Source organism: Epinephelus fuscoguttatus, linkage group LG2 (genome assembly GCF_011397635.1).
Source record: "Epinephelus fuscoguttatus linkage group LG2, E.fuscoguttatus.final_Chr_v1".
Taxonomy (NCBI): domain Eukaryota; kingdom Metazoa; phylum Chordata; class Actinopteri; order Perciformes; family Serranidae; genus Epinephelus; species Epinephelus fuscoguttatus.
The window spans coordinates 16,934,825-17,005,456 of NC_064753.1; the positions used below are offsets into that span (position 1 = coordinate 16,934,825).

At 40.1% G+C, this 70,632-nt stretch overlaps 6 protein-coding genes across 11 annotated transcripts in view; 2 read left to right on the plus strand and 4 right to left on the minus strand.

Annotated features, from left to right (window-relative positions):
* Nucleotides 1-960: 960 nt before the first annotated feature.
* Nucleotides 961-11,178, plus strand: rec114 (REC114 meiotic recombination protein). Its single transcript, XM_049593440.1, has 6 exons — nucleotides 961-1,116; nucleotides 5,867-5,956; nucleotides 8,973-9,056; nucleotides 9,422-9,595; nucleotides 10,702-10,776; nucleotides 11,010-11,178. The coding sequence occupies exons 1-6, from the start codon at nucleotides 1,039-1,041 to the stop codon at nucleotides 11,172-11,174; spliced, it is 666 nt and encodes a 221-aa protein (XP_049449397.1). The 5' UTR covers nucleotides 961-1,038; the 3' UTR covers nucleotides 11,175-11,178.
* Nucleotides 11,179-11,461: 283 nt separating this feature from the next.
* nptnb (neuroplastin b) lies at nucleotides 11,462-41,943 on the minus strand. 2 transcript variants are annotated; one of them, XM_049593416.1, is made up of 9 exons: nucleotides 41,344-41,943; nucleotides 28,021-28,368; nucleotides 23,141-23,315; nucleotides 21,956-22,050; nucleotides 18,570-18,703; nucleotides 18,101-18,374; nucleotides 12,881-12,902; nucleotides 12,695-12,768; nucleotides 11,462-12,602 (listed from the first exon to the last, which is right to left on the minus strand). In XM_049593416.1, the coding sequence occupies exons 1-8, from the start codon at nucleotides 41,417-41,419 to the stop codon at nucleotides 12,708-12,710; spliced, it is 1,185 nt and encodes a 394-aa protein (XP_049449373.1). In that variant the 5' UTR covers nucleotides 41,420-41,943; the 3' UTR covers nucleotides 11,462-12,602; nucleotides 12,695-12,707. The 2 variants fall into 2 exon arrangements, with proteins under 2 accessions (XP_049449373.1, XP_049449383.1); XM_049593426.1 differs by lacking the exon at nucleotides 28,021-28,368 and having other exon boundaries at nucleotides 11,588-12,602; nucleotides 41,344-41,938.
* Nucleotides 41,944-48,268: 6,325 nt separating this feature from the next.
* LOC125902615 (UDP-glucuronosyltransferase 2A1-like) lies at nucleotides 48,269-52,706 on the minus strand. Its single transcript, XM_049599103.1, has 2 exons — nucleotides 52,617-52,706; nucleotides 48,269-50,127 (listed from the first exon to the last, which is right to left on the minus strand). Exon 2 carries the CDS (start codon nucleotides 50,118-50,120, stop codon nucleotides 48,546-48,548), a length of 1,575 nt encoding a protein of 524 aa, XP_049455060.1. The 5' UTR covers nucleotides 50,121-50,127; nucleotides 52,617-52,706; the 3' UTR covers nucleotides 48,269-48,545.
* Nucleotides 52,707-52,954: 248 nt separating this feature from the next.
* LOC125902593 (UDP-glucuronosyltransferase 2A2-like) lies at nucleotides 52,955-57,291 on the minus strand. Of its 3 annotated transcripts, none has more exons than XM_049599077.1 (2): nucleotides 57,139-57,291; nucleotides 52,955-55,212 (listed from the first exon to the last, which is right to left on the minus strand). In XM_049599077.1, exon 2 carries the CDS (start codon nucleotides 55,184-55,186, stop codon nucleotides 53,609-53,611), a length of 1,578 nt encoding a protein of 525 aa, XP_049455034.1. In that variant the 5' UTR covers nucleotides 55,187-55,212; nucleotides 57,139-57,291; the 3' UTR covers nucleotides 52,955-53,608. The 3 variants fall into 3 exon arrangements, with proteins under 3 accessions (XP_049455034.1, XP_049455042.1, XP_049455050.1); XM_049599085.1 differs by lacking the exon at nucleotides 57,139-57,291 and adding an exon at nucleotides 55,746-55,876; XM_049599093.1 differs by lacking the exon at nucleotides 57,139-57,291 and adding an exon at nucleotides 55,684-55,809.
* Nucleotides 57,292-57,404: 113 nt separating this feature from the next.
* LOC125902577 (UDP-glucuronosyltransferase 2C1-like) lies at nucleotides 57,405-61,285 on the minus strand. 3 transcript variants are annotated; one of them, XM_049599045.1, is made up of 3 exons: nucleotides 61,089-61,285; nucleotides 60,212-60,384; nucleotides 57,405-59,531 (listed from the first exon to the last, which is right to left on the minus strand). In XM_049599045.1, the coding sequence occupies exons 2-3, from the start codon at nucleotides 60,272-60,274 to the stop codon at nucleotides 57,948-57,950; spliced, it is 1,647 nt and encodes a 548-aa protein (XP_049455002.1). In that variant the 5' UTR covers nucleotides 60,275-60,384; nucleotides 61,089-61,285; the 3' UTR covers nucleotides 57,405-57,947. The 3 variants fall into 3 exon arrangements, with proteins under 3 accessions (XP_049455002.1, XP_049455012.1, XP_049455021.1); XM_049599055.1 differs by having other exon boundaries at nucleotides 57,406-59,531; nucleotides 60,312-60,384; nucleotides 61,089-61,284; XM_049599064.1 differs by lacking the exon at nucleotides 60,212-60,384 and having other exon boundaries at nucleotides 57,406-59,531; nucleotides 61,089-61,284.
* A 1,489-nt stretch (nucleotides 61,286-62,774) lies between these two features.
* The window catches only part of chrna5 (cholinergic receptor, nicotinic, alpha 5), an 8,674-nt gene continuing 816 nt past the window's right edge, over nucleotides 62,775-70,632 (plus strand). The window contains exons 1-7 of the mRNA XM_049560077.1: nucleotides 62,775-62,971; nucleotides 63,345-63,485; nucleotides 66,845-66,996; nucleotides 67,130-67,174; nucleotides 69,527-69,636; nucleotides 69,876-70,053; nucleotides 70,131-70,632. The exon at nucleotides 70,131-70,632 is cut by the window's right edge and continues 185 nt beyond it. Coding sequence (XP_049416034.1) covers nucleotides 63,395-63,485; nucleotides 66,845-66,996; nucleotides 67,130-67,174; nucleotides 69,527-69,636; nucleotides 69,876-70,053; nucleotides 70,131-70,632 — 1,078 coding nt within the window. The 5' untranslated portion in view covers nucleotides 62,775-62,971; nucleotides 63,345-63,394. The remainder of the gene's footprint in view (nucleotides 62,972-63,344; nucleotides 63,486-66,844; nucleotides 66,997-67,129; nucleotides 67,175-69,526; nucleotides 69,637-69,875; nucleotides 70,054-70,130) is intronic.

Sequence of the window (70,632 nt, forward strand, 5' to 3'; positions counted from 1 at the left end):
TTAAACTTTAAACTTCTGATTTATTAAAAACTGTTCCGAGAGAAACGTGAGGCTGAATATAGCAGGAGACTTCAGTAATAGTACGGTAGAAGTATGATATGACATTCACAGCCCTAATGACTAAATACATATTTCAAGGTATGTTGGTGAGTTTATTTTATAACAAACAATTTTCTACTGTAGGTTGAGAATGAAGTCAGATGGGGAAAGACAGGGATATCATGCACTGATGCTGAGTGACGGACCTGTCAGTCTAGGTGGCATTCTCTTCTGCAAATTCTGATTTAAATTCATTTCTGCTATGTCTCGTGAAATTCTTGTGGTTTTATTTCTCATATCAATGGTACCTTTGACAACCCTTTTGTTCAACCCTTTTTGTTCTGGTTACATGTTCAACACACTTTGCTGAAGACAAACATTTAGCTGAGACTGGTTGCACTGTCATTACAGACAGTGCAACAGGTACCAGAGCTCCGCAAAGACAATTTAGAAAATGCTGAGTAAACATTAGTTAAATATTTGTTAAAAAATAAATCAGTATTCGTCAAACTGAAGGCAAATTACTTTTGAAAAGAACCAGCGTTGGCAGTTAGCCACCAAGAGTAGCTAGTGACTAGCTTACTGCTACTTCCACTGTCTCACTGGAAGTCACACACATAATCATTTCTACAGTAGTGCTCTCAGGAATAAGGCGGATATAACTTACCAAGCTATCTTCTTGTCTTTATTTAGCAAAGAAAAAAACAAATGTCAGCCCTGTGAATTATTAAATTACAGCGCACAGATATGCAGTCTCTCTGTTTGTAAATCTATCCACTGTTATATTCATAATCCATCAATCTATTGCTAGGTAAAGAATTTAGTAGCTATTATTATTGATTTTGTATTATTGATTTTTATGGATTTTCTGGGTCAAACTGACGCGTGCTCGCGCCGCGCGCCAACACGTAACCAGACCCGCCCACTGACGGTGTTCGTTAGCAAGGTGCTGTTGTTACATTAGCTGGAAAAATATCCACAGAGAACTTGTCTCCTAAAATGGACACAAGTCAGTCATGGAAATTAAAACGCTATGGACGTTACGCTCCTGGCTCTACAAGCGGAAAACCGTGGAAGGTAACGAAAGTTTACCGAAAATGTATTGAATTTATGGAACTAATTTTAGCTAGCTAAGCGCTAGTTAGCTAGTTTAACGTGGGAACTGCCCATTGGTTCGACATCCCATTGTTCCGACCATATTAAACTCATTGTTCCAAAGTCCGTTCCGAAATCATCATGATGCCCTGTGGTTAAGGTCTAGTTAGGTTTAGGCACAAAAACCACTTGGTTAGGGTCAGGAAAAGATCATGGTGTGGGTTAAAATGAAAAAGAAAGTGACAAACACATAAGCCGTGAGCCTGCTCCGCCTCAAGCCGGTCGTGGCGCACCATACGCCCGCCGCAAGCCGTTCAGCACCGCGGACAGTCGGACTAATGGGATGTCGAACCAATGACATGGAGCAAACGTTAGCATGTTGTTGCAGAGTCTGACATTAGCTTCCCTTAGTCCCGTTTAACCATAGTTTAGTAGCTACTCTGCATTTGATTATTATAAGTTACTGTGTGCACACATATGAATATAAGCTCATATAGCTGTCATTGTTACGGTTAAAAAGTTTTTACCAAAGAGGTAACTTACCTTCTGCCAGGATACCCGCCCCAGTTTGTGTCTCAGTGACATATGGTTACACCCCAGTTTCAGAGCTGAGTTTTGTTTTATTGTTTCTTTCTTACTCTCTTTTCTGTAATTTCCTTAAATCATGGTGTCATTGCAAAGCTTAATGTGACACACCTTGTGTTCTGCAGAAGTTTACTGTTAAATGTGCATCTATGTATGTAGTTCCTATTGATGTAATAATGATTTTTATTGATCTTGTCTTGTCTTGTCTTGATCTTGTCTTGTATATATAAACACAACCACAATCAGACAGCACCAATATATATATTGGCTTTAAAGGCGCTGTATGTTACTGCACTCAAATTCAAAATACTGCTGCGAGTCGTGTCCGCCCCTTACATATAGCTCCTTTAAAATGAACTGTGAGAATTGTCCAACATGATTTTTTCTTATTTTGCACAATGAATACAGATTACATACATTAAAAAGCATTGTATTTCATGTCTCCATCTGCTGGTGAGCCATCACAGTAAGAGTATGCATAATATGATGTTAATTCCACTACAGAGGAGACTTGATGTTCACTAAAATAGGTGGGGAAAAAGTGGATATATTGATTGATATACTGGGTTTGCTACCCCAAATGATCTCTGGTTAGGTAAAAAAGTGAACAACATTGACTGATGTAGGATGTTGACACATAGATGTACATGTTGCAATTTTAAATAGTCTATTAGTTAAGGAGTAACATGGGTATTTTTTAAGCCTGGACCCTGTTTACCCATGTTTTTAGGTCCAAGTGCCCAATTATGACATCATTTTAGAAAGTGGTCCAGTATTGAGTGAGAGCACTGCAACTAGCAGTGGCAAAACAGGCTGCAATGTAAAAAAAAAAACACACTTCATTCAAAGATGACTGAAAGTAAAACTAACTAAAACTGCCACAGTTCATCTTTCCTCCAACAATCACTTACTCTGGTTTGGTTGAAATAAATAAGTCACCCAGTAAGATGTGAAAATATGCTGGTTCCATACACGGTAAAATTATTATGTAAAGGAAGTCTGGTGAGTTTGCTGATAGCTAATTTGGGTCTGTTTCTGGTAAAACAAAAATATCTTACCCTTTAACAAGAAGGTGTATCTGTGTAGGAATCCTTTCTATACGGTGTCAGACATTTAGAATAATCACCAGAGCATGTCAGTTGCAACAACTAGCACTTTTAGTCATGGTGCACAAATGACCTGAGTGGTTACAATACAAGCTATTTCGTGGCTGCCTGCTGCAATGGTCTCACTCAATACTGGACCAATTTCAGAAATTGTTGTTCCCATTAGTCACCTAGACACAGAATCATGGGGAAATAGGGTCCAGGTTAAAAAATACAGATGTCAGTTAATGATTAAGTGTATAAAATAAAAAACACCACCCCCACCCTATTGTTTGGGCTCAAATTGAAAATGCTTGTTTTGCCAGGGCAACAGATAAAAAACTTAAAGTAATTCAATTAAATATGTTGAAAATGAGAAAAGCAGCTTTTTCTTCATACAGCTTTCATTTGGAAAGCTGTAAAAAAAAAAAAAAAAAAGATTTAGAGCCTTTCCACTTTATGTTGGAGAGAATTCATGTCAACTGATAAGACCTTTGTTTGAAGCAGTTCTGCAGTGATTCCCAGCCCTGTTTTAAATTCAGTTTTGGTACTCACATGGCGGTTGATAGGATAACAAAAAACTCACATGCACTTCAAGACACAAAAACAGATCTCCAGAAATAGGCTAGATTGAAAATACAACAATAGCTTAATCACAAATAATGTGAAAGGGATATTATCAGTAGCAGCACAGCCCTTTTTTACACAAGACATTTTTATTTGTCAAAGTAGAAAAAGCACAGGTGTAACTAACAAAGTTAAGGATCGCTCTGTTCTATTCAAGTGTCCCAATTTAGCAATGGAACTGTCACACTGCCATTGCTTAGTGTCCCATCAAGCAATGGCAGTGTGACAGTGACGCATGCACGAGGCACTAAAAAATCCAAAACAACCAAATGGAATTCAGCCATCATTGATTTTATTATTTAGGCTACATGTGCTTTTCCTGCTCTGACATGTCAAAATGTCTTACGAAAAGGCCTGCTGAAATGCTAAATGAGATACCTTCATGCCTTTTGGCTGTGGTCCAGGATAAGTGAGTAAGTTTTGATGGTCATTCTGTCATTATTTATGGTATTTTTGATGTCTAGACTTTAATAAAAAATGGTCTGGTTAATAATTTCTTGATGCTTGTGCAGCATCTCCTCTTGGTCAAACCACATGGAAAATTTCACGTTTCAAATAAAACTCGCTTATTGTACTGTAAGTTGCTCTGGATAAAAGCGTTAGCTTAATGAATGTAATGCAAAAGAATTTTTAGATGAACACATTCATAAATAAAATGTCACAATAAACAAACGCATTGTAAATCTATGACCATGGCCTTAGGGTGCTTTCACACCTTTAGTTAGGTTCATTTTGTCCAGACCAAGGGGAGAAAATAACACATTTATTGTCATATACATTGTCCGGTTCCTGTTCACACTAACTTTTTTTTGTTTTGTTTTGTTTTTATTAACAAACAAAGGAGTAAACATGAAATTATACAAACTGACAGGTGAATCATTGATAGGACACTTTTGGCAGTTGTCATTCTGCATCATCAGTGCGTCATCAAGCATATGTGGAAATGAAATCTCTGGTGACTGCCAGACGTTTATGCAGCACTTTATTGCTTCTGATGTGTATATTTATGTTCTTTGGTTTCACAAAGAGCTCACAAAGAAATCATTTCATTAGTATTATTAGACTGTAAATCAGCGGTGTGTTATAAATAATGATTAACAGGTACAGACAGGACAAAAAGGAGGCGTCTTGTACAGTAATGATTCAAGGCTTATTACTGTGGGATCACTGTCACACGCTTTTTTAATGGACTTAATGAACTGACAAAGTACAGAGTCAGATACAAGCACAACAGATTTAACAGCTTTTGCCCTATTAATCAGGGAAAATACTCTCACGAATGTGCTTATTTGTTACTATGGTTACAAACAATTTGCGTAAATAGATTACCATTATATACAACCATGGCCTTATAATACTTCTTAAACAGATTTCACAATCAGCAGATGGATTTATTAGTAGTTTAGCTTTTAAAATCATGCTAAAATCACATATCTGTTTGCTTTCACACCACAAACCAATCACACCAGATGTTAGCAGACAGAGACCTACCTTTTCAAATGTTGTGTGTTTGTTTGTGTGGCCCGCGCCAGGGTTTCGGCGACAGCTTTCTCACCTGCCCAAATGAACCGTACTAACCAGGCAAACAGACCTGAGTTCATTTTAACCGAGCCAAACAGGTAAGGTGCGAAAACACCTCGAGTGACTGGTTATTGTTTTCATAGATAAAAGCAAGAGAGATAAGAGCAATAAAAAAATTTGGTGACCACTGTGTGGAAGCCTTGTGGAAATCTGTATTGTCTGTTAATTTAACACATAATTAGTTGTCCTAATTTTTACAGCTGTCAATTTTTTCATCACTTTGGTATTCACCTTCACTTGCCATCTATCTATGTTGTATTTCAGCCATGAGCTGGGAATATGGAAATTTGGGAATATTGTTGTGTGTTTGAACAAATTTAGGAAATGTAACTTTAAGGATTGTGGTTCTGTTTTTCATTAACTGCATCTGACTCTAGAGGGCAAGCTGGAGCTGTATGTTTAGTCTGAAAACAGGAATGGATGGATGTGGAACCAAAATCTATCTACATTATACATTATTGTGTGTGATAACCTGAGAGAGAGTAGAACTGCAATAGTAGATGAGTTAGATGAGTCCAGATGAGTTTAGGTGCATTTACAGTCCGCCCATATGACTCAACTATATTGTAGGGAATAGTATACAGTTCAAGGCAATTTGTGAGTGTTGGATTACACATTTATCTGACTGATTTTATAATAAAACGTAGGTGTAATTATTCTAGACACTCATGATCTAATAGAACATATCAGAACAGACAGAACTGTATAGATACATGCTCACATACTATTTATTTGGAAAATTCTATACATCCTTTTTTAACCAAATGCCTTATGAAATTTATAGATAACATGATCGGGGAATCTAATTAGTCACCATAACTTTGCACTGCCTAATATTCTCTTCTCTTCACCAGGTATTTGAGGCAAATGGCAATAAACCAGAAATCTTCCTCACCATTGTGGAACCTGGATACTTGCTGGTAGTGCAAGGACAGGAAAGCTTGGTAAGAAGACTGTGGTGAGATTTACTGTTTGTGTTTCATCGTTTTGGTTTCCATGCATTGTCTCTCATGATATGAACACAACACATGAAGGTAAGCCTTGTTTTCCAGGTCCTGGTACACTGTAGATTTAGATCCAGCCTTGTGAGTGTGCTTGTTGATGTTGAGAAAGCTGTTTGAAGTGTGACTCTTACCCGTCATTGGATTCCCATATGATATGTGTTTATTAATTTAAAAGATTGTGGCTTAAAATATCATGAGCATAGGTTATTGAAATGTTGACAAAAATGAACATATAGTCTCCTTAAAGATAAACTTAAGTCTGATGAATACAGAGAAATCCTTTTTAACTGGTGTAGCAGTTCTGTAGTGTACATCACTTCATTTTGATGTTCATATACAGACTCCTAGCTTATAAGAACTTCATATTTCATCTCTGGACTGCGGCAGGTGTCAGTGCATGAAACACTGTGTTGCAAAGGTGTTGCAGTGTACCTGTACTTGAAGCTCTGTAATTCAGAAAAAATAAATTGTGGCCATAGGGAAAATTGCTTGAAATCATTTAAGGCTGCAGCTGCGATTGTCATGCTCTGACACTGGCAATCTGTAGTACGTCACGGTTGTTATTACTGGTTGTCCTCCCCCATATGGAGGGAACACTGCATATGAATTCTATTAATTATTAGTAATGCTGCTCCAAAATGACATTCCTGGATGGCTGCTCCGCCACTCTCTTCAAAGAGTCGGACTTTGGACATGCCTGACCTAAGTAGAATCATTTTTCAATTACACCTTTCACAAAATGTCTAAAGAAAAACTGCACTATTCTCTTAGGAGATTTTCTGGCATCGACTGTGAATCTATACCAGAAATCTGCTTTCCAGATAAACAGCTTTTATGATGCTGCAGAGCTTGACATTTCTGCTCAAATCTGATGACATTTGACCGGATAGATTTGGTTTGGTCACACCAAATGTATCTCAGAACTTTTTGGACACAGGTTCAAAATCAGTTTAATTTTACTGTCAGGGAAATTATTAGGTTCAGGCTCGCATACAGCAACACCCACTGCAGGCTTAGTTCAGATTTTGATATAAATATTTTATGTGGTAGTCAGGCTGGCTGTGAATATACATGCCTTAATTCAATTCTTATTTTGTATGCCTCACAAAACATAGACTTGACATTTACAGTCCCATTTGAACACTGGTTAGTTGCCAACCTCGGCACAGCAGAGTGACATGTACATCATAATTTCGCAAGCACTGTAGGCCAAAACCAGTTACAGACAATCAGGGTGGAAAATGTCCGCCACAGATAATGGTGAATACTGTGGGTTAAGACAACTTTTTTAACTGGTAACCCTTATTTATAGTTGTGTTACACTATAGAAGTCTGGGTAAGTATATCAAACAGTAAAAGTAGAACATACATCTGGGGCTTTCACCAGTTATTGTGGTCATTAGACATAAAAAGTTACTTCTTCCCGCAGACAACAGAAATTTGAGGGCTACTCAATGTCTCATTAATGGTGCTCTGGCAGGTGACACAGCTATCTTGCTGCGCCAGGGTGCTGAGGTGGACAGATACAGGTCATACTGCAGAGAGCTTTCACTGAGGATGATAGACTGGTCTATAAAAGATTGGTGCAGTGAATGCTCAGAAACATTCAGCACAGAGAGCTTAGGCCTAGCTAGGCTACATGATAGGGTCTGAAGGAGATTTTTGGAATTGTTAAACACAACTGAAATTTGCTGCATTTGAGAGAATCAATGGGTTCTGATAGAGCTACAGTGCTCTCTTAAAAATCTAGATACTCCTGATGCCAAAGGCATCACCCAACAAAGTAAAACAAGTCATCTGTAAATGCATATGTATCAGACATTTATTCACACAGAGCATGCAACACATGGTGATGAAAGTGTTCCAGTGAACCATCTGACCACTTTAAGGCAGCAGAGATTCAGCAATCCTTGTCATAGTTTTTGGAACACTACTGGAGGTATGAAACACCATTCTTCCAAAAGAAATGCTCTCATTTCATGTTTTGATGGTCATGGTCATGGGCACTGTCTTATGTCCGGGTCTAAAATCTCCCATAGGTCTTTGCTGACTGTGGAGGGGATTAAATGTGATTCAAATAATTTCCATACTCATGAAAGCATTTAGTGACCCCATGTGCCTTCTATGCGCAACCAGCGTCTGTGTGGAAACATCTACATTTTTTAGATGTCTACACACATTTATTTAGTTTTTTTCCTTTTAACTAATTGCAAATTGTACAGTTAGTCAGCCTAAGTTTGCATTTGAATGAAAATTCAAATCCAATAATTTGTTTCCCTAATTGGTTTGTAATAAATCATTTGAATATCCCACAGACACAACGTCTGTCTTAATTACATATTATGTTATTTACATAATTACAATAATTTTTTCCCCAGCAATTGATTTTTTGCACTGTAACCAGAGACACTTGAGTGTGCTTACTGTTACCAAATGACTAAGCATGATAGTGCTATCATTTCAGAAGTGTTTATGCTGAACTTCAGATAGGGCACCTGCTCCCCAGTGCAGTGTCGTTGTTCCAGGGAACCCTGGTTGATATGCCTACATTGTTTAAATGTAAGTCGAAACAAATGTATTTGTAAAGCACATTTGACATAATAGGCTGATCACAGTATTAGGCTATTGTTGTATACATCTGCTTCTTTGATTCCCTGTGTGAAAAAGCTTATCGTAAGCCTCAAAGCTGAGGCTCGGAGGTTATTGAGTAAATAGAGACCCCTGCAGACAGTTTAAGGTAACTATTTTTTTCTCCAAAATATAAAACTTTATTTTGTCAGTTAACTTCACCCTTTATTTTTTTTTTTTGAGTGAACGAGTAGAAATCAGGCTGCTTTTACATGGGGTAGTACAAAAGAAGACAATTCTTAAACTCGATTTGGGTTAATGTAGTCTATGGATAAAACAGTTTTAGTCCTGGCTGCTGAAGACACTTTTTCTAACTTTTTTTCCTTAGGATACAGTCCCTTTGCTCTGTGGATCCAGTTCGCTGAAAGTACACCAGAAATCTGACGAACTGATGTTTCGACTTATTGTGAAGGTGAGTCTTTAGATGCATTGCAACCCCACAATGAGCAGTATTTTTCAAGGTTTGTCCTAGTCCTTGTAAAGGACTGTAAAAATTTAAAAGGGAAAACTAAAAGTAATCTAGCTTTGAATTGAATTATTGTTATGCTGGTTATTCAGGTGCAATGATGAACGGCCTCTTGGCACTGAGATTATGACCCAGATAATTGGTGAAATCTGAGTTGCCTGAACATTAGATTTTGAAGTTTCCTTGTGTACATAACCCTTTTTAAACTTAGATGCTGATCTAACAGACAACATGCAAACTACAGAGTGTGTTTTCTCTGACACAGTTTAAAGTGACAAACCCGATTTGAAAGTATTTGTGAATTTCTGCAGGGGGAGAGCCGCATGATGAGGATGCAGTTTGATGGAAGTAACAGGGCAGAGGCAATAAAGGAGTGTTCAAGAGCTGTAGAAAAACTGATGGAGCACCTTCCTGTCACCGCTCAGGATGACACCCCATTGCCCCCTAATCAGTCGCCCGCTGAGGTCCCTGCACCAGTGACACAGGTTGCTAACTTTACAATTTTGTCAATGTAATTTCTATACTGTGACCAGCGCTGTCGTCCAGATCAGATGTTTGTACGTTTTCACTAATGCGTGGCCCATCGAAATCCGCCAAATAGGACTATTCTGTAATGCAATTTGAAGCTGAGAGTTTGATTTGTGGCTGCACAGTATCAAAGAGCTTCTGCTTTTTGTTTTTGTTTGTTGATCTCCTATGTGACAGTTTATTGCACAGTATTTTGTAAATTTAAAAAAGTATTTAAAATGCCATAATTGACTTTTTAATAGTCACTACTGATTGCTAAATCAACAGTATTGTGCTACAATGCTGTGGTCAGCTTCCTCAAACAGTTGCCATATTATTCTCACTAGGTGGTGCTATTTACAATACTGTCCTATTCTCAGAGCTACAGCAGGTGGACTGAGATAGAGAATGTACAGCACATCAAGTATCAGCCAGTCACAATACAATATATGGTGTGTAGAATACAGTATGTCCCACCCCAAACACACACGCACAGACAGGGAAGTAGAACAATAATATAATTGATTTATAAATACAAGCATCAGAGTGGCCTATCCTTTGAGCCACTGAAGAAATGCGTTCTTGATATTGCTGTTAACAGTCAAATTGTTGACCATGAAAACAAACATTTTTGTGCCAAAGCTAAAAACCACCAACAACAATAAGACATGCCATCAAAGCATTTAACCAGTTGAAGTTCACACTCTAGGAATGACATACTATAGGGATGAAATTGATGGCGCTCTGTTATACCGTTCTGCTTTATTACAGTAGTGGCCTATATTTACTTTTCAGATTTAAAAACACTCAGAGCATTGGGTGTATTAGTGATCGGATTCTAAGTCAAACTTAGCTCCAGCCATCTGGCTCACAGCATTTAACATGAAGGACAGAGAAAGGAGTGGACTGTGCCATGAATGTGACCTTTAGTGAACAGACACACTGAAGGAGTTCACAGTGAAGATGAAAGGGCTTTGAGGGGTGGGTATGTTTCAATTAGTAATGAAGCCATTGATTGGCCTCTTAACCCTGTGGAGTCGTGCTGTGCTCGTCAAATCTTTTTTCTTCTTTTGTGTGTCAGCAGACTTGGCAGGAAAAGGCTGGGAGAGCTGAGCCTGAGGTTGTCCAAGGATCATTGTCCATCGAGCACCTCGCTCAGGTAGTGATCGTTAGTTAAAAGTGAGAGCTAACAACTAACAAAACTGAACATCCACCGTGCAATATATTAATTGTAATTTTGTGTTAACTTTAACTGAGGAGCACTGAGGAGATTTAATGAGGCGCAGGATGCTCAGTTTATTTACTTCCTTAAATTGTAAACACCAATATAGGCCTCTAAATTATTTGTTCTTCTTTTTAATTTCGCTTAAGTAATTATTGGCCCTTCCACAGCACTTCTTGGGAGAGACTGCTTTGACTCTGCCTCAAGTATATCACCACAGTTTTTTGGAACAAGGGGACTTGGAGCCCATCCTGCGTGTTTGTCTGCTGGATCCCAGCTTTCCTGCATTTGTGGAGAAGGTGGAGGGGGAGCTGAGGAAACTGCTTCCAGAGTGAAGAATCTCAACAAGAGCTGAAGGCAGAAAGGTCAAGTCAGTGCAATGTGTTTTTTCATATACACTTTGTGTGGGCGGTGCCTGGTGGTGGTGGTGGTGGTGGTGATGGTGGTGGAGGAGTGTTTCTTGCTGCGCTGCCGATGTTGTTTGAAATGTTACACATTAGTTGTTATTGTATACGGCTTGAAGAGGATGCTCTGGATGGTATTGGATTTAGGGGGTTAAAGGAAGAACTTGCAAAATAAAATAAAAAAATCTAGATTCATTTGTAATTTTTTTATTCAGAAAAAAAATATTGGTCTCACTCATATGTTTGATCGTGGCTATATACTCTGGTCCCTCAGTTTCCACCTTAACGCAGGCCCGTTTCCACCGCAACACACATGGATACATTGTATTGAAAGAGGAGTCATGCAGCTACAGCAGTGAATTTTGCTATGCCAGCTTCCAAGTGATCCCACAATATTAAAGCTTCACTGAGTAAAACAAACTGCCCTCCATATATCTATTTAAGAATACATATTGCATAGGATTATAGCCATGCTATACAGTTAAAGAGAGAAAAAATAAAATACAAAATAAAAATCAATCAATGAAATTGGGAAATATAAAAAAAATATTATTTTTTTTTTTTTACAGATTTCCTATCATTTGAACACTCATACTTAAACATATACAAGACACCTAAGTTACTCTGGAAAGAAAAAAAAAACATAATACACTTATCATTTTTCTTTAGATAGTTAAACACACAGTAGTCATTTTCTATAATCACTCTCAATTAAATTTGAATACTGCCAGTCACTGAAGCCCTTGCTTCACAATAAAAGTTCTGTTAAAAGTGGACTCATTGTCACAAAATCAAACATAGTTAAATGACCATGATATGCTGTACAAATTTTCAAGAATAAAACTAACTATATACTGTATATATATATATATATATATATATGTGTGTATATACATATACATGTGTATATATATATATATATTTATAATAAGGATGACTCCATAAAAAACATAGGTCATTTTAGATGCAAAAAACGCCACACGAGGGATAACAACAGAAAATGTCTATTCTGAGTATCCTATTGCGTAATTACCTTGCATGCATTGTACATGATATGTAATACAAAAGGGATCACCTCATCTGAGGATATGATAAAATTAATAAAGGAGACATCAACAGCACATTAAAAATGTGTACACCTTTGTGGTGGTTTTCGTCATTATTCGTCATCCTGAAATCTCCACGTAAGACTGAATAAGGCATGCTTAAGACAGCCATTATGTTCTTTTTGTTGCCAGTGTTATGCTGATATTGTTTCTCATAAAATGAGACAAGATATGCTTTTTTCAAAACTGCCCGGAGCTCTTTCCACCTCTGATACCTTCATGTAGTCAAAAAAATGCAGTTTAGCCATCTCATCTGTGAAGAGAAAATCAAGAGAAGGCGTGACTATGGATAATCCTCACAGTGAGTTCTATATTTAGCCCCCATCCCCTACAACAGTGTCTTACTTGAGTAAATTGCTTATTTTGTATTCCTCTGGCGAATGTTTTTGTCCTTGTGGTTGTTTGTTGAATTTGTTTTCCTGGGGAAAAAAGAAGCTATGATTTAGTGACCTACAGGTAATGGCAATTCAAATTACAGCACCCAGCATTTCTGTATGAATTATATGTGCAGCAATAGGAATATTTACTTACATTTGTCCAACTGGTTCGTCATCTTTGACACAAGAGTAAAACGGGGGAAAAGAAGGGAAACAGAAGTCAAATATAATGCAAAGACAAAAGTGAAATATTCGTGCTGCATGTTTCAGCGCATTTACTGCAAATAATATGTGCTTTACTTTGCTGACATTTTTCACAGTTTTCCCTTTTTTTGTTGTGAAAATAAACTTTTAGAAACCTGAAATTTGCTAGAGGTAGGTTATCAAATCATTCAGTGAACATAAATATTGTGGGATGATGCAGCTGAAAGCACAGATTGCTTTGAATACTTGAATACTGGTGTGGCAGAGTCGTGCACTAGTGGGAAGCGCTGACATCACAGACATGGGAGTCAGCTGCCGAACAGCTTTGTATGCACAAGCGTCGTGTTTGATAAACAGAGTCAGAGGGAAAGCACTAAACGTACACAGAATTTAGGAGCTTCTTGCATTATTATTTTTTTCACAGCCTAAAGCTGTTAAAGGCTGCAGCATATTTGTAATAGAAGGGCTGAAATGTGAAAAAAACAGTGGCTGGTCTCTTAAAAAACCACTTCTTTAATGCCAAACACTCTAAACTTAACCTCGCATGCTATCTCAATCTCATGGGGCTCCTGTTCATTTCAGCCTGAGCATATGTGTAGGAGGGTTACAGATGGCTCACTTAAAGCCATCTTTTAATTACACTCAGCAATTTCATAGTGATTTTTAAAGAGCCTGGTACATGGGTGTGACATTGTGACTGACTTGGCATAAAAACATGAATCCCTTCAAAGCTTTCTCTCAGCATCAATTCCCTGCAGCACACAGTGGTTAATATCTCTCTATACCGTGATAATTTCTATTCAGATTATCTACATGACGTTATTAAAAATACATATTTTTTGAGCAGTAATTTTCTCAGAGGGACCAAGATATAAAATTGACATACTCTCTCACCATACAGCAGTGCAATGAATAGCATACATTACGATGTAACACTAGCAGAAACTGGTGAATAATAGTGAATATTGTTGCATTGAGTGACAGGTTCAAAAATCAACAGCCTTGGGGTTGACAGGGTGGTTGGTGTTTGGCATACAGATGAAAATGTGTAAACAGGTAAGTAACCAGTCACGGTGAGATATTTTCCATGCAGTTATAAGTCGGAGATAAGCAGCATTAGCAGCATTCCATGGTATTAATATGGACCGGATTATGGCAGTTATAATGTTAGACAAAAAAACATGGTTCAGTGATCACTTGGAGGAGGAACATCTGTCGGTACATCCCCCTGTTTTCACACCTTATATGTATACACCACAAAAGCTGTGTTTACTATAATGGCCTTGCAAGCACATAATGAATAACAGATTTTTGCTGTGTGAGATTGATAGTTGAGTATTGATAATAATCATTGTAGCGCATCAAGTCTGATTGCATCAGTTCTACTTTTTCTGCAGAGATACTGTAAGTTTTTTAGCTTTAAGTTTTCCTTAATACACGAAGTGATGTGTTTAGCAAATCATCACCCAGCAAAATCTGTAATTTTAGCAACTGGTTTTGAAACACAGGATAGAAATGTCAGCCTTTGCCTCAGAGCCCTTGGCTCTGGAGTATAAAAGTGTTCAAACACAGCTAAGCCATCAAGAGACCAGAATTCATAATGCACACAGACAGGGGCCAAAACCTCCGGGAATACGGGTTGCTAAAAGGAGATTTTAGAGAGGCTGTGCATCGTGAGCAGGGAGTCCTCATTCCTGATTTGAATGGCATAAACATGGCAAATATAATCCACCTTAATCGCTTCATTTTTCCGGTAGATGAAACCAAACTAGAGGCCATGCACGGAGCTTACTTTAGCAGTGTGGTTTGTGTATGTCTGAGTGTGTGTGCATGTATTTTAAGCTGGTATTGTTTTTTTCTGATGATAAAGTAATTATTTTAACAGGTCACAAACAAATAATGATTTATGATTTGGTGATGTAAATCGAATAAAGATAACATGATTAGAAACACAGTTTACCAGCATAGTGTTAAATGTATCATAAATTATACATTAAATAATGTTGAGTAACTGATAACATATTTTCAACTTTAGAAATGTGCACTGATAAATATTATAAATGGGTATCTATACTACTTGTAAAACTGAAAGAAATCATTTGTATTGTCAGTCAATATGTTCATATTATGTAATTGCAACTGATGTTAATACTCATTAAATGGTTAATCAGTGGATAATGACGCATCAGTAAACACTATTTTCAACCCAATTAAATGATTAATACATTTTAAGTCTGTCGCTCTAAGCCTTAGTTTGTGATTGCCTTAAGTGGGGGTAAAGTGTATATGTGGATTAAAAGGAAAGAAAATGAAAAAGAGAAACCCCCACACATTTGATGAAAACTTTAAGACAGGTTTATCTACTTAATATTCCTTACACAATTGACTGAGGAAATCTTATTTTGTTTGGACCGCGGTTGCAATTTCAGACGGCTCCCACGGTCAGTAAATGAAAAGCAGGATGTACCCTGAAGCTCTGTTTGTTTAGTCTGTATTAGAGTGTGGAGTACAACTGTTGCCCAGTTGGAGTGATTCATATTAGTGGTTGCAGTTCTGTATTGGGCTTGTGTTCATGTTTTATTCCAAAAAGAAAAGAAGACAAAGCCACATGAGTAGAGGTCAGACTGAACCTGTGGTGACTGGAGACGCCCTTGGGCTTTCTAGACATTTTCATCTTGTCACATTCTTATCGTGCGGTTTTGTCTGCCTCCTAAAGCACGGGCCATTTCTTTTGTTAAATGGAAAAGCTGGTCTTATGTAGGGGATACCAGACAAAACTTCAAATGAAAATAAGTTACAGTAAATGTATAGGTTGGTTATGTATATATGCATGAGTAAATGGATACAGAATGAATTATTCATTTCTGTTTTTTCATTCCTGTTTTTACTATTTCTCTGCCCACATTGGTGGTTTGATATTTTGGCGTAATGTTCATACCCACACTGCAGATGCTTCAGTGTAACCTCAATTGGCCACTAAAGTAGGGACTCTTGAAGCTTTCCTGTACTCTTAACAGTCAAGTAGCTCTGTAATGTTACAACTACGTTGGCCGTGATACAGTATGTTTTTTTATTCTTTGGATTACATTGAAAAACAGGGCTCATCCTGTGTTTGAGGACTGAACAGTGAAGTATTCATAACAGTAGATGTTTTTATTGAATGGAGAAAATACCAGTGTGTTTCAAAGTAGTCCTATTAGTAAAGGAAAATATTACAGGTGGTTTACAGCATTAATATTGCAAGGTTAGATGGGTCTGCCTTCCTTGAGTGTGTTAACACCTTTGTTTTATATTGTATTTCAGTTAACAGAAAAAAATAGAACAGGGTATATCCACAGCTACCCAAAAATCTATAAAACTGAATCAAGGCATGCATTTGGTTTGGTTTGCCATTGTGTTTGCCAATATAGTCAACGTAGATAACTTTACTCCCAGATCTTAAAGTTTGGGCGTAATTGTTTTTCACTTCTTTCACTCACATGGTTAGGTTGGGCTGTCACACTGGGACTACTAACATACTGGTACAGGTCTGCATTGAGAAAAAATATCTTGATTGGGCTTTTAATATCACAAATATTACGGCTCTTTGGAGATTTACGCAAATTAATCCAACTTTTCACTATTGATCATGGGGGAACATGTCCTTATGAAAAAGGAAATGAATGAAAACAAGTGCTGATTTCACCCAAACTGGTATAAACATAATTTACTGTGTTAATATCTCGGCAAAGATCAAAAGGTTTTGGATGGACTGTAGGCTCGTAAAAACATACAAATCGACATAAAGAAATAAAATCTCCGAAACCATGCAGGATTTCTCACTTACCACCCATTTAGATTATGTTGCCATTTGGAAAGAGGGGGGAAGGGGGAAAGAATAGTAACCAATTAAGTTACATAGTCGGACGGGTATATTTTACAGCTACAGGCTGATAACCCCACATGTTTCTGAACACTTATCCTGCTATCAACATGGATCCAAATGTGCTGTTACCATTGCCATTAGCACAGCACACAACTCGGAAAGGAAGTCCCTTGACAGTCAGTTGGCCACTACAGATCTCCTCTGAGAGCAGATGCAACCTTGTGGTAGCTTAAAGGGACAGTTCACCCCAAAATAAAAAGTACATATTTTTCGTCTTACTTGTAGTACTGTTTATCATCCTAGATTGTTTTGGAGTGATTTGTCAAGTGTTGGAGACATCGACTGTAGAGATGTCTATCTTATCTTGAATATAATGGAACTAGATGGCACTCGGCTTGTGGTGCTCAAAGTGCCAAAAAATACATCTGAAAAACTCAACAGCAATGTCTCTTTCCATAAATCATGTCCCAGTTACTCAAGATAATCCACAGACCTTGTTGTGAGCAGTTTCATGTTTTTCAACTGTTTCTACTGAACTACATCTAACAACGGTAACACTGCACAGAAGGAAGCATGCCTTGCTGCTAGCTCATTTAGCACCATTGAGCTAGCTAACATCACACCTTAGCTAAGGAGGACGCCATTAATGTTTACATCTGCCATGATTCTGAGCCCTTGTCCATGAGTAGATGCATGCTTCCTTCTGTGTGAAAATAGCTCCTGTATGAAACTGCTCACTACAAGATCTGTGGGTTATTTTGAGTAAATGGATCATGATTTCTGGAAAGCGACATTGCTGTTGAATTTTTCAAATATGTACGTTTTGGTGCTTTTAGCACCACAAGCCGAGTACCATCAAGTTTGATTATATCTGAGAGAAGGCAGACATCTCTACAGCAGATATGCCCAAAACTATGCAATATTTATTTTTGATTTTGGGGTTAACTGTCCCTTTAAGATCTGATTAATCTTCTTTTGATGACCTACAGTTTGGAAAACAGTCACTGGGTAGTTTCTGTTCATACTTAAATTTCTTATCTGACAGTTGAAAGCAAACCTCTAATGATCAACTGTGTTAAAACCTTAGCCTCAGTTTCATGGCAATGTGTACAGTACATAGTTAATATATTTGTAAACTATTACAATACATTCATAGCGGAAATCAGACACCAGACAAAAGAAAACATCTCAAACGTTCCAAAGTGCAATGTTGTAATTTGAACATAAATAATATCATATCTACTTTCATAGTTTTTTAAAATGTATTCGTGCCTCCTATTAGTAACAGAGAAGAGGTTTTCTTACCATCAATAATGTCGTCTGGCCTCTTGCGTTTCTCATACACAACGATGATGACTACTAGGATTATAATTTCTGCGAGCACACCCAGGAAAGGCCAAAGCGGTGCAAGGTGGCTGCGCACTCGTAGTATAGTGGTCTGAGCAGTGTTTCCAATCACGTTACTGGCATTGCATTGGTATATTCCAGGATCTGTGCTTATATCCAGGTTTAGTATGTTCAGCTCGGTGTAGTTGTCTCTGTTAGTGATGAAGAAGCGTCCGGTGGAGTTGTCAATGTCCTGGAACACAAAGTTTATTACAATGAAAACAATAACAATGCTTAATTTGGAATAGATATGCAGCATGCTTTCTAACAGGTCTACCCACTGCACCTATACAGTATAACTGTCTGTTTCTCTCTCTGTCCTTCAGTTTTTATACTTATATAAACGGTATATAGTATACAGTTTACAGTATATAATATGTACACATACCGTGTAGGATGTTCCGTCCATTTTACGCCATGTCCAGGTGGGATGTGGGTAGCCAACAGACTTGCAGTACAGCATTGCATTTTCCCCCTCGTTTTTATTTTCACTTCGCTTGTGGCCGGTGACATCAGGTTTTGCTGGAAAGGTAAAATAAATAAATAAAGCTGATCAATAGCTGAGTTGGCAGAAGTAAGACATTCAAAGGCACGTTTTAACTCCACCAGATGGCATGAATAAGGAAAGCGTGATTGGCTGTTGAGGCTATGGCTAAGAGAGAGGAGTGTAATTAAGAGTCTCTATAGCGGGGTAAACACAGTGAAGCGGCCCTTTTTCCTTTGAAAATTTCACAACTTCAAGCTACTGCAGTCAAGGAGAAGCACAGTTAGTGGGCTCCTGTCAGATATTTTCAAAAATCATATGCATCACTTTGCATCATTTCGTTAATTAAAGTCACGTCATTACTTCTTATTTACTTCACAGTATCTCACTCAGTGGGTACTGAATATGTGTTGTATCATATTTCCTACATTTCAAGGCTTTCCTCTTTTCCACTTGACTCCTGAATCTACTCATAGGTTTTCTTAGCATTATTTCTAAAAAAATCTAGCTAAAGCTAAGCTAAGCTAAAGCTAAAGATGATATGGAGGTATTGATGGTAAAGGACTATCTACTATTGTACTTGCTAATATAGTTTCAGCACCCTATCATTTAAACATTTACTGTAGCACTAGTAATATTCTAATTATAAATACCTCTCTCTTTGACATAGGTGTGCAGTCAAACTCTCATTAGAGCTGTATTTAAGGAGTGCTTCTAAAAGAATTTGATCATTGCTGATGTAATGAGGTTTTGTTTCTTAGTAGATTCTAATAGTTTTTAGTAGTACATCGCTTAAAATATATGGACAAAATATCCCAGTATGACTTTTCAGCATATGATAAAAATACATGAAAGAAACCCTTTTCGGAAAACCACACTGAGTCTAGTAAAACAGAGTCTTGCCCAGGAGTACAACTCTTAATAAAAAGTACAGATTCGGGTGTGCAATTATTCTTTGAGCACATAAACCCCCACCACCGAACCCCAGCAATGGGGAATATCACTCTGGAAGAGATAAAAGCATTTCAGTGCAATTTATAATGAGGTCAGGGAAGAAGGGGATCGGTATGATATGAGAGTTTCCAGATGTTCCCATTCAAAACAGTTCTACAGTGAATTCCACAAAAGAGATATTGAGCCAAAGGAAACTGTGTGAATTGTCCCTGATTAATGAATATACTGATAATGAAAATACAACACAAAGGTTCAGGATGTAATAAATTTTGGCATATGTCATAAAGCACCGCAACAGATGCCAAGTCAAAGTCATCCATCAATAGAACAGAGTCTCTCCCAAAGGTGAGACACAGACTCTCCATGTAACGCTGCACAGCATCAGGAAGATAACTGTTCCTGCTTTTCCACTAATCCTCAAAATTACAATAATTCCTTCCATGCAATTAAGCAGGATAAGGGGAGAGGCCTGGAGTGAGCATTTTTCAGCTGCGCATGGATAATGGAGCAGGAGGGGTCTGAGCTCTTTGGTGACATCACCCCACTCTAATTATGGTGCACACGTGCTCCCTGAGCAGGGGAGTGGCCAAGCTCATTTGTGCCTTTTCCTGACTGTATTATGTAGTGACAGACAGCACAGAGACAGCCCTCAGAGTGGCGCTAAAACAGGCAGAAACCTCAATTTCACACCCCTGAGTACAATTACTGTGATTATTAATCTGTGTGAGCCAGACAGAGGTAACGTGACGTAGGAGTGTGACAAGGATGTGTGAGGAGGAGCAAGGTCAAAGCTGTCAGAAAAGAAACAGAAAAAAAGATGACAGCACATGTTAAAGAGCCATTTAATAAAATCCTTCATTAGGTACTCCCCTTATTTTACGTTTAAGTGGCGACATGTTTTGATTTTGAGAATTTGCATAAAATTGTATAAACTTGGACAATCAACATTTGTTTGCTTGAGGGAAATGTGAAATTATGAGTATACGTGTTCATAGAAAAATGTGCCTGACATTTACCAAAATTTGAGAAATATAAGGTACCAAATATGTATCTGTGGTAAGCTTAGTATCACAGACAATAAACTCCACTGCTGCCACAGAGATGGCTGGGACCGGATTCAGAGCCTTAATCCTACAACATCACAGAACCCTCCATCTGTTGCCTCTGAGCTGAGTCCTGCAAGGATGAGTGTGCCAAGGACACTGTAGGCGAGGGATCTCAGTGAACTGCTGCCAGAAGCGCAGTGCAAAGCTGGCTAGCATAACAGTGGGCTTGCTACCTGGGTCACAAAAGATCTCAAACACCTCTAGAAAATCACAAGAGCATTTAAGAACTGAAGAAATGCTTTGTTTAGACCCAGCAACAGTACCTACTCTAAACGTCAAAACACTCTTTATTTCATTTTTTTAGACATGGAATGTAGGCCCTTTTAAAGGCCATGCATCGTCAGTTTAGTCAAAAGACTGACTTTTTCTCCAGGGGACAGATAGCAAGCCTCAACAGTCACAGGCCTGCAGTCTAGTGATGGCTAGGATACTTCAGTTTGAATGGCGAAGAGTCCCATCATCTCACAATCCAGTGAAAGCAGAACACACACGGTCATCACCCATGTTATGCAATCAGGCAGCGCTTTAAGACAGCCGCGGAATAAGAGGCAGGGCATGCTCAGTATGCTCCATAGCCATGCCACAGCAAATTGGCTTAAGCACTACACACAGCCAAGCTTCTCTTGAACAGGGTTTCACTTGCCCTTTCTCAGAGAAGATTCCTTATTCAAGTTGATGGCTTTGCTGTCAGCTTGAATGAAACCAACACAGCAGGTATTTAGTAAGGTTATTTGCTGTTAATGTCCTAGTTAACCTTTTCTACTTAAACCATTTTTTATAAAATATAAAATGAATGTACAATCCTCATATCATCCATTTTCTTCAGCATATAACTTAATGATGCCTCCTAGTGGGCTTTGTGGTTGCAGGTCTTAGTGAGCCTGTGTAGTGCCTGTCCGTTTTGCTAGACTGTTGTATCAGTGCAGGCCAAAAGTGAAAAAAGCCTCAGGATTGCCCCGTCATCACCACTGCACTCGATGAATTCAAACATCTTTGTCAACAAGGACCCTCTTCACACAGCTTTAGGTGGTTCACTTTTGTAGGACGGCTTTATCTCTCTATCTCTTAGTAGTAGAACAAAAAGGCTGAAACTAAAGCCAGGGCTTTCTCAGAAGCTGAATACATTATGGAGGAAATCAACTGTCAGACACTGGCATTTTTTAATAAGCTGTATTTGTGTCATGCATGCAGCAAAGGTTCAGGTGTTAATATGTCATGGAGAAATCTTACCTTTTACTTCAATAGTAGCATTTGCATTCGGTGCCATGTCAAATGTGTAAACACACATGTATTCCCCGGAGTCATCTGCCCGTGGTTTAGCGATTCTACAACAAAACACAAAACAAACCAACTTATTCCACAACTTTAATTTGCCAGTCAAGTAAATAAAGTCAACTAATTTCAGTTTAACTCCAGTAATTAGTTTGGACTACAGCGGTGAAAGATTGAGGGGTTTATAGGGCCACAGGAGACAAAATGTTGGCATTATGCTGTTATATTACAGAGCAGCAGCTCTGGATTCTGCAGGGAAGGGCACCACGGGCATTTTAGCTGTAATCCTCAGAGTATCACTGATGTAATGTGACAAGGAAGTGACCAATTGGTCTTATCTTGTGGCTAGGGAGAGTCTGTGGTATGTCTACGGGGGCGACAGTAGCTTTGTGCTCCAATGGTTATACTGTGTGACAGCAGGAACTAACAACTAGTTGGTACTTCAGGGTATGATAGTTTTTTTGTATGTTGTTAAATTCATAGGTACAGTTCAATATTTGGCTTAAGGCAGTGATATGCTTTTTTTTTGAAAATCAAATGTGTGAGAAAGTCAGGAGTTGCCTCAGCTTTGATCTCAATCAGTGCTGGTTTGAAGACATTTAAACCCTTGAGTAAACTACCTCCTATCAACATTTAGAAAACCTGTGTTTACTAACTGCCTCAGCCGTTGCTTGAGGTCGACTGTACAATCTAGCTTTGATGAGTTGATTTCTCTGCCGTGCCGTGTCTATTCAAAACATGCACACTGACAACTTGTAGAGGACCACATGCATCAATGTGATCTGTGGTCTGACCCATTTACAAGCAACTGTTGACAGTTAGCTGTGCAAGCAGAAAACAAACCAAGGTACCATTTCTGAAAATGTGAGCAGCACGACTATTTTGAATGTAGAGCCACTGGGTACACAGCCTTTGTCTCAGCAAGGTCCTGCTCTGTGATATTTTCAGGCAAGAATTTCTTCAGACCCCCACTGTTTGAGCGCTAGATGTGACTATGCAAAATCACCTCAGCATTGTTTTTTTTTAGCTGGCAGAGCCACATTTAGATAAATTGTAGATAAATCCGCTTTCTATTCCTAGGAGCAATTTCCTCTCTCCCAAACTTTGTCCTACTTACTACACAGAGGCAAAGCTGTTTGTCACCTGTATACTGTGTTCCTCTGTTCTGTCCGCGTGTTTGCAATTTCCTGTCCATTCTTCACCCAGAAGCTTTCCCTGTGGGGAGTGTGGGCAGTGGTGAGGTTACACTGCAGGGTAACGGGTTTGAGAGGAGTGTCCGCTGACAGGATGGTCTGATCAGAGGCATTGATCTTTGGTTCTGGAAGACAGAGACAGTCAAACCTTATCACAGAAGTGGGGCTCAACGCTGTTTTAACGCTTCCTCCCATGCTGTAGTAGCTGTAGGCTGTGTGCTGTTTTTATACGATCTGTGTAGGAGGAGGGTGTCTATGAAGCGAAAACAAAAGTGCACACAACAAACAAACAGAAGACATAATAAGTACATGAAACAGCTGTGAAGCCTTGTATCAACCATTTATCTTTAGAGTAAAAAAGTAGTACTTCAGTAGTATTTCTGCATGGATCAACATTAGGAGAATAAGAGAGATTGAGACAAACAAAATATTACTCAAATATTAATTTGACTGATTATATCTATCTCTTCTCAGAGCACCGCATTTATCAGTGATTTTCTGAATACTTTAAGTCACAGTCTCCAGGAGGATATATGACAGATAGGCCTGGAAGATATTCTGTGGCTGATAACTGCAGACATTTTAATGCTTCATTTTAACTGGGGAAACTGAATGGACTCTCAAAGATGGCCCACCCTAAAGCTTCCGTGTAAATGTCATCAGAATATAGAGGTAAAAAAATATACTTGGAGATCTGGGCTGAAGATTTATACAACACTGAGCAGTCCCTTGACATTTTTACATTATAGCTGAATGACTACCTAAATTACTTCACTCTCCAAATGGCTAAGCACACTGGTTACTACACAATACCAGGGTCCATTTTTCAAGGACGTTCAGGGAAGCAGGAAGTGTCATCGGAGAGCGAGGCGCCCTTTGCTCTGCCATGAGTAGTGAGCAGGAAGCCTCCTCCGCCCTGCCCCTCCTCTTCTTCCTCCTCCTCCTCCCACTCCAGGGCGGGCCAACCATGGCAACGATGAAGCCCCCAAGGGGAGGAGCAGAGAGGAGAAGCATCATAATCCTACTACTGGCTGCTGCTGCAAGGCCACTAGCAAGGGGAAAGAAGGGCTACTAAGACCTGCAAGTGACTTCTATTAGCATGCATGACACCTTCTTCTTGCGATTCTTTATAGTCAATAGCTGAGGGGATATCTCATCCCTCCCCCCCTTACAGCTCTCTCTCCCCCACCAAGCAGAACCACATGTACTATTAATAGTATCTTGGAGACATGCATACACACACATTATGAGGTACATAAATTAACATTTAGCAAACACGGCACAGTGGTCCACAGGCAGTTTAACCGGAAGGTTGTTTGTAGGACACCATGATATAAAATGTGGTAACTGTTGGATAATGATCGCCACATCAGAATGTGACTGTAGTGAAACCTGATCTCCCCCTTTCCTCTCACTGCTGCTATAATACAGAGCTGCATTTAGATTGATATTGTATCCAATTATCTGACAGATATTATATGAGGGGGTGATACCTTTTTAAATGATTACATCATCAACATGTTTTCTCTACATCATCGGACACTTAATTAAAGTACCAGTTTTGATTGAATGTCAGCTGGAGCTTTTACATTTTCCCAAGATATATTCAGTCTTTTAATCTAAATAGCTTGGCAAGGTCTGTGTTTGGGGGCCGCATTATATCATTGTAAAAGGCAAGGCAGGCCTCAAATCATAACATAGTAGTACACTGCAATACAAAAAGTGCAACACCGGAGAGATGTCCAACTAACTGTACTGGCACAGGGAGAAAAGTGGGCCCCCTGAGCACATGGTTGAGCTAAATGGTTTGAACCACTCATTCATAATAAGGATATGCAATTTTCAATACATCCTTGTGTCTATTTCAAAACAACACACATTTGTGATACTTTGTGATACAAACAGTAGATCTTCACATACCATTATGACTGTTTTAAAAAGCAAAGTCTCACAAATGTGCTTACTGTAAAATAGCTATCTTTCCACTGAGATCTGTTTTTAGTTAAAGTGATACTACATACAAAAGCTATCCGTACGTATTTTGGTATGAAACACTCACTCTTGCTGGCTTTAAAAGTGACTGTAAAAGGTTTGAGGTTTACTTTTCCCCAGAGACACCAGCTGTGTTCAGCTTGGATTCCAAAGGTAAAAAGCTCTTCACGCAAGAAACAAAAATGGAAAATCATTCACAGAAATCTTGCAAACCACTCCTGCACCATCATCACTTCCCCTAATGTGTATTTGTATCTTCAGAGAAGTATCTCCAAAATACAACTAAATAAAGTACTTTCATGGAAATTGCAGGGTTGCAAGAAGAGTGATAAAAAGGAAGTGTGACATGAAGCCATGTCTTTTGCCATATTTTGGTGTAACATCGGACGATGATGCAAGAGAAGTTTCTACAGACATTTTGAAACCTTGTCACCATTGGAATCAGATGTATTTGACATGAAGTCAAAGCTGAACCCAGTTGATGTTTCTGTCAAAGCAATAGTGCGACATTTTGAGAAATAGGCTTCGATTCAAGACTTAGATATGAGGAACGATCCTCTCATTTCTAGAGAGTGGTATCGATTTCCTCCCAAAAAAAGCAAAACTTTGGCAAAGTAGCGCATTTTCCAAAATGTCCAGGTATTCCTGTGAAGGTCCAGTGTGTAAGGTTGAGGGGATTTAGTGGTATCTAGCAGCAAGGATTGCAGATTGCTACCAGCTTCTACTGGCAAGAATTTCGTCAGCATTTATTGTTCAGGAGGTTTTTAGCAGGAGGCAGATTATCCACAAAATAAAACTAATTATATATTAAACAAATGAACCCAGTGATTGCCCACCCTCATTGCAAAGGGGCTGCCAACTACAGTGGCCAGTGTGAAAACATGAATGGCCCTATCTAGAGCCAGCCATTTAGAAACATGGCAGTGCAATGTAGCATAGACAAGGACCTGCTCCCTATGTGGATTTAAACGGCTCATTCAAAGGTAATGAAAACACAGTGATTCCTTTTTTCAGGTTATTATACACAAAAGAAAATAGATTATATTATATTCCATTTCTGCCAATATATACCCCTAAATCCTACACACTGGACCTTTAATAGGAAAAACACAATTTCTTTAAGAGTTTCATACTCAAAAGATAGATTTGGGGAGAGTATCACTTTAAACACATGTAGAAAGTACATGTTAAAAAGATGTATCTTCAGTCGATATTATCCACACATGCATATTTTTGTTTTGTTTTGTTTTGTTTTGTAATTGAATATTAAACAGCCTAGTAATGGTAATCAATTACTCCGTAAATATCATGGTTCTGAGTATAGTGATTTAGAGTGATTCACATTCACAAGCTAAATTAAACAAAAGGCCAAAACAAGACAGTAAGACTTTGGCATGTTTCCCCAACTACAGACAATACATCCATATCAGTGGGCTATTATGTATAGCCTGTTATATACATGTAATAACTTGGATATTACATGTATATATGAAGAACATTTACTCCTCAGTAATGACAGAATATATTTAGCGAGGGCTTGAATTGCAGGTCAGACAAGTTACACTGTGGCAGGAATGTAGCAAACGAGTAAATGTGAACAGCTTCTGTCCTTTGCACTTCTTTTAACAGTTTAAATTGCCTCAGCCCTACAGCTAATCAAATAGTGCTCACACAGAAATCAAAATTTGTCAGTCCAATCAGAAGAGCCAGCAAGGATCAAACTCCTCTAAGCTTCTCAGAGAGCTTCACTATGACTAACAACATTCCACATCTCTGTGTGCTCCAGTGGGCAGAGCACTGAAGCATGTACAGATTAGGAGGGTCCAGTTGAAATTCAGTTTGTTTGAATGTTTGTGTGCATAGCGCAGAGGGTTAAAGGATATAATGTCATTACTGATTCACAGTCACACGCTTAATGGCTGAGAAGGCACAAGGTTACACAGTACACAGGCGAGTCCAGAGAGACTGTTTAGTAAAAGTGAAATCTCTGCCTCATCTGAACGAGAAACGAGACACTCAAGGCCCTCGTGTGGTCGTATCCTTTATTGGATTACCACACATGAATTTGAAAGCAGAAAATGTTTGCTTTTATCAAGGAAAGAGTTGACAACAGGAATCACTCTTTTACACCTTAACGGATCCCTCCTTGTGTCTTCTTACAGTCCCATTTACACTGTACCCAGAGTGAGAAAGCCAAATCAAAAGCACCATTACTTCAAAGCACCACTAGGTTTCCGCTACATTTAGCAGGCAGGGCTTTGAAGTAAATAAAATAATCCACATAACGCAAGAGACACAACATAATGTTAAGGGAATAAGTATCACAAATAAGTCCAGGAATAGGAAATGGGTGAAATTAGGATACAGAGAAAAAGATAATGATCAGAATATTGTAAAAGGACACATGAGACAGTAAGAACGAAGGTCTGGTGTGGGAGGAAAGAAGGAAATGTAGATAGAGACTGGGTAAAGTTCCTGGGTTTGTGGTCATTTACAACAAGATGCTCAAGGGATTTGGGGAGAGGCTGGGAGTTTACTGAGTTCAGTAACTAAATTGAGGAACAAAATTGAATATTTATGAAAACAAAACTCAAAAGGCAACCACTGGCGTGAGGGAATTAGGGAGGGAACAATTAGAATATTTTTACTATTAATACTTGTGGGAAAAAACCTTTAAAAATGAATAAATAACATGATTAGTGATTGCTTTATTTCTGTCTGGCCAGTGAACGCTGTGGTGGGGTGGGCTCTTGAGAGGTTTTTACGGGCTGGAGTGGTTAGGACAGGGGATCAATAGTTCGTTCATCATCTAGGTACTACAGCACATAGACCACTCACTCTGTAGCACCGAAATGGTGGCCTGGGCGCGGATCCAGGTGATGGCAGGGTTTTGTCGGAGGTCATTGCGCTTGGGGTCGTTGCTGGCCCGGCACTCATAGGTCCCAGAGTCCTCCAGTGTGAGACGTGTGATGCCAAGCACACTGACCCCATTGGTGCCGTAGGCCGTGTTGATGGATACCCGACGCTTGCGGGCTCCGTCCCACAGCTGCTTGAAGGAGTCAGCTCGGTTGATCTCAGCATACCACCACTGGATCTCCGGTGTTGGGTTACCAACCACGTCGCAGTACAGCTCAAAGGTGTCCCCCGTAAGCTTAGTCTCAGACATTGGCGACTTCACAAACCCAGCTGGAGAGGAAAAGTGTATCAGGATGGCAGGGAAGGAAAGGGTAGAAGAGGGTTAGAGCAGTAGGAAGGTGTGATAAGGTTAAGGGATGGAGAAGGAAATTAAATAGGATCAGAGTACATACAAACAAAAGAGCGGATGATTAAAGGCAAATGATAACGAAGCAAGGCTCAAATCATCGATAGGAGGAAAAAGAAAAGGCTAATGATTCACCTAAATCCAGTCCGTTCAACGTCAGGGTTCCTTGGCCCGCTAAGGCCATGAAACTGTCAGACAGAGTCATAGTCAACCAGTCTCAAGTCCATGCCAGCAAGTAGTGCTGGTATAATTTCTCACTCTGTTTTCTTTTTCCTTTCTCCATGTCATTTTCTCTGTCACATTTAACCGTATAAAGATGAGTGCAACAAGATTGAAGGGTAGAACTATTTCTGCATTCTCACTGAGTTTAATCAGTCTCCTTAAAGGTTTGCTTGTCAGAGAGCCTTGACAAGTAGGTGAACAATCACTCAAGGCTTTTCTACACTCACTCTGTGGCAACAATCAGTGGCACCACTCCTACTTGACCCCATTGACATAAAAACTTCTCATAAGAGTGCCACACATTTGTCAGTGCTGGAAAAAACATTGCGCAGACAATCACATGATTTGTCAAAATCATTGGCTTGGAAATGTTCCCCTTGAGATTAAGCCTTGCTGACACCACTCTGTCACAGGAATTAATGTCACTTAAGAGTTATATGACCTGCTGGAATGAAAGGTTATTGCCTCCATTAAATGTGTTAGTAAGTTTGTTAGTTAGAATACCTCATCAATAAGAACTTGAAAGTTTGGCAAAGTAACACGTTTTTCGTACTGAGGCACAGAGGCACCCTTTATCGTTGTTATAAGACGCACAGGGTGGCTGCATTTTTCGACATTCCAAGCAACTGCCATAGTATAGAAAGTGAGAAAGTCCACAGAAGTCCGGTGGGTGGAAGGGGAGAAGGGGAGGTGGACTTTCACCTGGGAGACAGCTGTTCATTTCCTGTGTGAAACCAAAAGAAATGTTTATAACAATGTAGTGTGCTAGTATGTGTAGCATGCTATGGTGGTGACACGTTATGTTTTTGACAAACACAGTTATTCAAATGGCATTATCTCGCTTATACCATGGTCACTTGTCAAACAAGCAAACAAAAAAACTTCCTTTACATTTTCATGTGTTTTGCAATCAAAATCTTGTTTTTTTTTTTACAAGCCTGAGGGTTTGACCTATACCTGGGACAATAATTACCATGGGTGCAATGGGAACATTGTTCAGTCCGCCAGTAAACAGGCCAAACCTCAGATATGACTCCACACAGCTCACAGAACCCTTTGGCTCAGCTATGAGCCAGAAAGCTAACGTTATGCTAGCAAGATTCAAAGTCAATACCATTGCATACGGTTGACGAACAGTTAATATAATTTGACAGTATGTTTTACTACAAGACTAATAATTAGATATTAGCTTGTTAACTTGTTGCAATAAATTGTAAACGGAGGCGCTGACTACATCCCCGTTACTCAATTTCGATGCCTTTGTTGTTATTTAGACAATGAACAAACAATTTTACTGGGACTACTGGGAATTATCAGAAATGAATGAACACCCTGCTGCCAATTAAAATCAAGTATTCACCCAGACTATGGTATAACATACTGTATATAAGCTTGTATGATTGTTTCACTAATTTGTTGATACCCTTCACCAGTTTCCTATAATCCATTAATCCATTTTCTACATCCACCTGTTCTGTTCAGGGTCACAGGGTGCTGGAGTCTATCCCAGCTCATATGGATAGGTAGGGTACACCCTGGACATGTCGCCAGTCTGTCACAAGGCTAACACATACAGCCGGACAAACACATTCACAGTTGTATTCACACCTTTAGGCAATTTACAGTCATTGGTTCACATAACATGCATGTCACTGGACTGTGGGAGGAAACTGGAGATCCTGAGGGAAGCCCATGCAATTCTTGCACATGATATTGTAGAAGGTTAAATGGGTCTGTTTTTGTTTTGTTTTTTTTTGTGATTTTTTAAACACACTGAAAGAAAATCTTCACATTGGTTTTAAAAGGATGCATTCTGTGATGTCATACAGATATTTTGCCTACTCAATAATTAATACGTTCATACACTGATGCCAATTCTCATGGCTTATCTTTTTTCTCAGAGCTTCAAATGCCTTTTAAAAACAATTCACAGAATCTTCACAAATAGATGTTACTGTATGTATGTATGTATGTATGTATAAACCTAATCTCTTCATCCATATCAGCTCTTGCTAGTAACGCCAGAAATTAGGTCAGCCAGCTTTCATTTTGGATAAGCTGGACTTTAAGAGCAGGTTCTCAAAATTCACATATGGTCACAGTGGAATAGGATCGTTAGGATGGAATCACACACAGTTGATGTGTGCTTTTAAAGCAAAATTGACTTTAAGAAACACGTGGAACCTGAATATGCAGTCATGTCCCCAATACATCTCGCTGCTGGCATTTAATCTGAGGGAGCTGTACAAACAACCCCTATTTTTTCTCCCCACCTTACCTCCATGTGATGAAACACAGTGAAATTTATAGGATCTATAAGCATTATTACCACGACGGCGAGTGCACCATGCTGTGTCTGATTCATGACCCGGTTTCACATCAGTAGTTAGCCCAACAATGCACTGCCAGCCTTAATGAAGCTCATCTAATGACAAATCACCTGGACCACAGACACTGTTCTCTGCCGCCCCTGCAGCCTGTCAGCTGTAAACCACATGTGCTTAAATAAATCAGAAAAAAAGCATTGCCTTAACTCTGCCCTGGATTGTTGTAGAGGAAATGGGAACAAAGAGCCCGTGGTCTCTTGAGTGTTAGACTGTGTGCTGTGTCTAAATACAACAGCTTACAGGCCCTCCCAGATCTGTCTGCCCTGCTCAAAGTAATGTCTCATAAGCACATGAACAGATAAGCCCGTGGAAGCCTGAGGAGGGAGTGTAAACAGCTACATTCAGCTCATCCCCACAATGAAGCCATTTCATTTAAATAATTTTATTGAAAGTTTAACTGCCAGGTGAAAATAAATACCATTCACAAGGCTTACAGTACATTATTCTCTGCACACTGGACTCAAATAAGGCTGTCAAAGTACAGCCAAAATATTTCACATACCTAACAATACATGGATTTTTGTTAGTACAGTGGTAACGTGTCTGTTGCTTAACACTAGTTTGTGACTCACAGCCATATGAAAATTAATTAGATGATAGGAATGAGAAAAAGTGAGGAGAATTTAGCAAATTAATGAAATAATATTTGAGGTATTCATGTGTGAGGATATTTGGTGCTTACAACTTGTGTTGCTATGTGCAATGCCTAGAGATATGCCGAGTAATTAGCATTTGTTTCTTTTCTCTGGAAACATCTGGGCCCATCAAGCTCACCACATAATCCCAGAGGGTAAATCCAAGCCTAGCCGCCTACACTGCTAAAGCAATATTTCAATTTGACAGAACATTCACTATGGCGTTCTTTACTATGATTATGGGTATGACAGTAAATTGGCTCGGCACATGGCACAGCTAACCGTTGTCAGCCATGCGTAAGTGCTCATAATCACAGTATAGTATCTTCTTAAAATAAAAAAAGAAAATAATGCCCTCCAAGGTGATGGCAAATTAAATCAGAAAAAGGAACAGATGACTTAATTTAAATTCAGGCTCAGGGAGGCTCTGCGGAGAAATACCCACAGAACAAACTACAGACAGCACTCGGCCAATGAGCAGGCCAATTTTTGTGTTGTTTAAACAAGGAGCTTATACTGGCAGTGAAAACAAAACACAAAGCAGCCAGCCGGTACTCATTCATTTCAAAGGCGTGCGGGGAGACAAGAAGTGACAATGAATGGTGGTCAGATCTCAGCTACTTGGTGACAGAGGAAAGATGAACGCAGACGATGATAACACTTTTATTGTTGGATTGTGTTTCCATAAGCATAGTAGGCTCCTCCTGCTGTTTATCGTACATGGACATCAATGGACATGGACATGTTTTTGCTGCAACCTACATAAAGTTTCAATTAGAAAGTCATCTGATGATTATTGTTCCAATAATCAATATATTATTTCATACAGTAAACTTTATAATATGCCCTACCATTTCACAAAGCCTAAGATGATAACTTAAAATTGATATTTCTGTCCAACCAACAACTGTCTAAACTCGCAAGCAATTCTTGGTGAACTTCGCAACTTTAACAATCTCTTATCAAAATAATTGCCAATTAATTTCCTAAACTTATCAACTCATAATGAATTGACTAACTGCATGGCAAAAAAAAATGCATGGTTAAAAAATATTAATATAAATTCATTTTTTCAATGCATGTTTTTTTTAACAGTAGTGTATCTGTGTTTTGTGTTATTCCTCAAAATCCACAGTATGACAACAGTGCCCGCAAGCAAGAGACTTGGTGGACTTGCAGCACATCACAAAGCCACTGTTGATGTTAGTGCACAGTTAGTGTACATTTGTAACGGCAAATAAAAACAGTACACAACAAGCTCTCTAACACATGAATTGTTGACCAATAAAACAATAAAATGAGTCAAACAAGAAATAGACTTGTCTAGTATACCTGGGGGCCTAAATGAAACTATAATCATAAAGCTCTGTAGAGCCTTAACAATGTAGGTCAGGCTTTACCGTCACCTAAAGTCAATCAAATCAAATACTTGCTCTCTGTAGGCTTTAAAGGTTAGCTCTGAAAAGTTATACTTAGTGATGTAGAGGAGGTAATGCAGAGTTATACAGGGTTTACCCACTGCTTTTTCTGGCAGTTTATGGTGTACCAACCTATCAACTAAAATGCCACTGACATATATAGAGGCGTATACCCACTTCCTCCTCTGTAACCTACCCATCTACCTAGAAGTACACCCACCTCATCAGCTACCACTACACCCCAGGTATTCCCCTTTGTTTAGCTGCTAAAGGTGGCTAATTGCTAATGCCTGTGGAGCTAACATGGGGATGTTCTGTTTCTAATCCTCCCCAGTGGATGCTCTACTTGTGTATTGTGATGCTACATGTTGTCTTTGCACATTTGCCAGACCAACATATTGTACTGACACAAATTAATACAAACCAAAATATTAGCCAAACACACTGAGCTGTGGTGGGTTGTTTTTCTCTGGTCAGTGTCACAGTAAATTGGGGGGTGTCGCAACACTAAATGTAGCATTCTCAAAAGAATATTATAGGTTAGTTGTAACAAATGTGAGCTTCACCGCAAGAGGAGGCATGGTGATTTTTTTCTGTAGCTGAATGCACAGTAAGACAAACATCTATGACTGAATGTGTGCAGAAGTGTGGTTGCTATGGTGGCTTGTTTGTAATCTAACAAAAATAAGGTCAAACATTTATATGAGTAGATGATTCAAGAGAAATTAGGCTGTTGAACACAAAATAATGATGTCCCTCACAGTGCCATGTCGGACTTGCATGCTTTAGCTCACTTCATTCCCTTATGACATGTGCACAATAGGACCACAAAATAACCTGTAGTTTTCTGTGACAAGCTCTGTCTCAGGCTGTGTGAAAATCACAGTCATTACAGCCTACATACTCCACTGATGTAGGTAGAGAAGAGAGCTCCCCCGAGGACTGACAGCAAGCCACACACCACCACCATGCAGCATGAGAGTGAGTCAGCTGCCGTCCTACAACCAGAGAAAGCAGCGAGTAGAAACCCCCCCAGGGCTGCTGAACTGGTGATGTGCTAGGCAGTGTGTGTGTGTGTGTGTGTTTGAGTTTGTGGTTGTGGGTGCATCTTTGTTGTACCTGCATGGTACTCTGACATATGTATGCCTTTACAGGTCATTTGTATGACACAGTGAACCATGGTTGTGACGATGGTTTGCAGTTTGATATCTTTCACTCACTGTTGTTAGATGAGGACACAGGTAGCAGTTGCGGTATATGTTAGAATATTACCCACAGCACTGTAAGTCGCATAGTAAAAAGTCAAACTCATGTTTGTCCCAGTTATGTTTCCTTTCTTGTTGTTTTTACTCAAATAAAATCAAGCAATTTAGATCTAATCTAGTGGCAGATTTTAGTGATTCACTCAGGTGTTTTCAGTTATTTTAAATGATTTAGATCTACTTTTGGGGTGAAGTTAGGCAAAGCTATCCCAGGAATGTTCAAGGTCACCTATCTCCAAAAACCCAAAAGAACCAGAAAGCTGTAACTTGTCCTGCCTTAAAGAGTCAGTGTGTAGGATAGAGGGGAATAAATTTGGAGTAATGTAAAGCAATATAAAGTAATTAAGTTTCTTTACCTGTGTTTTTGTTACCTTAGAATGAGCTGTTTATATCTACATAGGGAGCAGGTCCTTATTCATGGAGATCACCATGTTGCACTGCCATGTTTCTACAGTAGCCCAGGACAGACAAACCAAACACTGGCCTTTAACATTTTCATATTGGCCACTGTAGTTAGCAGCCCCATAGTGATAAGCTGCATTTAAAAAACAGAGATTTTTTAAAACATGAAACAGCTTTATTCAGTGCTTTTACTGGTTCAAATAACCAGGGGCATTTGTTTTGAAGAGCAAGAGACCAATTCAGCTCCCGGTAAAAACCTCCTGAATGTTTGGATCTTAAGTTATCAGAAAAAAAAGGTGAGCAGGGGCCACAAAACAAATACGGTGTCAGCCAAGAACAGTTTTGAGCTTTTAAGCATAAGTGAAAACACCTGTGTGAGTTTACAATGGGTAACCAGATCAGCCATAGTTTCATAATACATATATTGTGGTCTGCCTTATTTTGTTTTTCTTTTCTTTTCCCTCAACACTTTCTCTACTTTTTATCTACCTAAGGGTAGTTAACACTTTTTGAAACTGCCTCAAGGTTAATTACACCTTTATATCCTCCTCATACCCTGCTCGCAAGTGAATTAGGACAACCACTTTGTCATAAATTAATAAATAAATAATGTAACGTCTGCAGTAACGTGCATTAAATGTCATAGTCTTTGCTTAAAAAGCTAATACCTGCAACACACCCAGTGTAAGTCCTAGAAGGCCATTTCTGCTCCTACAAGCAAATGCAGTGATATTTAGATTACCATATTACACAGGAGCAATTCGATGTGTAGAAGTCATGTCATATAATGTTTAAAGCTCCATTTAGGTTAAATACTGATCTGCCTTTATAGGAATCATTTGAAAAGATTTGATAAGAACTTGTACTATACTTGGAATACACTTTGTTGATGTAATATTTAGTGTGCAGGTAAATTTGTGTCACACTTCAGAAAGAGTGGTTTAAGTTTTCGGTGCTGCCCTTGTCACAGCACTGATACCTTATTTTAAACTACTGTGATGGAGCAATGTGACAAAATACTGCAATTATTTGCAAAGCTGAATTTCCAGAGAAAGCAGCCGTTGGGCCGACCATTTCCATTTTGCTGGTAATACTTGAGTCTGTCATTCAGATCACAGAAGAGAGGCAACAGTTTAATGAGATTTAAATCCCAATAACCCCTGTGCTGGGTTGAAATGCTCTAATCCCATCCCGTAATCACAACCAGTGAGCACTTCTATTTCTCTTTCAGAGGTCAAAACAAGGGAATTCAAATGATTTGGCGTAAAATCCCAAGAAGCATGGCAACAGATGCGTCATGCGACACTGAATCTCATCATCAAAACAGCACAAAATAATCTAAAATTTAAAGAACCACACCTTCAGAGGAGTATGTTTTACTGCTTATTGTTCTCTGATGGGGTGTCAAATGCTATTCCTTAACCTCCTCCACACTTCCAAGTATTATTATTTGTCAACTTCAATTATCCTGGTATGCTAAATATCAGCAGGCATGAGCCTCTTGGTAGAAAATCAACCTTGTATCTGCTAGGTCACTAGTTAAAATGCCCAGGCTGTGATGAAAATCTGGCCAGGTATAAATGAAAGTAACCTCTTTGAGTATCCTGTCTGTGAGCTGCCCTTGTGCAGCACACTTAACCTGAGCTGTTCCGGTAGAACAGCCAGTAGTACAGGGCTGTGGCTAAATTGGGGAACTTCCAGCTGTGAATGTGTGTAACTGTGTGAATGCGAAGCAGGGTGGTGCTAAAAGAAACAGCATGCACGCTCAGCAAAAACCTTCCCTGGACAAATCACTATTAAAAAAAACATTGCTCATCTTACAGTTGTGCATCAGTATATAACTGCAGTGTGTTTTAGACTGTGTGATGCTGCTCCCAATCAGTGCAGTCCATATCAGATTTCACAGTGGGCAAGCGTGACTCAGTGTAAGAGCTGGCTTGAGTCCTACAGCATATTTTCCAGACTTATAAATGCCTTTGTCCAGAGCTTGGACAGAAACATGATAATGGACAAAGCTGCTGCATTATATAGTAGGGTCTATTGATTTAATAGCATGTAGCTGTAAGATGCTCATCTTAAAGGCACAGTTCAAAAATACATATTTTTCCTCTTCTCTTGTTGTGAGCAGTTTAATGAAGAAACTATTTTCTTTCTACTTAACAACTGCAAACTGTATCACAGCATAGAAAGAAACATACATCTACTGCTAGCTTACTTAGCATAACACTAGGCCCGTTTCCACCGCAGGAACTTCGGGGTAATTTTACAGGGCCGGGGCCATTGGTGCGTGTCTCCACCGCAGGAACCACCCCTGAAGGACAGAGTTCCAGAACTTTTACAGGGGCTAAACATGTCCCTGCCTCGGAGTAGGTACTCAGAACAGCCCGAGAGACTCCTGGCTGGGGCTTGGGGATTACTTGGTGCTGATTGGATATACTCAAGGCGGGATGTGACGTTTTGTAATTTACTATGGTTATCGTAGATTAGCTGGGCTAACCGTTAGTTGTTAGCCGTTAGCGGTGTCTGTAATAACTCAGTAACTCAATATATGGTCCGTGAAAAAAATATTTTTTCCAGCAGATATCTTAGTTACAACATGATTGAGCTAGCAAAGCAGTTTTGTGTTGCTATGTGTGGTATTTATTCAGTTTTGGGAAATCACGATGTCTAGAAAGCATCAGTGGCTGCAGCTGACAGGGACAGCTGACAGCAGCAGCAAAGCTAACGTCAGGACATCATCTGTTAAAAGCCTCCCGTTGTCGGATACCACATGAAACTACTCCAGTTAGCTCAATCATGTTGTAACTAAGACATCTGCTAGAAAAAAATTTCACGGACCGTTTATTGAGTCACTGAGTTATTACAGACACAGCTAATGGCTAACAGCGTCCCTACGTCGCCCGGGTCAAAATGGTCGCGCAACGATTATGTCACATCCAGAGCCCCGTAACTTTACAGGAACCTTCCTCCTACTCTGCTCTCTTAGTGGAGACACGGCGGTTGAGAGGGCCAAGCGAGAGGATGTTCATGTAGTAGTTCCTGCCCCCCAAATAGTACCAGGAACTTCTTCAGTGGAAACGGGCCTATTGAGCTAGCTAATGTTACACCTCAGCCAAGGAGGACACCATTAATCTTTACATCTCATGCTGTCACGAGTGTGAGCCTCTCGTCAATGAGTAGATGCATGCTTCCTTCTTGTAGTGTTGCAGTTGGCGGGTGTGGAAAGAAAATGGTTCCTACATGAAATTGCTCACAACAACATCTGTGGATTACCTTGAGTAACTGGGTCGAGATTTCTGGAAAGAGACAATGCTGTTGAGATTTTCAAATGTATTTTTTGGCACATTGAGCTCCACAAGCGGAGTGCCATCTAGTTCCATTATGTTCAATAGAAGGCAGATAGCTGATAGGCTGATAGCTCCAGTACTCTGCAACTCACACCAAAACAATCCAGACTGACAAAAAGCACCAAAGGTAAGAGGAAAAATATGTGTTTTTTGATTTGAGATGAACTGTCCCTTTAAAATGCAACTATGGCCTCTGTGGATGATAATGTACAAGTGACACAGAGAAGAATTAGAGGGCCACATACTGACCACAAAAACCTCACAACAAAAAATAATGGCAGTACATATTGTAATACATGTCGAATTATCTTTCTCTCGTCATATACTCTAATAGTTTAACCTTAACAAGAAGCAGTATTTGTTGTTGTGCTCACTCAGTCTAAAGCAACTGGTCATCAAACAGTTAAAGGAGAGAAAACAATTATAAATAGTTAATGTTTATCATGGAGGTAATAATACCAGCTCGTTATTCTAAAGGTTGTCTTGACGTGATCTGCATGTTTGGAATCACGCAGGCAGCGATAACACAACAACAAAGTTGGCAGCAGGAGCAGGCTACATGCTTCGTAGGGGGAAATTATATAAGACACCGAAGCACTTCCTCAGGTCAGCCCCAGCCACCTTCTCAACAGCTTTTATTTTCTTTGCATAAAGATCACATCATCTCTCAGCTTAAGTTGTTCACAGCCACCTAGCGAGCCTTTAGAAGGCTTTGCAGCTGTGCACAAGGAGGCCGTCCATTAAGAGTTAATGAATTCACTTTCACAAAAGGACCTTAAAGCCACAGTTCTCAGTGCTGTGTCTCGGAGATAAAAATAGAAACGAGGCAGAATGGACGGGATGCTATTTACAGTCCTCCAAATATCTGTCGCAGAAACTGTCCACCTATAGTAGTAGGCCTACTTTCCCCTGAGCATGAGGAAATAATGACATGAATTCCCTCTGCTTCCCAGAGACAGTGATTACATCTCATGCACTTATAATTATTATCACCCACACCCCCACCCCCACCCCCTCCCCCCACACCACTGCCTGAACTCTGCAATATCACAGGAAAATCTAGGATTGCATAAGAAGCCATGCACCTATTGCCCTTAATCTGAACTGTGAGAGAGAAATGAAATGGCTTCTGGATGCATGTGATGAGAGCAAATATCTGAATATTTCCAACACACTAACTGTAGCTTATTACAGCTGTGATCGCACCTGTGATGAACGTAGGTCTGTTTACTATAAATGAAATGTGTCATGACTGCAGGATTTCTACATTGAACAGACAAAGCATCCACACATTCGGTGACATGGTTTGCACCAGTCTGTCTCCCACTGACCCCTGGCTGTAAGTGCATGTGTGTCTGTGGTGTGAACTGGGGCCTCAGTGAGTGGGCACTAGCACAGAGCAAAGACCACAGGAAGTGTTTGGAATGCCTTTGCTTGAGCTTTATCAAACAATGGAGGGCTTATTGGGTATTTGATTTTCCAGATAGCAAGATCAGAGAACAACTGACTGTACGTGCACACACTTCAAGCACCTCAGAGAAATTAACAAAGAAGAAAGAAAGGAATTCAGGAGATAATATTTAGTTACGTAACGGCTGTGGTATTTAAGTTTTTTTCTCCGTGCAAGCTAAAGATGTAGGTTGTGTCTGTGCTTTCTTAAAACGAGCTAGATTTTACTTGTGCTTCTTTCATTTCTGCATATTGTGTTTTGCTAGTATCACAATAAACAGTGACAACCTTTCAGTGTATAAGACTTTGTTGTGAATAATCTTAAACAATTTGCATTTCAAGTATTTGCAAACACAAGTTCTTGAGAGGTAGGAGAGAGCTGGATTGAGGTTTTACACAACCTCCTCATCAGAATACATCTTATTAAGTCTTGCATAGTGGGTGTCCGATTATCCCACAGAAGAGACGAGGTGGACATTAAGCACTAACATTTTAAGTATGCAGAGTAATTTCCTGCCTCAAGGACCAGATCATGTCAGTGATATTGATTTGAACACACAGATGCCTTGACATGTGGGCACAGATGCTTCTCAAATGATATGAATACAGACAGTGATTATTCAATTTGTATTTTAAAGTGCCAACATCTTCACAATCATGCCTGGGTCGCTCAGGGGAGCCATTGAGGTTATTTTAAAAACTGAGAGAATACAGATTCCACTTTCATCACATGAATGGCCGCTGATTTGTGTGCCCCTCTGGGTGATGTGATTCAACAGAATTTGAAGTCAGGACATGCTGTATCAGAGGAGGGCAGCCTGGAACACCCAACAGCATGTCACTGACATTTACTTAGACCAAATCATGTCAGTTTTATTATGATTAATGCACGGTGAACTTTTGAAAGTAATGTCACAAACGAACGTCCTCTATTAACCAAAGCTCTTACTGAATATTTGGGAAGAGATAAACATGGTGCTTAAACATCATAAAAGTAGATGAGGGTGTGATTTGTGCATGCATGTAGTTTTGCAGTACATACAGACTGTACCAGCTGGGCAGGAGCGAAAGATCCACTTAAGCTGGCATGATGGGAAATGTATGATAGGGAAGTAGTTTAGTCAAGTCAAACAGATGCACAGGCCCAGTAACAGTGATCCAGAAGGGCCTGGTATTTACAGTAGGCCTATTTACAACACACACTGGGCGAGTCTTAAGCCGGTGTTGGGTGTTGATAATATATGACTGGATCAGCATCCATAGCAGGTTAGTCTTGCTTGACACAGTGCTACCCAACCCCCTGTGACTGAACAAACTACACACTGGCAGCATAAGGATACCCATAGGCTACTGCTGTGTAAATATCCAGAAAACTATTTCTGTGAAGGTACAAAGCTCTTATCTTATTATAAAACAAATTATGCAGAACATATTTGACTTGCTTGAAAGTGGCACTTAACACCTCTCATAACACACCTTCAGTACACTCAGCTGACAGTAAATAACCTCGCAAAAATGTCAGAGCAACGTCAGTTTCCTCTCTGGTTTATGACTTAAGAGTTCCGTTTCGTGGTCAGTTCTTGGATCATATTTGTTGGCTCCTAACTCTGGCCTTGTTGTCGAGATGCGTGAAACTATAGTAGTGGCTTTAACGCAGTCATTCTCAAAATCCTCTTTAGAAACATTTCGCTGCTCGAGCGTCCTCCTCACACAAGTCAGGTCACTTTCCCTCAACGCGATGTTTACAGTTATGCCATGGTCACATCTGCTTGCTTACCGTTTTGAGCCGAGATGAAAGGCAGCATCAAGTTCCCCAAAAGGACCACCGCCAGCATCACTGCGTTAGGATGCATTGCTGGGGCTCGATGAGAGTACCAGGGTCTCGGTCGGACGAATGTGGGAGGAGAGATCGTGTATTAAATCACAAGATCTAGAGAGATGGGCCCAGCATAGCACCGGGTTCTTTAAAATAGTCAGCCGATGAGAATTTAAAAAAAAAAAAAATCTGTAGAAATGTCTCCCTGATTCAAAGACCTTTTGAGGACAGCGATGGGTGAAAGGTCCGGGACGAGGCCAGCGGCTCAGGGATGCCGATATGCGGCCATAGGCGGTGAAGAAGCCTCGTCGGATTGCGGAGGAGAGGTCTCTGGGTGTCAGGGAGATTGTCCACAGTGTAGTTCTGAAGATTCAAAGATGCGCAGAGCGATGCGCATTTGCGCTCTCGCGGCCACGGTTCGGTGATTAAAATGAAAGTAGCGCAGAAATTATTCCCGACGGGAAGTGATGTAGCCTAAACATAAGTCTGCTCCAAAAAGAGGAACAGATGCTGGTAGGACACCGACGGCAGCAACGACAAGCTGCGCGTGCCCTATGCGCTCATGACCGTGGATAAATACACACGGGCGCACACACGCATATAACACGTATGTGATGTTGTTTGTGAACTCAGGCAGCTATTATGTGCTTCCCTCATTTCCTTGTTCGCGCATAAGCTTCAATTGTTATTCACATTTTCATCATGTGCCATTTAGAGGCTGTTGTTCTTGCTCATACAGTATTTAATGAAGTGTAAACGACTACAGTTATAGCCTCCCCCTTATGTGATTTCCTTACTCTTTTCAGCATCTCTTGCAATATTCATGCAATCACAAACTGTCAGCTCCTTCATCACCACCAGTCAAGTCAGATTTCTCACAGACTTTGCAGAACAAATGACAGATTTTTCTGTGGGCGAGATTTCAGTATTTACATTTCAAAACTTGCAGTGGCTGTGCAGACGTTACTGAAGGCAATCCAGTCACAGTTTGCACCAGGCACATTTTTCCCAAGCTTATTTCACAGTGCCTAAATACTTTCTCTTGTCAGGTTTTAATGTGAGGAGATTATGGTGATGCTCTTGAGCCCACTGAGGTCATTTATAAATTATGTCATCACATCAGTGGCCTGGGTGTTCTCAAGCTGTATGTACCACATCCCCTTGAAAGTTCAACATGGCCTCCTGTAATCCTCTCTATCCTTAATCTGTGCTGCTACATGGGCGACCTCATGTGGCCAGTTGAGGTAAACTGGAAAGCCCTCAGCATGCACTCCATTTTTTAAATCATAGACAATTGCAACAAATGAACCACAAACACTTGAGCACATGCACACACTTCTATAACTAGCCTTAAAGATTAGTTAGATAAATCCAGTAACCTTTCAGTTGGAAAATACCTTTTTCAATTGTGCCATTTCTTTGTTTTGTTCCATTATAGTGAAATTCTGGGCCTGTAACTTGACACCTCAATGTAAAGGCTTGCCCTTTGACATAAGCCTACGCCTCCATGTATGTGTTTTTGCTGGACTATTGCAATGGGCCATTCTGTGCTCAACTGCAGAACAAACTTCCCTCCACTTTACAGCCCTCCCTCCAGTTTGTCCATGGGAGACCACATTTAAAATGTAACCCCACCTGAAACCTCGCACAGGCCAATCAGCTAGAGAAATGTCAGAGCAGTCGGCACACCCTCCTTTGTTCAAAACCAATCAGAGTGGAAGTGTGGCATTTTGCCCGAGGGGAAAACTTACCCCTGGATGCGTTAATTACGCATCACTTAGCTGTTGCCAATGTGTTCACAACGGTGGACCCTCTTTTGGGCTTTTTACAGCGTTTGTCTTCATTTTTCGGTCAATCTAGTATGGAAAGTAGACAACAATGGCTTACCAGGCTGAAAAATGAACTTAGCAACAGTCCTCTGGTATCAAATGTGGCTTTTGGCTTTATCCTCATGGGACTAGAGAAGCTGGTGGAGCTGGAGTTTGAGTGTCCTTGCAACCCTACATGGAACGGAGTGTTTTCATCAGCATTCTTCATCATTCCTGCCGTCATGGCCTTCACCTTGATGCTGATCATTCAAGGATGCAGATGTGATACGTGGTGCAGGAAAACTGTTTCCCTCTCCAGTTTCGTTCCTGCTATCGTGTGGCTCATTTTGTTGTTCCTCGATGGCCAATACTTTGCTTGTGCTATGACAGACTGGGAGGGTAGATTTGTACTAGTTGACAAGGCAGCTCCGCAGAAGTGGTGTGAGCCAATTAGTGAGGGAGATGTCACCCCACAAGAACTAATGCTCCGCTCACAGCAGCTGTTTGTTTTTTCTCAGGTGAGTTGAATATTTTCTAGTTTACAGGAGATAATGTGGGATGAGCAGAGTGAGAACACCTCCTCTCAGAGAATGCACTGCAGAGAATATATCTCCATAATGTGATGTCACTAGCCTTTGGAAACTGTTATTATAGCTCTGTTAATACACTTTGTTGACCAACAATACACATTTTCTATTGATGTTTACTAAACAAAGTGTCGCTTCACTCTTTTGTACCCCAGGTTATAGGCATAGTCCTCCTCATTTTCATCTGTGTGGGTCTCGTAGTGTATGTAATCAGAGAAAGCTGCCAACAAGAGGTGGAGATGCAGGATTCAGATGTAGCCGAGCTCACCGTCCTCAGGATGAGCTCTCTACGGACCAGGACATCATGAGAGGATTTACACCGCCCACCACACCTGCCCTGCTGGCATGGACACTTTGTAAATACCCCGAACGGACTTTACTATGACTTTTCATAGCTGTTGTCAGTAAGTGTTGTTTGAAAGTATTTCCCCTGAAACAAATTGGACATAGGTCTTGAATGGTCAGCGATGTGGCCTTATGAAATTGCCGTAAATATGGATGTTATTGAAAACAGTGTTTTTGTATTAACAGTGAATATGTAACCAGTCTTGTGCCTGTGTGTATCTCACACTTCAGGGCAGCAATGTAATCGTTTTTACTTATCTTTAAAGCAGTGGTTCTCAAACTGTGGGGCAGACCCCCTTGAGAGGGCATAGAGCCTATGTAGGTGGGACGTGGATGACCAGGGAAAAAATATAGAGTAAAACCAAGTTAAATGAATATGATTTTTGTAGGGAAAACAAACAAGAGTTTGCTTATGCTAACATGCTGACCTTTACTCAGCTAAAATACAACATTGCTTCCCCACTAGAGCAGGAATGAGTCCTAAACCCATACATGGGTTAGCATTTTAGCATTCCCGGTTCCCTCATCTCAAAGTAAAGTTATTTTTAAACTTTTTCTTTTCATTTTAACTCTTAAAGCTGTCAGATGTAATTTTCTTGTGGTTAACACAAGCTTAGACTTTAGCATTTTGTTCTACAACGTAATATACATCAGTAAATTCTCCACCTGTAAATTTTGAAGGCCTTATGTGTCTTAAAAAAGGCGATTGCTAACAAGTGACTATATGAGACTACTGAGTGTCATCATGCAGAACATAACTTTACAGCGTCCTTTTGAAGGCAGCGTTTAAGTCATGTAACTGTGGTGTAGTTCCTTAAAAGCCTAATGTTAAGCTTTTTACCTCTGGCAATTGAATTTATGCTCCAGAAAATCATAAAAGTGGTGTTCGCTTGTCAAGATTGTCTTGCTGAACATAAAGTGTAAATATTATAATGTCTGTCTGCCAAAATCTAATGGAAAAATCACATTCGCTTTTAGTTGAGGGAACCAGAGTGATGTTAACTTCAGGGCTGGCCTACAAACAAACGTCATCCTTGCAACACTCTATTATTATTAGTAATTCATTTCTTAAAAAAGGTAGGCGTGAGGCTTCAACTTTTTTCCCAACTTCTAAAGGGGGGCATGACAAAAAGATTGAGAACCACAACTTTAAAGGAATAGTTTGATATTTTATTTATAAATATGAAGCTACAGTCAGCAGGCAGTTAGCTTAGCATAAAGACTAGAAGTAGAGGGAAACAGCTAGCCTGGCCCTGTCCAAAGGTAACAACATGCTTACCAGCACGTCTAAAAGTTCCAAATTCATCATTTATATCTCAAGAGTTTGATCTGTACGAGTGTAAAAACAATAATTTGCTGTTTTAAAGGTATGTGCTGAACTATTGCTTGTATGGAAGCAGTTGCCAGGCAACCAGTGGAGACCCCAGGAAATTACTGCAAGAAATAGTCCAGCACAAAACCCCTCATAAAACAGTGAATTATCCCATTCCACCCTTTTTTCCAGTCTTTATGCGAAGTTCAGATACCGAGGCTGCTGACTGTAGCTTCATATTTACCAGACAGACACTAGAGTGGTTATCGATCTGCCCATCTAACTCTCAGCAAAAAGGCAAATAAGCATATTCCCCAAAATGTTAAACTATTCATTCAAAGTGATATTTCACTTTGACACATTTTGTGTGTTTTACTGTCAGCTGAGTGTACTGAAGGTTTGTTGTGTTTTTGAGCCAGCAGCTCTGAGAATCTCAGCCAGCACTGCTCTCTTATCTTTAACTCTGTACCTTGAAAATAGCATTTCATATTTTTAACCTGGACGATTTTTTGTGCCTTTTGTATTAGCTATATTGACACAAGTAGAATCCACCTGGCAGCTGATATTGATCCGACTAATATTAGTTGACTTGTACTGTTTGTATGAGGTGTTTGTGCCAAAAATGAAAATGTTCCATCAAGGTGAAATTTCACTTGAAATACTTTTGTTCTCCCTCCTGGGTAGCAAATGTCTCTAGACTTATGTAGGGTCATGACCCCCGGCATGTCTGATCCTACCAAACCGTGATGATTCAGACTGAACAGATATTCCTAATGATTTACCTGTTTGACAGCTAGAGATGTAAAACCATGTACATGATGATTTGTATCATGGCTGCAATCAGCCAATAGTAGGATGTAGACACAAATTCTGTAACAGTATTTTCAGTATGATTTTTTTTATTGTTTTGTAATAAAAGAATTTATTTATTTAAGAAAAACCCTCAGGGATTTTGTACAGTCATGTCATTATGATATTTAGTTAAGAAATAGATACAACCCTCACAAGCCTGCAGTCTTGGGAATTTGAGTTTGTCTTAAAGTGTGATCAATTCTGTTGTGAAAGTAGGTTTACTGTAGCATCAAATACTAACACGCTGTAGGAGAGAAACTAATCTTTTGTATTACAAACACTGCAGTTTTGTCATTCAAAGCAACAGAGTGGAAACACTGGGAATATCCTTTCAATTTTGGGCTTATAATAAATGCCAGACAGTTAGTTAATCAGGACTCTTCAGTAAAAAAAAAATTCAAAATGATCAGTGTGACACTTGCTACAATAGCACGGTATCTACAGAGGAAACAAAGACTGTCTGTAGATTCTCAGGTGAGCAACACCTTTGTATCCTAGGACAGCCTTTATCCAGAAGAGACTCACTTGGAGACTTTATTGGCTGATCTCTGCAGCCTGGAGATTCAACTCAAGTCTGACGAAACTGACACATACAGCAGTTGTGTAGCTCTGACTCCTATTTCTTGTTACTTACAACATTGCCCAAGTGCCAGTTAAGCCCATTAAGTGTAGAAATTGGGGCAGACCCTGCATGTTCATCCTGTGGGAGGGCTTATTCAGGACTTTCTGTATGGCCCTGAGGAAGTTGTTGTCTTTATCCACTCCACTCCCCTCACTTTTAGACACAGCAGGGTGTCACATTCATCGGCAAAAAACAAATGAAAAGCTAAAACTGGGACTCAATAGAGTCTTGAACTACTTTCCTTTCTTTTATGAATAATGAACTGTTTGCATGACCTTGACGGTAAACTATTCTTGCCCAGAGGAGCCAGCCTATAACTCTTAAGGCTTTCAGAGGTAATTTGGCAAATGCTGCAGCTTACTGACTTTTTGTTACAAGGATTTCACCTACAAAAGTCTCCAGAGACATACCTCTGTCCAAATGTTACGGGACAGCTTTAGGGGCAACGGGAGACTTTAACAAAATAGCAACTCATCCTAAGCTACAGATATTATATTACAAGGTTCCAGATCCAAAGTCATAAATAACGTGCAACTGTTATTTGGCAAAGAATTCACCCTCAACTTTTACATACAACATTATTTCTAATACCAGTCGTGAGTCAGTTGTTCTTTTGTTATGTTAAGGTGGAGATGGCTGCACCACATTATTATGAGCTAATATTACACCTACACCCCATACTGGTTTGATAAAGGGAAGCAAGCTAACAGTACCTTACACTATTAATGACCCTAATTTGTTTCTGACGATGACATACACGCTCACCTTTCCCTCATGAGGGATCAGTCAAAGAGGCATGAGAAAAAAAATCCTGTATCAGTGATTAGAATTCAAAATCACTTGAACATCGTTATTTCTAAAATGTGCAGCTCCATGTGTAAATAATAATTCCTAGAATTTCAGCATCCATTATTTCAACACATTAACATGAATGAAATCTCAAAACCAGACGATCAGACTAAAGTGAGAGACGTTCCTCATCAACACTGGAATTAATGTAATCTTATATGTTGTATAAATAACTAAGGTCGAGGTATCAAAAATAGTCCATATTACAAAATTATCCAGGTAAAAAACACACCTCAAGATTTATTTAAAGAAAGGATTTAAGCATTTAAGGGTCCAGAATAGCCCTGGTGTGTCACTCTAATCTTTGTGTGTGAAATAGGATATGTTTAAATCCATACAAGCCTACACTTGTAGCTCAAAACATGAATCCCCAATACTGTGCAACATCAAGGAAAGAATGTAGTCGTTTAAAAATGGGAAATCTAAGTATGCTGTGCTACAGTGTGAGACTAAAGCTGAAAAGTCTTGAAGATCAGTGGAGCTAAGAGAGAAAAAAGCTACAAACATATGCAAAGGCTATTTCCATTGTGTGCTAATTAAAGAGGACAAACTCATGACCAGTTCACACATATCTTTGTAAATGCTTTTATTATGTTCCCCCTGAAGTGGCCAAGTCACTGTACATTGGTTATTTTTTCAAAATAATGTACTTGCCAACCTGCCAAGAAAAACTGCATGCCGAAGATGAAACATGTTTGTTTATCCAGATTACCAGGTTGGTGAAATAGCAACACCATTTATGGTTTAGATTTAATTGCGATTGCTACTTTGATTTTTTTTTTTTTTTTTTAGTTACGTTTACCTTTTCTTCTCAGACACAGGGAGCATAAACACCTTATTAAGGCAGCAAAGGTGCCCAGAATAATCAGTACAACTCCAGCTAAGAACAGCATCACATCAACAGAGTGGTAGGAATACCAGGGCATTCTGTAGGACTCAGTTCTCAGGTGAGCTGCACCTTTGTGTCTCATGACAAACTCTATCCAGAAGATGGCGGTATCTAGCGGCTTCATTGGCAGATCTCTGTGCAGCCTGGAGAGTCTCTCCATGTTCATCCTGTAGGAGGGCTCATTCAGGACTTCCTGAACACCCTGAAAGAATATGTCTTCATTCATACTAAAAATATCAATTAACTTCCCTGCTCCTCTCACTTCAATTCTTAATAGATTATCATGCTGATCAAAAATCAAAGGAAGTCCCAAGATAGGAACTCCGTGGTAGATTGCTTCTTGAACACCGTTTGTTCCTCCATGAGCCACGAATAGTTTTGTCTTGGGATGTCCTAGGAGATCGTTCTGTGGCATCCAGTCGACTAGTAAAGTGTTGTTGCCCAGAGTGGCTGGTTTGTCTCCTTTATGTCTCCAGATGACTTTCTGAGGTAATTTAGCAAAAGCTGCAGCGATCTCATCAGCTAGGTCACGGGGAAGCTCTCCAATTAGTGTCCCCAGAGACATGATGATGACTCCATGCTCTCCAGAACTCTGCACAAACTCCTCAAAGTGTTCAGGAAGAGGTTTTGCAGGTTTACACTGGAACCCTCCCATATAGACGACATTAGGCATGGTGGGACGAGGGAACTCAAACACAAAGTCCACTCTCATCAGCCAGATGTCTGCTGTTGCAAAGAGGGTTAAAAAGTCTGTGTCTGGACCTAAATATTTATCAATTATGCCAGCATAATATGGTAAAACATACTGTGCTATCTGATACTCTCCAAAGCCAAAAGCAATTACGTTGAGAACTCTCTGAAGAAAGCTCATTTTATCTGGGAGCTCAGTCCCTACAATAGGGATGTAAGACAGAGGAGAGGGTGCGATTGAAAAATGACCTTCACCTTGACTAGTCCATCTCACATTGTAAACAAGAGGCAATCTTAGGTAGCGGGCAAATACAACACCTATTGGTGTAACAGGATCTGTAAGGACAAGATCATATTTGGCATCCCGTAGAGACTGCATCAGATCTTTATTCTCAAAAAGCAGCTCAAGCATTTCGCTTGTTTTCACATGCATCTCAGCAGACTTTTGTGCCATTTCCATCTCCAGTTTGAAACGCGTCCAGGCAGACTTCCCTCCCCTCTGGATTTCCAGCAACTGGGTCACAAATGCAGTTAAAAATTCTTCATCAAATCCAGATTCTGCATCGAGTGTAATGGAAGTATAGGACGGGGAGGTTTCCTTGATGTACCAGCTGTCTGATGATCGCACAACAGAAACGTGGTGGCCCCTTGAGTGTAGTTCCTCAATAATGATTTTCATGTTCACCCAGTGGCTCCCATCCACTGGAAAAACGAGAACCTTCCCACCATAAATCACAGTTGGACAGAGCAAGAAGAGAGTGATCCCGATCCAGGTGGAATGCATTTTTATTCTAAAGTTGGAAAGCAAGCATATTTTATCTTAGCAAATGCATACTTTTTTAGCAAAACACTACATTTTCTTAAATATACAGAATGAGGTTTCTATCACTGATTTGTCAATGAAAATTCTGCTGTTTACCCTCAGTCTTTTCAGTTTTATAATCCTTTACAATACCTCAACCACAAAAGTACCATTTGTACATCACTCACTGTATTTTGCATTGAATTTGTAAAGAAAATACTGTTTTTCTCTCATGCCTCCACAGTGAACTAAGAATCCAAAAACAAAGAAAATCCTTGATGAACTAAAGTCATTGGCGACTGCGTTTAACAACAGCAACCCTTTATCAAAACATCCATTTGAGAACAATCACGTAACTCATGAATCATAATCCAAGTCTCATTTGTTGTATGCTGAGCACCAAACACATGCATTTTTGGTCTACAAGTGGCACTCTGAGCGTGCTGTGAGCACACACGTGCATATGAGCTCGGATTGATCAGAGTTCAAAAGCACGCGTGTGCTCAGGCCCGCTACTTGACTGTGCAAGGAGACTGTACTGACATGTTTTATAGGTCCAGTGCGCAGGATTCAGGTGCATCCATCGGCAGAAATAGTGTATAATATTCACAACTATGCTTTCATTAATTTATAATCATCTGAAGATAAGACGTTCTTCCTTACCTTGGAATGAACCGTTTAAATCTACTACACATACAGAGCAGGTCCTCTCTCACAGAGTCCACCATGTTGTTCTACAGTAGCCCAGAACGGACAAATCAAGCACTGGGTCTAGATAGGGCCACTAAAATCCTACACACTTAACCCTTGAATTACAAGGTTTTCATGAAATTGCATGTGGTTGGGAAGTAGGCTACCGAGTCTGAGCATGACTGGATAAATTACACTTGGATGATACTGAACGAGCTGTGTGAGAGTTTGTGAATTTATGTTTTGATATAGTTTTGCTGTTGTTCAACATGGTGCCCATTTACTTCAGTTCATAAAGAATGCCCTTTTTGGATTCTCCATTCAGCATGGAGACAAGAGAGTGTAGCAGGGGGACTGTCAGACCCAGGCAAAATTTGACTAGTCAAGGTGAGAGCACCTGAGCTGTTAAGAGGCTCAAGGTGCACAGGTGTGTGAGCCTCAGTCTCTGTGATCACTCCTGTACTTGCCTGATGGGCCAAACACACCTTGTGTTTGAAATAGATTTTATTGTTAAGGTAGCGTAGAGGTTTGTCTCTATGTGTCAGCCCTGCGATAGTCTGGCGACCTGTCCAGGGTGTACCCTGCCTCTCGCCCGATGTCAGCTGGGATAGGCTCCAGCCCCCCCGCGACCCTCAAGAGGATGAAGCGGTTAGAAGATGAAGGTAGCATAGAGGTGCAAACACACCCTGAGGCATTGTTTTTTTAAGCGTTAATATTGGAGTTGTTGTATTTTTAATTGCAAAAATGACAATTACAAAATATGGGTCTGCCAATAACTTATTGTTTCTTTTTGGAAAGGGTCCTAACAGTCCAGGGAAAGTGGCAGAGGAAAGGTATGGGTGTCTTTTAATATTAAAAAATGTTTGCCTGCGGTTGGATGAAGATTAATGCGTTTTGTTCAATTCACAGGAAAAGGGCTGATTGTCCTTTATTTTATATTATTTTATGTTATTCACTGTAAATTGTTTTATTTGTATTTTAATAAACTGAACCTAATATATGGTTTTATCTGTTAGTGCTGCAGCTGGTGTCGACCTCGGCTCAAGGGAGTGGCTGGTGCAGTAGGAGTTCACCAGTTGAGTTGTGGTGATATAATTAAGGTTTACTGTGTCACTGGTAGTAGTTTGGGTGTTTTTCTGTTGGAAAATGGGTTTATTTTGTGTGTATTTTTGGTTATCTACATACAGTATACTTCAAGTGCACCGGCCTATAGACTGGTGCACCTCACCCCCCTGCAGCAACACTAACTTTTAATTGCTTTTATAATAAACGCCTGTTAGGGCAATTTGACCTGCACTGACTGTTGGCTTCATTATTGATTACCCTGTAGTTATATGAACGAGGACTTTGGTGTTACAAGAGAGAAACAACAATTTTTTTTTTTATGAATTCAAGGTAACGTGTGGTGAGTAATACATTGTCAAATTGTCATTTTGTGGGTGAAGATTCCTTCTCACATTGTTTTGCTTTTAATAGTTTTGCTGTAGTATGTAAAGCCTGCTGATTTAACCTAATTATTGATGTATGATGCTATATACCGTACAGTAACTCAATTTTTGTTCATATGCAAGCCTTTTTAACATTTTTACTTGCAGTAAGGGCTAACAAGTGAGTAACCTGTACAGCTGAGAGAATCTAAAGCACTGGAGAAATATATTGAATGCTAAAAATAAAATGAAAAATAAAAAATTAAATGTTAAAAATGAACTTTTGGTTAAACCCAGTAGCTCAAATTGACAGCTATCAGTCTTTTATATTGGCAAAAAGATTAAAGAAATCCAGTATTACCTTTTTGGCACACAGTGTGTTTTTCAATATTCTCCTTTGCCAGAGGGTAAAACACGTCGTAGTCCTTCAAGGTTCTAATCTTAGCAGGACTTTGGTACTGCAGTAGCGGTTTCTTAAATGCCCAGGTGATAAGGAAAGGGGAGTAAAAGTCATTGTGTGACTCTATAGCCGTAATAAAACTCAATATCTTAAAAAAAAAACAACCAGGATTATTATCCTGTGTTTCAACAGTTTAGTCACATTAAAGGTTAAGATTGTGATAATAATTCAGGTCATTTTATTGCAATTACATAATTCCCTTTAAAAATGCTACAGCAACATGCCTTTATGATAGCTTTGTTATGTGGCTCAAAATGCTCCTATTGTCATCTGAAAAATGTCAAATTATAAAATAGCTGGTGTTTAACAGTCAAGGGAAATACTGTAAATGGCTCAACAACATCACCTGCTGGCTGGTAATGGTACCAACAAATCCTCATGTAGATCAGGTTGTTTTAATTGATCTATTTCAACAAACCTGTCAGCAGGGCAAATCCATGCTGGTTGGAAAAAAAGAAATAAAAGTGTATTATTTTTCTTCACTCTTATGGTTCACATTGTTTATTTTTATTGCCAATGTAAGCCTTTTTATTGTTTTAGAATCCTCCCTTCAACAGTGTGATTTTAGCATAATGTAGTATACGGCAAAAACCATACAGAGTATAGAGAATTGAAACTTGTATCTTGTCATCATGTCATCATATTTGTCTGCTAGTATGGTGAGTTCTCAGACTTTGATTCGGTTAGAAACAAAAGGTACATTGTTACACTGATGCATACAGACAGATCAACAATAAAGTAATGATTGTGCTTTTGCACATTGGTGGTCAAAACTGGGAGTTACATTTCATTTTTTACAGTACACATTTTTCTAGAAAACTTTAGGCACCTTGCAGACACGTTTCAAAGGTAAAACATGTACTCCTTTCAACTGATCACAGCCGGATTACTGGTTAGTCAGATTTCACTTTTCTTTTGGAACACAATCTACAGCATGACCGTATTAACCCAGCAAATAATAACAAAATCAGTAGCACAACTGTTATTAAAAATAGCATCACATCAACAGAGTGGTAGGAATACCAGGGCATTCTGTAGGACTCAGTTCTTAGGTGAGCTGCACCTTTGTGTCTCATGACAAACTCGATCCAGAAGATGGCGCGGTCCAGTGGCTTCATTGGCTGATCTCTGTGCAGCCTGGAGAGTCTCTGCATGTTCACTGTATAGGAGGGCTCATTCAGGACTGCCTGTATGACAGTCTGAAATGTTTTCCGATCCAATTCAGAAATATCCATGACTTCTGCAACACCCTTTGCTCTCAGTCTGGAGAGGTTGTCGGCTTGATCGAAGACAATGGGAATGCCTACGATTGGAACCCCGTGATATATAGCCTCATATATTCCGTTAGTTCCTCCATGACTTACAAAAAGTTTTACATTTGGATGTCCTAGGAGGTCATTCTGTGGCATCCAGTCGACTAGTAAAGTGTTGTTGCCCAGAGTGGCTGGTTTGTCTCCTTTATATCTCCAGATGACTTTCTGAGGTAATTTAGCAAAAGCTGCAGCGATCTCATCAGCTAGGTCACGGGGAAGCTCTCCAATTAGTGTCCCCAGAGACATGATGATGACTCCATGCTCTCCAGAACTCTGCACAAACTCCTCAAGGTGTTCAGGGAGAGGTTTTGCAGGTTTACACTGAAACCCTCCCATATGGATGATATTCGGCATGATGGGACGAGGGAACTCAAACACAAAGTCCACTCTCATCAGCCAAATGTCTGCAGCCTGAAACAGGGAGAAGTAATCTACATCTGGGCCAAAGTAGCGCCTGGACAGTGCAGAATAATGTGGCCCAACTACCTGCTTGTACAGATGCATCCTCATGGTGTAGAAAACTACATTTTTGATTCTCTCATAGAAAGTCATCTGATCTGTTAACTCTGAAGGAGGAAGCGGGACATAGGAAAGCGGAGAGGGTGCAATAGCAAAATGGGCTTCACCATGAACAGTCCATCTTGCGTTAAACACTAATGGCAATCCCAGATAGTGAGCCAGCATTACTCCTCCTCCGTTAGCAGGGTCAGTCAAAACCACATCATACTTCGCATCTTGCAAGGACTTCATCAGCACTGTGTTTTCAAATATGTACACAACCACTTCACAGATTTTCTTGTGCAATTCAAAGAACTTGTCTTTTAGCTCCATGTCTAAAGCAAAACGGGCCCACACAGACCCCTTGCTTTGTTTGATTTTAATAACTTCAGAGACAAAGAGACGAAAAAAATCCTCATCTCCACCACCGGCAATGTCCACTGTGAGAGTATGGTAATGTGGAGACGTTTCACTGATGTACCAGCTATCTGCAGCCCGAATGACAGTCACTGTGTGTCCCCTTGAATGCAGCTCCTCAACAAGTACTCTCATGTTCACCCAGTGGCTTCCGTCATGTGGAAATACCAAAACTTTCCCACAGTGGGTTGCTGGAATAATGACAGCCAAAAGAGAGATGATGGAAGCCAACGACAAAAACATCTTTAAATCCTCTCAAATGGTGCAGTCTGAAATACAAGTACAACAGGGGGGGGGAGAGAAGCTGTTACTTACGCAATCCAGGAAATGTGTGCACAAAGACAACTGATATACCAGGCTGCCCACAAAAGGGAGCTACAATGAGGCTCCTTTCAATTGTCTTTCTATTTGAGTGGAAAAATGCATTCTGACAGCTGTCACGTGGATGTAGCACATGGGGCCTCTCTGAGGAAATTAGAGTGCTGTTTGGTGCCAACAGCTCCGCATGCATGGTTTTTTTTTTAACCCCAATCTCTCTTAGCAGCAGTGTTTTTACAACTGGAAACGTGTTCTGGTTGAAAGAAGTATTCAAGAGCTTCCATCTAAGAAAACACATAATCCCGCATGCATTAAATCCCATGCACATATTTCTAATCTTTTAACAATGGACATGATTCAATAACATCAGCTGGTTAAAACTAGAAACGTATGTTTCCCTTACTGTGCTTAACACCACTTACAATCCTCTTCGCATGGATCTCTGTCTTCTCTTAAAAAATAAATATTTAAATGTCAAGCTTACAGTGAAAACTCCTCCGGCACTCATGTAACAATCTCTCTCGCCAGACAGCTGAACCCAAACAAAACTAAACAGACCACTGAAGAGCTTTATGTCAAACCAGTGTGGCAATGAGACACTTCCTGGTTTTTGTCACACCCTCAGAGTCAGTTGGAAAAGATTGTTGTCTCTCGCTAGGGCAGCTTCTAGCTGCAGGGTAATGAACAGGAAAGCATTACTGTAATGCATATACATACGTGGTCTGCTTTGTATTTTATCTTTCACACAATCGGTGCACCAAAGTCAAATGCAGGGGGACTTTATATATTAGAACTGATGTCTTAAAATACAAAGACAACAAATAGTGGAAAACTTGTTTCTTTTTATTTATGTCAATGGATTTTAAACAGTATCCGCACCACATATAGTATAGTGTCATTTGGATGGTACATAATACCACCTGATTGAGCAGTCCAAAAAGAACACTGATTTAACACCTTAACCACATTTGCTATGACACATTAAGTGTGACATTCGTGCAGAAACATTTATACAAACACCTCACAAGCAGTGAATGCCAGTAGTTCAGTATAAAATAACAACTCACATAAATATACTGCATGTGTTATATATCAAACAGCAGTAGTACAGAAAAATCTAACATTAAATTTCTTACATATGTCTTCTTGTGCACATAATGCTCAAAAGTATGGACCTGATTTAGAAAGATTCTGAACTTTATTGATGTGAAACGTGACTAACACGTCACTAACATGAGAGAAACAAATCTATTAATAGCAAATTTACATTAAATCCCTTTCAACTTCACTTGACTCTTACTGCATGTTGTTTAGGCGGGACTGTGCAACAGGAGTGTTGAAAAACAAGTGAGGCTGATAAAACCACTTCCTTTTTTTTTTTTTTTCTAATGTAACATATTTGCCTGGCCTTTGCGTCACAGCAGTCCTGCTGAGCTTAACTACACTTAAGTATTAACTCTTCAAGGAACTCATTGTGGTGCAGTGAGGCAAAGCTTCACAGCAATCTACAGGAAAGTGTTGTCTTTACCACGGTCACACTGACATAAGATATTATATTAGAACTGAAGAAATCTGAAACAACACTTTGACCTAAGATTACTCTAAGATGAGCTTTGGATTTGTAATAAAAGGCAGGCAGTGATCATGCCTATATAATTACAGTTCCCACACAGTCCTGTGCACACCCTTAAGGTGAACTCCACCTCTTCGCAAACATGTTTATTGGACAAAGTAAAACATGCTTTTACAACAGCTATAATAGAGGGCAGTAGTTGTTATCTATACTACTGTGAGATTTGGTAGTGACATGTGCCTACAGTAAATACCCAATTTGAAGATAAACAAACAGATTTATTGTATATTTCCTCACAGCTTACCATTTGCAGGTCCAGTAGTTTCAAATAATTCCTTCTCAAATGTACAAACCACAAACTTGGGATTAAAAAAAAAAGTTGTGACTAAGTGTGGCAGGAGCACATTCAAAAACTGTAGCTTTCTCACTCCACACAAAGCAGCAACACCTGAGGCTGATTGCAATGACCTTCTTAAGGACATCTACACCAGTTACGTCAAGGGAAACATGCACCACCTAGTGGCTGGAGGTGTAAAACTGAAAATGACTCACAACACACAGAAATGTGTCAGAAAACATTTTTTATCTTCTCCAGGATAAATCAGACCTAAACAATCAACGTCTGTTAAATCTCTTTCAGTGGTTGTTTTTTCACAGAGTTACATTTAGCTACATGAAATGACAACTGAGATAAAAGGCAGGTTTTAACCCCAAATGTGGGCTCTTTTTTGTGACTGTGAGCCCCTGCTATCTCATAATACCTAAAGACATTAGGTATTAGGGACAGTCCTGCCATTGCCCCTGAACAAAGGTCAAATACAGGTCACAAATATTCCCACTGGGACAAATATAACTCAATTTACATTCATATTTACATTCATTTCTAGTACTTGTAGTCTTGGTTAAAAAAAGGTCTTAACATCAGTTCAGTACATGTAAATACTTATGATAAAACAAATTAAAATAGCATACAATGTCATTGCTGCGCATCTGCCAAAATGTTGCATATGGGCATTTAAACAAACCTTACATTGATCTTTTACACTAAACTCCATATCAGTTTAGATATTGATGCTTTTAAAAAAAAATACAAAACGTATTTCCCTTGAATGATTAGTCACGTTTCACTTTACGTTTACACATTGTAGTATATACACACCTGATGAAAATGACAGTGGTGAAAAGCACAAGCAGCACAGCTCCAGCCAGGAACAAAAACACATCAACAGAGTGGTAGGAGTACCAGGGCATTCTGTAAGACGCTGCTTTCAGGTGAGCTGCACCTTTGTGTCTGATGACAAACTCTATCCAGAAGAGGGCGTTCTCCAGTGGTGTTATTGGCTGATCTCTGTGCAGCCTGGAGAGTCTCTGCATGTTCACTGTGTAGGAGGGCTCATTCAGGACTTCCTGTATGACCCTCAGGAAGTTGTCGTCTTGGTCCACTGTTTTGATGGAGAGAATCTTAGCAGCTCCTCTCTCTTGAAGACGCAGCAGGTTGTCGTATTGGTCGAAAAACAAGGGCAGACCCACAACTGGGACTCCGTGATAAATAGCTTCTTGAACTCCGTTAGTTCCTCCATGAGCCACAAAGAGTTTCATCTTGGGATGTCCTAAAAGGTCATTCTGTGGCATCCAGTCTACTATTAAAGTGTTGTTGCCCACACTGGCCGGCCTGTCACCTTTATGTCTCCAGATGACTTTCTGAGGTAATTTAGCAAAAGCTGCAGCGATGTAGTCTGTTAGGTCAGCAGGAAGGTCAGTCACAAATGTCCCCAGAGACATCAGGATGACTCCATGCTCTCCAGAACTCTGCATGAACTCCTCCAGGTGTTCAGGAAGAGGTTTTGCAGGTTTACACTGGAACCCTCCCATATAGACGACGTTAGGCATGGTGGGACGAGGGAACTCAAACACAAAGTCCACTCTCATCAGCCAAATGTCTGCATCAAGCATTAACTCATTAAATTCATTATCAGGCCCAAGATATTTGTCACACAGTTCCTGGTATACTAACTTAATCACCATTTGACTTTGTGTTTGGGTAATTACATGCATCATGACATTTTTAACCCTTTGAAAAAAGGTCATCTTATCAGTGAATCCAGTTCCTGTTATAGGAATGTATGATAAAGGTGAAGGAGCAATGGCTAAATGACCCTCCCCAGCTATTAGCCACCGCACATTATAAACCAAAGGAAGGTTCAAATATTTGGCCAAAATGACTCCACCGCCCCAGCAGGGGTCGGTGAGTACCAGGTCAAACTTGCTGTCTTTCAGAATGCTCATCAACTCTTGGTCATCTAGCATTGCTGATACATATTCAGCTATGGCCCCATGAGCTTCAACAAACGTGCCTAACATTCCTACAGTAATGTGGAGAAAACTTATCAAGGGAAGAGCCCCCCTGTCAAATTTAATGACCTTGGATACGAGTTCTGTAATGAACTTCTGATCTAAGCTCCGCTCCACCTGAACTGTATAAGTACTGTAATAAGAGGCTTTATCCTTGATGTACCAGCTTTTGCTGGAACGCAGAAGAGTTATATTGTGTCCTCTTGCGTGCAAAGCTTGAAGTAGGATATCCATGTTTATCCAGTGGCTGCCCTCAATGGGAAAGACCAAGATGTTGCCACCTTGACAGGCTCTGGGAATGAGGACGAGCAGCAGCAAAGCAGTGCAGCAATGGATCAGCCTCATCTGAAACAAAGACAGTGGACAATCAATTGACTATGGTGGAAATGTGTTCATTTCAAAATAACTTTAAAAATAAAAACTTTCTTAAAGGGGAACACCACCTAAATTAAGAATTCCAATGTGTTATTTCGATGGCCCAGGAAAGTTCGATCAGTATTTGTGAACATGGGCTACTCTCTCTGAAAGCCAGAAACCACAGAAGTAAGTTTTAAACTTGTGATGTCATAGGGTATCAAGTCTGTAGCTGCTCCTTAGACAATGAATGGGAGCCTGATTTCATGGATCCATAGTATGTTTCTTATATATACCCAGATGACCTAATTCTATGGCAGTGATCTCAGTTCTGAAACAGAAAATGTACCCATATACTCTAAACATTCCCACGGATGCTCTCAATGTCATGTATAGCATGTTTCCCAAATCACTGGCAATGGAGCAGCTCCAGACTTTACACCCTATATGATAAAAAAAATAGTTTTAGCTCTCAAGCGTTTGAATTGAAGAGAGAGTTGTTAATTTTGACTGTGTTTTTGGACTGTCTACTATAGCAGGGGTAGCCAATTTGCGACCCCTCTCCAGTGGCTCCCTGTGGCTTTGACAAAAAAATATGTCAATAAATAACAATATTTTTTTACCATTTTAATTTTCATTTATCATCATTGTAAACCTTAAGAAGTACTTACATTCTCCAACTGTAAAAATGCGCAGCCTATACACCGAATAAGAAAAATGTTAAAACATTTCATCAGCTAAAATGTGTGTTGATCGTCTATGGCCTTGTACCTTTTCCTCTAAATTTTGCCAAACCTCGATAGCAGTGGCTCATTGCACGGATTCTGAATCCAAAACAGGAAGCCTTGAAGGAAAACAGAATATTTATTAGGGTGTGGACAGGTTTGTTTGCTTTTAGCACCAATGCTGCAAAAAAAGTACCAAATAATCATAGAGCCTACTGCAGAGTCGTCACCTTGTGGTAAAACATATTAATGAATGCACATCTAGACCTATTATTTAGGCTTAATTGGCTGTGCTATCTTTATAGAAAGCTCTAATATGTTTTGCAGCTATAAACAGATTTTTTTTCTAATCATTTTGGTCAAAAAATGGCTCTTTTGAAAGTAAAGGTTGCTAACTCCTGGAGTATAGTAATAACACATGAATTTTGACAGTGGGTGGAGTTCCCCTTTAACACTTGTGATGCTGCTCATGCTGCAGGAAACATAGGAGTCTCTTATAAGACATGTAGCCTATTGTGTCTCACTGTGTCATTTAGTTTTTACAGTACACCTCCATCATTTTCCATTGCAACCTCATTTTTACTGTATTTCCCAGTCAGCTCAAGGTTTATAGTCTGCTGTCATGACCGGCAGCCGGCATAGTCAACGCTTGCAAGTTTCTACAGCAAGATACCAAACTGCAGCGGGACTTTGAGCACCCTGACCCACCACCCTCCTCCTCTCCACAGACTGATCAGCAACATATCATCCTATATGCCGTTAACATGCAGTAAACTCTCATTTCTATTCTCAAACATTGTTAACACGATGCATTAGTACTCACTGTGGACTGTGTTGTTCCTCCGCACAGATAAAGTAACGGTGTGGGGGGAACTGCTTTGCACGGCGCTAATACATCTAACGACTTCAACAACCCGGAAAGGAGAAGTTCCGGATTGTGCAGGGAATGTTGCGTGCAACTACCGTGATAAGGAAGTTAATGATTGACAGGATCAGTGTAATATCATCTAGAATTATTGGCATGTGTTAAAATAACCAGGATCATGGTTCATCATTCATGGATCATTTTCGGTTTATTGAATTTAATGTCTGTGCTTCAATAAGCGCTCGTGACTCTGTGACTACAGTCGTTCATCATCATTAAAGTGACCTGGCTGTTTATTTAATCCAAGCACTGACCTCATTAGACCAGCCCAACACAAGATGGCGATCTTACTATCACTTTGTCTCTTGGCAGTGACTAAAGGATTACACAACAGGCTGCACATTAATGTCATTTAAATTGTGCTAATATCAATCTGCTCTGGCTTTGTTCCAGTCTTTATTCTGACTTCTGTGATCTCAGAGAACAACCTAAATGTTCACCCTGAGATGGCAGCCTTAGTGTCTGGATGTTAAATCTTGTCTTCAGTCTACTGTAGGCTGTTTTTAGCTTTCATTGAGTGATGACACAAAAATTACACAGTATACTTTCTCAATATGTCTGTGTGTCTGAATAGGTTTGATTGGTTTGTATAGTGTATTTGTATGTAACAGGACATGTATAGTTTGGCTAGGATTTCACAGTGTGTCCCATTTTCACATTTTATAAAACATACAGTAGGTAAAATTGAACTTGGTCGCATGCATCCAGTATTGAAAAGGGATCTTGTCATACTGATGCAACGAGATTGATTTTACTCGCAGCCTCCGAAACGCTCTCACCTACCAGATTGAAAAGTTACTTCAGTAATACATTGCAATGGAATATATTATTTTTTAATAGCGGCAATCTGAAGAATCCTTCAAGGCTTTTTAGACTAATTATACAGCATGAAAAATTCAGTTGTAGCCTTGCTGGCCATTCTTAGTCATTAGTTTAACACCGAGTGTCACATAAGTCGTTGAACAATGTGTTGAGATGAGAAGAAATGTTTACCAGACAGATGACCATAAGGTGATATGGAGTTACCCTTTTTCTCAGGGCTTAAAACATATTGTGTAGCATGACTCAGTGTGACTCATGAAAGATAAAAGAAACTTAATTAAAAAATTTAAAAAATTACTCAAACAAAAAGGCGAAGGTCAGATTTTCCTCTGCAAAGTGTTTTACAAATAACAAATAAAAAGTGAAAAGTGAGATCAGACTCAAAACTAAGTATTCAGAGGTGATGGTGCTAATTAATTTTTTAACACAGGCTAGATATTGTCCCTAGCCCCCTCCTCATGTCATACAGGCTCTCTGGGTCCCACAATATGCTGTCGCCATGGAAGCACACGCATTCACACATACAGAGAGACCGAGAGGAGCCGAGAGAGGTACAAAATGTAATATCACATCACAAACAGAATCAGTGGCGGAGCTGTGCTTGCCATTCCCTGATGCTGCTGTGAAGAGGCAGTGAGGTGGCTGCATGGAGGGGGCGACTATCCCCGTCTGTGATTAGTGACCACAAGAATCCTAGGAGGAGGGGAAGGGTGGGGGTGGAGGGTTACGGGGCGGGCTCTTGGTAGGATGAGGAGAAGGAGGAGGAAGAGGAGATGAGGATGTGTTGCCTGTGCACAATTGGAAGCAGCAGGGAGTGAAGCATCTGTATGAGGCGAGAGAAACAACCTGCATGGAATGGAGGAGCGCTAAAGCAGCACTGTCGCTGTCGTCAAGACTCCCACCGCCTCCACCTCTGCTGCCACTCTGGATTCAGTATTGATGGAAGATGCTCAGAGCAGGTATGTATGCAGCATTTGCACGCTTACTGTGTGAGGTGAAATAATTACCCAGGAGAGGGTCAGGTTGGCAAGGTGAGAGCAGAGTGCGTTCTTGGCTTGTGTAGGATGCTGAATATTAAAGGTGTGATGAATGCAGTTTGTTATTTAGAATGCTCGACATAACGATTTTAGGCTTTACACAGCCTATTCACTGAAATGAGCAGCTGTGTTTGCATGGAGCTTCACCAAAGGGGAGCAGGGGTGGCTGCCTTGGGATTTGAACCCTTAACCCAAGGCATGATTAAAGCCATACTCTTAACAGCACAGATGTTGGCTCATTGTACACAAAACCTACTGTATGTCATTACAGCTGTTTTTAATTTTTATTTTGCAGCTCTGTGATGCCCAAGGAACCAGCTGTGTGGATCCAGTGCCACCTCTGATATGATGCTGAGAGCCGGAGGAGCAGCCACCTCTCTCGCGCTGCTGCTGCTGCTGCCGCTGCTGTGCTGCTGCCACCTGTGCCACTCACTGCGTAAGTTTCTCAAGGACCGGGAATGCCTCATCAAATTACCATGGTGGAATGTCACAGTCGAGTACGACAGATGGCACAGTCAAAGATAAGTTGGACTCTAGTGGTTATGTAGAAACAGAGAAAATAGATGTAGATATTGGCAGATGGTCAGTAAAGAGTGAAGAGAGCTTGCCAAGTTGAAAAAATAAGGAATGGTGTTAGTTTGACCACTTACCTTCTCATATCAAATTCACTGTTCAGGCCGAAAGCAAACTACCCACCTACTGAACAAGCAGCACATTTCTAATGACTAAAAGACCGAAACCCAAAAACCAGATAGTGTGCACTGACAACACAACACAATATTTACTAAATCTGGGTTTGACTTAATTAAATGAGTCGTTTTGGCTGACATGAGCATTTACTGAACAGGCCTACTGAGCAAAGTGTCAGCCCCCATCTCCCCTGGCCTTCACCTGCAAAATGTCACTCAAATTAAAATGTACCAAACAGGAAAAGACACAAAAAGACAACAATGAGATGCAAACAAACTACAAAGAGACACAAAACGACAACAAAAAGACAAAAAATTACCCCAAAGACACACAAAACAACAAGAAACAGACACAAAATAACTCCAAAAAGGGGTAAAACAACCAAAAAGAGACACAGACCAACTATGACACGAGATGACTAAAAAGGAAAATCAGTACAAAGTCAGTGTGTTTGTTTCCAGTCCTTTGTAGGAGAGGCCTTTTAAAAGTCTGTACGGGGGCCCATTGTCTCACAATACACCCATGGACGCGTGGAGTTCTCGTTTGTTTGGTTTTCAGGCACTCCCAGGTCTTGTATATACAGTCCAATGCTACGAGGCTCACACAGTCATCAAAAGGCCGACAAATGCGAATCAAAGCAGGGACAACAACAGGAACAAACAACAGGGAAAAAAATGTTCGGCTCAAGTAACGAGGAAATTGAAAACTGTATTTTACTCTGTATATCCTGAGGTGAATTAAACGCAGCTGGGTGGGCATGATCGGGTCAGGTGATGAGCTCAGGCATTAAACCCTGGAGACACAGCTTGTGGGTAAGTGAGGAACAGCAGGTGAGGAATGATGGGAGAAGTTATTACAGTATGCAAAACACAGAGGCTAACCATATGTAGCAGCAGGAGAGGAGGGAGGAGAGGTACCGTTGTTGCCATGACAGCGTGTATATATAGCGTGTAAATATTTGTGTGCATGTATGCATCAACTGCACAGTGACCTTGTATTCATGTATACAGAATGTTTATGCATATGTTGGTGTTTATGAACCTAATGGGTTTCTTTGCCTTCTGCTAAACATTTTATTGCTTTCTCCTTTCCTCTTTCCGCTATTGATGTTTTGCATATTTGGTTGGTATTAACACATTAGTTTGACCTCGCTGTAATCCTCACAATCTCTATGATGGCACACAGACATTAAATATTCTGTGTTTAATTTGTATTGATTTGATTTGACTTTTTTGTGATGCCGCCGCCTGCACAGAGCAGATAGCATTGACCCAGGGCTCTCAAATATTTATTTTCACCCAGCATGCAGTGCAAATGAGCATTTCCTTTACAGCAAATGCATTATTTTGGGTATTAGTATATTTCTGACTCTAAATATTGCATTCATCACACACTAAAACAGAGCAATGGTGAAACCAGCAGACTGTGCGGCTGCCTTCCAGTCGAGCAGGACGCTGGTGATGGTGGGGGAGTGGCTCAAGAGATGATGAATTTGCTTATTACGAGGTCATTGATTGAGGGTGTTGCAGCCTTGTCTTTATTGATCTGCACACACTGAGAGCGGGGACTCCATACATTTGTGGTCAGTCTTGTGGTACGTTTCCAGCCACATTCTCCGTCCATAAATCGAGTTTATAACTGCGCTGGCGAAAGATTTAAAGAGCGGGATGAAAGTAATGGCGTGTAATTCAAATTGCAATCGATATTTTCAACACTGTAGAGGAGCTCTGCTTCAGCAAAACAATGCGCCAGTTTGACTGTGATCCAGACAGTGTCACTGCAATGTAAAACAGGTCAGTTACTCATCTTGTAACTGCACCTAACTTTTTTGCATGCATGGATAGGTTAGACAAGCTTAAACTGGATCAGAAAAATAACACCATAAAGTTTTTGTGGGCTTTCTGTCTTTTCTTGGCAGTGTTAGTCAGTGTGAGTCAGTTAAGACTAATGGCTGGTTTTGAACATGTTTCTTGTCAGTCCAAAAACTATTTTCACATTCTGGGGTCAATATACAACAATTCGTCTATCACCACCATCAGTCCAAAGCTCAAGTCATGTTTTGACCTGTAGCTCTTGATCATTTTGACACATCACCACACATCACTGTCCCATTTACAGTATCCCCTGTTTACCTTTTATTACAGTACATTTACACCTACTCACCCAAGACTTGCTGGAAAGAGGTGTTTTTTTTTAAGTATGCCCTTTGAATTGAGAATGTTTGCCTTATTTACAATCACCGACGCATATGAGTCACAGCACATAACAGGTAAATAGGCATATTAATTTCCTATTTTGGTGAAAGGCATGCAGTAAATAGGAAGCAGGCCAAATCTCTGTTCAAAACTGTTTAGCGGACATAACATTCCTCAGTAAGCCTGTGTGCAATTCATTGTTTGCAACATGCTTTTTTTTTATGGAATAACGGCTTGCAGCCAAACTCTGGAATAATATCAAGTCAGAACATAAACATAAGACTGGGAATCCTTTGAGAGTCACGCTGCATATTAGCTGGACGGAGTACAGCACTGAGAGAAAACAGAATTCTGTTGAAACGTGTCGGCTCCAATTGAGAGGCAAGCAGCCAAATGATGTAAAAACACCAGGCTAACACTGAACACGCTCCACTCATGACTGCGGCATTGAATATCATCCGTCTTTCTCATAATGGCTCCATTACACACACTTAACTGAGTAAAGGACACCTGCATCCTCTGCTGCTGTTGAATAACAAACAGGGGTCAAAGCTAGTTATTTTGGCATTGATTTTGAAGTTTTCATACATTATATGTCATAAGGATTCTTAACGCCATTTTATGGTCAGTGTGTGTCTGGGTCAAAGCTTTATTTTCTCTGTCTCTTGAAACCAGAGCTTTACCTGGAGGTCATATCCAGAAACTCTAGATGACAAACACTGTAGTAAGGTCAGAGAGGTGAATGCAGTGCTGTTTGAGAGCAATGATAAAAACAGAGCTGGAAATGGATTCATTAAGCACAGGACTACTGAATAAATCAAAGCTACTTTTATATTTTCTACATTTATGTACAAGTGAGTATAAACTTAGAATTTTTCTGTTTAACCTTATTTTTTTCACACCTGTTTAGGGGTTCCAAAACTCTCTTCCTTTGCAAAAGCAGAGGACAAACTGTTCAAATACCTCTTTGGAAACTACCAGAAATGGGTGCGTCCAGTGGAATACCTAAACCAGACGATCCGTGTGAAGTTTGGACTGGCCATCTCCCAGCTAGTTGATGTGGTGAGGATGGAAAAGCACTGATTATCGGTATTGTTTATGGGTTGTGTCACTGAGGTGTTAAGTCAACACATGAATGTAGCAGGGTTAAAAAGAAAGCATGCTATTCTAATTGTTTCTGTGCTCACCATTTTAGGACGAGAAAAATCAGCGAATGACAACCAATGTGTGGATGAAACAGGTAAGTAGAGCTACACATCTTACCTTAACATCGCATTTCACCATCATCGCTAAACACACAGGTGAAGTTGTTCAGGTATGGCTGTTAGTGTTTACTTTATGGTTGAGGAAATACCCTGAAACTACCTCTGGCATTGCATGGCATTTCAAGGCAAACAGTCACCCCTTTTTAATCTGGTCTGCTGGCATTTCACTGACAGTCCTCATCTATATGAGTCCTTTTGGCCCTGTGCCCACACACCTGCCTCTGCAAGCTGCCTTCTCCCCACTCCCGCTCCTGTCAGCCTTATTCATGGTCTTGGGTGTCCTGTCTGTCAAGCATCTTTTGAGTTATCCCCACAGACCAGGCTCTGCCATTCGGGTCAGTTGCTCCCTTTCACAATGATGGATTACATCATGCAAAAAGGGTGATGGAAGGGCACTGGCTCCAGTGGTGCTGCCTATCTATCATACATGTCATTTGCAAAGTATGACAGATTTAATAATTGTATCTCCTTCATTTGGCGGTCACCTTTTCCATTTAGAAAATGAATACCTGCAGATTATTCTATTGCAATGTACCTATCATGTATGGCATATCTATATTTCAAATCAAATAGATTTGCTAGTTTTTAATCCTATATGAGTGAATTTTGCTATTTTTGTTTATCTATGTACACTTTTGTGTGGGCTGGGCTCGGCAAAGTATATCCTTACTGGACAATCTCACATCTGTACAGTAAATATGAAGCTACTGCCGACAGCCTTTTAGCACAGTTTCGCACAATGACTGGTAACAGGAGGAAACAGCTAGACTGGCTCTGTCCAAACCAAACCAAACAGAAATCTACCTACCAGCACCTCTAAAGCTCACAAGTAAACACACTGTATCTTGCTTATTAAACTGGCACATAAACCCTTGTAAAACAGCAATTTGTCTTTTTTATACTGTGGTTTTTGTATAGATTTAAAAAATGAGATATGTGTTGATTAGGTAGCTTTAGAGGTGCTGGTGGGCAGATTTTGTAACCAAAGAGCCAGGTTAGCTGTTTTCCACTATTTTCACACCTTGTGCTGAGCTAAATTAGCCAGCTGCTGGCTGTAGCTTCTTAGCATACAGGTAGATGAGTGTTGTAAATATTCTCATCTCACCCTTGGCAAATAAAGAGAACTGGTTACAGTGTTGGAGGTGGGGCCCCGTTCATTCTTATGAAAGTTGCAAAAAGGTTCGACCACCGCGTATAAAATTACCTGGGTGATCGGCACTGCTTCTGCACTGTGTGGTCGATAGAGCAGGTGTATTACAGACTTCGGAAGAACAGGCTAATTTAGGTTTAGCGCTCCGCTAACTTATTTATTGGACCAAATGGATCTAATCTCTTAAGTGAAACAAGTCATTTCGTGGGGGTTGTGACTCTTAGAAAAAAAAAAGCACTGATTTACAGACATTGGACCACAGGGCATTACATGAAGCTGTAATTAGACTGCTTGACCACCACAAAAGTTGGCTTCAAAGCCTGGCGCACTTTCTGGGGGCCTGTTGCCAAGACAGCAAATAAGTGTATTTCCCAAAATGGCAGACATTTACTTCAAAGCGACAATTCACCCCATATCAAAAATACATATTTTCCTCTTACTTTTAGCACTATTTATCACTCTGGATTGATTTGGTGTGAGTAGGCGAGTGTTGGAGATAGAAGCTGTAGAGATGTCTGTCTTCTCTCTCGAATATGAAGGCACCAGACGGCACTCAGGTTGTGGTGTTTAAAGCACCAAAAAAAAAAAACCCCCTCAACAGTAATGTTGCTTTGCAGACATCGTGAACCAGTTACTGAACATAGTCCATAGACTTTGTTGTGAGCAGTTTCACGTAGGAACTTTTTTTTATATAAACACTACACTTGCCAGCTGTATCACCATGCAGAAAGAAATGTGCATCTTCTGCTACCTCACCTAGCACTGCTGAGCTAGCTCACATTACAGCTCAGCTGAGGAGAACACCTTTAAAATTTGTATCTTGTGATGTCACAAGCACGAGCCTCTTTTTCAAGTGTAGACGCATGCTTCCATCTGTGCCATGATATGGTTGACAGGTGTAGTTCAGAAGAAAGAAAATAGTTCCTACATGTAACTGCTCACAACAAGGTCCGTGGATTATCTTGAGTAGCCACATCCTGATTTATGGAAAGAGACATTGCTGTTGAGTTTTTCAAATGTAATTGTTGGGTGATTTGAATACCACAAGCCGATTGCCATCTACTTCCATTATCATCAAGAGAGGGCAGACATCTCTACAGCTGATATCTCCAACACAAAGCCCTTTAAATGTGCACATTTGTTTGATAGGTTATTACAAAATGTTCTCTTCATGTAGGAGTGGACTGACAGGAAACTCAGATGGAACCCTGATGACTATCTGGGCATCACAATTATCCGAGTCCCTTCTGACAGGATCTGGCTTCCTGATGTTGTCCTATATGATAAGTATGTGCCAATATATATGGAAATAAATGACAGGGAGGACATTTTATATTTTCCAAAATGTATATGAAGGTCATGACCATACTGACAAGCATGCAGATCACAGCACTGTATCATAAACAGTCTTTGAAGGATTTAAAAGGACCTATCCAGAAAAGTCTAAAACTAAAAAATGTAGGAAATCATTTCAACCGAGCTATCAGTTAACCTTTTAAATGAATAAATATTATTTCTTTTAACAGTTCAGATGGGCGTTTTGAGGGTACTGTCACCAAGGCTGTCGTTAAGTATGATGGAACCATATCATGGACGCCACCAGCCAATTACAAGTCAGCCTGTACCATTGACGTCACTTTCTTCCCTTTTGACCTTCAAAACTGTTCAATGAAGTTTGGCTCCTGGACATATGATGGCTCCCAGGTGAGTGTCTGCTCCACAGCACAGTATTGTTAGTCATGACCAGAGGTTGACATGAGATTTCACTCTGTATTTGACAGGTGGACATAATTCTGGAGGACTTTCATGTCGACAAGAAGGACTATTTTGACAACGGTGAATGGGAGATAGTGAAGGCCACAGGCAGCCGTGGTGTGAGGACAGACGGCAGCGCTTCCTATCCCACCATCACCTACTTCTTCATCATTCGCAGGTTGCCTCTTTTCTACACCCTCTTCCTCATCATCCCCTGCATTGGCCTTTCCTTCCTCACCATCCTCGTCTTCTATCTGCCCTCCAACGGCGGCGAGAAGATCTCTCTCTGCACCTCAGTCCTGGTGTCACTCACAGTTTTCCTCCTGGTCATCGAGGAAATCATTCCTTCCTCTTCAAAGGCTATCCCGCTCATCGGGGAGTACCTGGTCTTCACCATGATCTTCGTCACGCTCTCCATCATCATCACTGTCTTTGCCATCAACATCCACCATCGCTCCTCTTCTACACATCATGGCATGGCACCCTGGGTGAGGAGGATCTTCCTGCATCGACTGCCTAAGCTGCTGT

Excerpts from the sequence above, each read along its gene's own strand:
- rec114 (XM_049593440.1), top strand. The coding sequence starts at position 1,039 with ATGGACACAAGTCAGTCATGGAAATTAAAACGCTATGGACGTTACGCT. Across the intron at positions 9,596-10,701 it reads TCCCTGCACCAGTGACACAG|ACTTGGCAGGAAAAGGCTGG; the intron begins GTTGCTAACTTT and ends GTGTGTCAGCAG. Across the intron at positions 10,777-11,009 it reads CCATCGAGCACCTCGCTCAG|CACTTCTTGGGAGAGACTGC; the intron begins GTAGTGATCGTT and ends GCCCTTCCACAG.
- nptnb (XM_049593416.1), bottom strand. The coding sequence starts at position 41,419 with ATGCATCCTAACGCAGTGATGCTGGCGGTGGTCCTTTTGGGGAACTTG. Across the intron at positions 18,704-21,955 it reads TGCTACTATTGAAGTAAAAG|CAAAACCTGATGTCACCGGC; the intron begins GTAAGATTTCTC and ends TTACCTTTCCAG. Across the intron at positions 12,769-12,880 it reads GACGAACCAGTTGGACAAAT|GAAAACAAATTCAACAAACA; the intron begins GTAAGTAAATAT and ends TTTTTTCCCCAG.
- LOC125902615 (XM_049599103.1), bottom strand. The coding sequence starts at position 50,120 with ATGCATTCCACCTGGATCGGGATCACTCTCTTCTTGCTCTGTCCAACT.
- LOC125902593 (XM_049599077.1), bottom strand. The coding sequence starts at position 55,186 with ATGTTTTTGTCGTTGGCTTCCATCATCTCTCTTTTGGCTGTCATTATT.
- LOC125902577 (XM_049599045.1), bottom strand. The coding sequence starts at position 60,274 with ATGAAATGTTTTAACATTTTTCTTATTCGGTGTATAGGCTGCGCATTT. Across the intron at positions 59,532-60,211 it reads CATTTTTACAGTTGGAGAAT|ATGAGGCTGATCCATTGCTG; the intron begins GTAAGTACTTCT and ends TCTTTGTTTCAG.